The 72,089-nt window shown below is 33.6% G+C and overlaps 4 protein-coding genes and 1 pseudogene across 7 annotated transcripts; 2 read left to right on the forward strand and 3 right to left on the reverse strand.

Moving 5' to 3' along the window:
• Nucleotides 1-7,570: 7,570 nt before the first annotated feature.
• On the reverse strand, nt 7,571-14,855 carry LOC107619113 (HIT-type Zinc finger family protein). Of its 4 annotated transcripts, XM_088499903.1 has the most exons (8): nt 14,178-14,676; nt 13,183-13,309; nt 12,139-12,200; nt 10,971-11,128; nt 10,567-10,639; nt 9,792-9,954; nt 8,846-8,887; nt 7,571-8,659 (listed from the first exon to the last, which is right to left on the reverse strand). In XM_088499903.1, the coding sequence occupies exons 4-8, from the start codon at nt 11,042-11,044 to the stop codon at nt 7,788-7,790; spliced, it is 1,224 nt and encodes a 407-aa protein (XP_088356029.1). In that variant the 5' UTR covers nt 11,045-11,128; nt 12,139-12,200; nt 13,183-13,309; nt 14,178-14,676; the 3' UTR covers nt 7,571-7,787. The 4 variants fall into 4 exon arrangements, with proteins under 4 accessions (XP_088356029.1, XP_088356030.1, XP_088356028.1 ...); XM_088499904.1 differs by lacking the exon at nt 13,183-13,309 and having other exon boundaries at nt 14,178-14,855; XM_088499902.1 differs by lacking the exon at nt 14,178-14,676 and having other exon boundaries at nt 13,183-13,385.
• A 2,317-nt stretch (nt 14,856-17,172) lies between these two features.
• LOC107616644 (uncharacterized) lies at nt 17,173-17,823 on the reverse strand. Its single transcript, XM_016318598.3, has one exon. The coding sequence runs from the start codon at nt 17,821-17,823 to the stop codon at nt 17,173-17,175; it is 651 nt and encodes a 216-aa protein (XP_016174084.1).
• Nucleotides 17,824-22,769: 4,946 nt separating this feature from the next.
• On the forward strand, nt 22,770-23,673 carry LOC148543914 (uncharacterized). Its single transcript, XM_088498214.1, has 2 exons — nt 22,770-23,126; nt 23,206-23,673. The coding sequence occupies exons 1-2, from the start codon at nt 22,770-22,772 to the stop codon at nt 23,671-23,673; spliced, it is 825 nt and encodes a 274-aa protein (XP_088354340.1).
• Nucleotides 23,674-27,516: 3,843 nt separating this feature from the next.
• On the reverse strand, nt 27,517-29,356 carry LOC107615077 (uncharacterized). The gene is made up of 3 exons (XM_016317191.1): nt 28,909-29,356; nt 28,720-28,824; nt 27,517-28,619 (listed from the first exon to the last, which is right to left on the reverse strand). The coding sequence occupies exons 1-3, from the start codon at nt 29,354-29,356 to the stop codon at nt 27,517-27,519; spliced, it is 1,656 nt and encodes a 551-aa protein (XP_016172677.1).
• A 149-nt stretch (nt 29,357-29,505) lies between these two features.
• On the forward strand, nt 29,506-33,103 carry LOC107615076 (uncharacterized; annotated as a pseudogene).
• The last annotated feature ends 38,986 nt before the right edge of the window (nt 33,104-72,089 follow it).

Raw genomic sequence — 72,089 nt, forward strand, 5'->3', positions numbered from 1 at the left:
ATTACTAAGGGCATTACGTGTAAACCCTATGTAATTTGTAAATAATTAACTAATAAATTAATTATTAATCAAAAAAATAAAAAAAAATTAAATTTTATAGTTTAATGAAGTAGAAATAATTAAAATATGAGTTTTGACACTAATTTTAAAGATTTTGGCCTAAAATCGGACCAACATACCGAATCGGTTGAACCAGCACAAACCGGGCCCAAGAACCCACTGCTCACTTATATAAAACCCTTTTTCCATTCTTCTCGACAATCAGGATTGCAAAGAGAGGAAAAGAAAAAAGAGCGTGATTTGGGAATACGGAGACGGTATTCACCATAAACTTTCGTCGCCCGTAATTTTCAATCTGGAATTCCGATTGACGAGCCGTCAGTGACTACGTGTTTGTCTCGGAATTCTCTTCAATTCTATCATAACAAAGTGGTAAGAAATTGGCATTTCTCTTCCAGTTCTACCTCTCCCTAATTTCATGATTTTAGGGTTTGAGTATTGAGAAATTGAATGATTTTGTTGGTTTATGTGAACTCTACCAGCGGATAATCACTGAGTTTTGTCCAATAGATCCGTGGGTAAGGTAAGAAACTATTAAACCCTTGTGAATCATTGAATTAGTGAATTCTATGATGATTATAGAGACATTGTGTGAATTAGATTATGTTCTTGTTTAGTAGGAGTTCAATTGGGCAGTTTGAAACAAAATCTGGGTGATTAAGTTTGAGAAATTGACGTTTGAAAGCTTGGAGGTTTTGAAAAGAAAGGTTTTTGAGAAGTTCCGAGATTAGGGAGGAATCGGCTAAGGTATGGTTTTGGTTTCTCGTAGTTAATGTTTAATATCACGTGAAAACTTAGGCTAGAAGACCTTAAGATAGGAATGAACTGAATGAATTATTGATGGATTGGGTATATGGTATGTGATGTGTGATTCAATTTCGTAAACGGTTTGATATTGGAGTTGGTTGGTTTTGGAAAAAGATTTAATATTAGAATTGATTTGATTTTGAAATAATTTGATATTAGGAATGATTTGAATAATTGAGAGGTGTTTGATTTGGTGGTTGGAACCCTTAAGGGGTGGCAAAACTCCAAGTTTTAGAGGAGATACTGCTGAAATTTTTATGAAAATATGAGGCTTCATTTGAAGTGGTTATTTAGAAAGGTTTGGATTTTTAAGGATTTTATAATTTGATTTTGAGTTATTAAGAAAAGGATTACGTTTTGAGTTTGAATTAATTAGAAAGAATTAGTTATGTTTGAGTTAGGATTTTTGGTAGACAGAATGAGAGGTATGAAGATTATGATTAAATTTGAATAAATATAATAAATGAGACATGGTTGAGGATGATTGATGACAAGTATGTCTGTGTTTTCTCTCTGGTTGTAAGGGTGACAAGACACCTAATCCCTCTAACGGTGACACAGCACATAATCCCTCTAATGGTGATAGGGCACATATTCCCTCTAATGGTATTGATGCGTAACAGAGAGACAGTGTCCGGGTTAGCTACCAGACATGTCGGGTTTGGCTTTATAATCGACAGATGAGACTCATCGGTCATAGGGCAGACATACATCATATGCATATGCGCTGTCCTTTTCTTGTTCAGTTCTGAAAATTCATAAAATAAGTATCAATGAACTTAAAACGGAATCATCAATAACCGAAAATATGATTCCAGAAACTTACTCCTTCTCAGATTCAGTTTTGCTCTCTGAATCTGTCGAAACAAGCTTTCCTGATTTGGTTTGTTTTTTGGCCACCCTCTTTGGTTGTTTTCTTTTCACTATGGGTGTTTTTTTTATTTCTTTTCCTCTGCAACATAGACAAACATATCGAATTGATACCGGAGACAAATATTAGCAAGAAAAGAAAGGACCCAACTAAAGATACTAACAATCAAGTGAATGAAATTGACCAACACCACTGAACCGAACGCAATTCATGTGCTGAATAAAACGTGATACACATTCAATCATCATGGAAAATATTTCTACATGCAAAAGGACAAGTGAAGACACTAACAATCAAGTGAACGAAAATTACCAAGTCTACTGAACCGAACGCAATTCATGTGATGAATAAAACGTGATACAAATTCAATCATCAAGAAAAACATTTCTGTATGCAAAAGGACTCAACTGACACTTGACAATCAAATGAATCAATTTGACCAACTTTACATTTGTAATTTACTTAACAAGCATACATAAACAGTTTTCAGCAAAGAAAAGCAAAACTAAACCAGATGAACATCATACAATCACATAAATGAACATCATCCAATACTTACTGGCTTTCAGATTGGCTTGTGTTCTCTGAATCCGTCGGCACAGGCTTCCTTCTTTTGCTTTCTTTTTTAACCACCTTCTGTGGTTGTTTTCTTTTCTTTGTCGCTGTTTTTTCAATTTCTTCTTCTTCTCTGCAATACATAAGAACAAGCGCATAAGAACAATTTTAACCAAATACAACCAAAACAAAATCAATATGAATATCAAACTTACTAGTTTTTGGATTCACTTCTGCTTTCTGAATCCGTGGGACTGCTTTTAGTTTCTCTTGTTGTTTTTGAATCCGTCGCATCAATTTTTTGTTTTTTAACCAGCCTCTGTTGTCTTGTTCTCTTGGCTGGCGGTGTTTTGTCGGATTCGGATTTGGATTCAGATTCTGAAAAGTGTCTTCTTCCGAAGAAGAATCCTGATCAATAATGTTCTTTTGTTCTTTCTTCCTTTTTCCTTTCTCTTTCCCCTTCAATAAAGTTGGTTTCTTCTCCACTTTCTTTCTTTTTGTTTTTTTCTCCTTTATTTGCTTTCTATACAGAAGTCCCTAAAACATAACTTATTTAATTAGCAGAATATTTTAAAAGCATCTGAAACGAGCAAATACGCTAACAATGAGGTGAATCAAAATGAGCACAAATACTGAACCGAACACCATTCATGTGCTGAATAATACGTGATAAACACTCAATCATCAAGGAAAATATTTCTGCATGAACAAGGACTCAACTGAACACACAAACAATCATTGAATCAAAATTACAAACCCCACTGAACCGAACAACATTCATGTGCTGAATAAAACGTGATAAACATTTAATCATCAAAAAAAATATTTCTCGATGCACAAGGATTCAAATGAACACACTAAGAATCAAGTGAATCAAAATTAGAAACTCTACCGAACAGAAAGAAATAAAGAACACATTTCATTCCAAATCCTAGGAGAAATAAATAAATTATAACCTAAAACACAAGCTTATTTAGTTAGCAGAGTATTTTAGAAGCATTTGAAACGAAATTTTAGGGGAAAATTTTTGTTTAATTTACCATTGTATTCGTTGTTTCCCTGAGAAATCCGGTCAAGCATCATCTTCTTTGTCCAGTGAGCCACCCACGGTGGCGGGGGAGCATCAGGTCCAATCCAGCGAGGGAACTTGGTTTCATGGAAATAAATCATCATCAAAACAAAAACATAGCCGTCAACAAACTGTTTGTTTCCCTTTCTCTTGTTTTCAATTCCCTTCCTCAAGAAGTTGAGCACATGATTTGCCTAATCCCACTGTCGGATGTTGTCCATACGAAAGATAGGCGGCTTGTGGATTGGGGAGGCCATGCTTACCATCGTCGGCAATAAGAAGTACTTCTGTACGAAGACAACAAAAGTCCTCTGAAATTTTTTCTGGTTCTCCTCCCCTTCAACACTCATATCCAGGACAGACTTTGTCAAAGACGCCAACGTAACACATTTGAGGCTGTCAAATATTGCCTTATCTGCCTCATTCAGTTTGCCATACTCAACCTTTTCAGGAAAACGATTCCCTACAATATTTTAATAGCAACAAATCAGCAAAAAAGGTTCAGTTTAATTTTTTGTACCCCAATGAACCGAAATTAAAGGAAGCAATGAACCGAAAATAAGCAAAAACTCGAAAGTGTATTACTGCCGTGATTTATGCCTAGCGTAGCTGCTATCTTGCAAGGTGTTATGTATATTTTGTCGTGGAGAGTTTTCAGGCATCTATGGTATTCATCATAGCAATCAATCAATTCTCTCAAGAGGGCATGAGAGACATTCATTTCCGGGACATGTGCCAGCGCACCGAATCCCATTTCTTCAACTATATCTTTCTTTTCCTGATTCAAATTCTTGAACATTGTTGCTATTGCCTTTGTTTGGAATATGCAATCGTGAGTTTTCTGTAAGGTTTCAAAACAGAATGTGACGATATATTTATAATATAAAATAGATTTTATTCGAATGAAAGAGGATAAATATATTTAATGTGCTTACGTTATAGCGCGGCTTGTCCTTCTTTGTCACCATTGTCTTCTTCATTTTTGTTGTAAAGTCAAAAAATTTTGGTCAATACTTCACCCAATACACCAACAAGCATAAGCATGCATATGTTAATCAAGTGAATGAAAATGTCCCAGCCCACTGAACCGAACTCCCTTGATGCACTGAATAAAATATGATAAATAATAAAACAGCTAGAAAAGCATTTCTGCATACAAAAGAAGCTAGCTGGACACACTAACAATCAAGTGAATCAAAATTAGCAACCCCACTGAACTGAATATAATTCATGTTTTGAATAAAAAGTGATAAACATTCAATCAACAAGAAAATTATTTTTGCATGCAAAAAGACCCAACTGAACACACTAAGAATGAAGTGAATGAAAATGGCCAACTCTACTTAACCGAACGGCATTCATGCGCTGAATAAAATGTAGTAGGTATTCAATCATCAAGAAAGACATTTATGCATGCAAAAGGACCGAACTGGACACACTAACTATCAAGTGAATGAAAATCACCAAGCCCACTAAACAGAACACCATTGATGTGCTAAATAAAATGTGATAAACATTCAATCATCAAGAAAGACATTTATGCATGAAAAAAGACTAAACTGAACACACTAACAATCATGTGAATGAAAATCACCAAGCCCACTGAACAGAACACCATTCATATTGTGAATAAAATGTGATAAACATTCAATCAGCAACAAAGCATTTCTGAATGCAAAAGGAGTAAACTGAACATACTAACAATGAAGTGAATGAAAATGGCCAACTCTACTTAACTGAACGACATTCATGTGCTGAATAAACATGATAGAGATTCAATGATTAAGAAAGACATTTCTTCATGCAAAAGGACTCAACTGAACACACTAACAATCAAGTGAATGAAAATGAGTAACTCCAATGAACCGAGCAACATTCATGTGCTGAATAAAATGTTATAAACATTCATTCATCAAGAAAAGTATTTTTGCATGCAATAGAAGTCAACTGAACATACTAACAATCAAGTGAATCAAAATTAGCAACTCCACTGAACTGAATGAAAATAAGAACACATTTCATTCCAAGCCCTAGTTACGCTGTAAAAATAGAATCAGAATACGTCGATCTACTAAACAAAGCAACTCTATCCAGTAAACCTAAAATGCAACTAGGAGAAACGCGATATTGCAAGATTTAAAAGGAATAGTAGTTTTTCTCATACCTTCGTCAGTCTCTGTTAATGTGGTCGTTCGTTTTTGCTTCTTACTTCCGAAATCTTCTCGCGATTCTTCTTCAGTAGCAATTTTCACAGAGAACGTGAGTGAAGTTCGAGTGATTTTAGGGAGATTCGAAGAGAATGAGTAGTTTCGTGTGTGTTGAAGAAGAATGAGCATTTTTTCATAATGAAGCGCGAATGAAATAATGGTTTCGTGTGTGTTGGGCGCGTATGTTTCACGTTTTATTTAATGGTATTGGATTTTTTTAGTGTTAGACCAGCTTGGATGGACTTAGATACAAAATTACATGGATGTGTAGCATGACTGATATTTTGATTAGGTAACTTGTCCTAATAAAAATATAATCACGATGTTTCGTAGAAGACTGAGGCTTAGTTTGGTAAAGCTTTTCGAAGAGGTGCTTGTGCTTTTTAAAAGCTCAAGTTCCTCATTTTGTGTTTGGTAAATCAAAAAGATCATGTGTTTGTGCTTACAACTTTTAAAATATCGGGGTGCTTTTGAAAGCACCTAAGATAGAGCTTTTCAAAGTTGACTTGTACTTTTCAAAATTTAAAAGTCTAATATAACCTCATATGTTAACTAATTTTCAAATTTAATGCTTGCATTTATGTCTATTATAGTATTTTTAAATTTTAAAAGCTATTTTACCAAACGCAATTGTTGTTGCTTGTGTTTATTGAAAGCTATTTTTAATTTAATTTATCAAACATAAATGTTATAACTTTTAAAAAGCCATCTTTTAAAAATTAATTTTTATAAACTACTTTTGAAAAATAAAAGTTTTATCAAACTAAATCTTAATTGGCAAAAACATAAAAGACAAATAATCACCCTTTTCGCATACACTCATTATGTGAGTCATTAGTCCATAAGATTTTCCTTAAGCATGCGTGACATAATTAAACACTTAAAATACTCTAAAGGGTTTTCTCTAAGTCATATAAGAAAACAAAATTAAAACAAGACATGAGAAGAACTGTACTATACAAAGAACAATCTTTTGGGCTTGCAGTCCACCTCAGAAATGGAAAACGCATAAAAATGAACTTCAGGAATACTTTTCATGTAAAAGTAAAACGAATAGTTTTGACTTCAAACATCTTTTAGCATGTTGAACAAGCAAAATATTTGAAATATGTTCCTCTCCATTGTGCACACAATAGTATGAAACCGTCTTAAATAAGAAAAATATCGTACTTCCAAAAATAATTAAGCATCTTTTTTATCCAAATTACGGAACGATATGAGAGTAAAAGAATAGATTTCTAATGGATAAAAAACTCTCACTATATATACAAGTGAAAGAAACCCAAAAAAACTAATGTAGTATTACTCTCCTCCAAATATTCCAAGTGTTCACTATTGTTAATAAAGATGCCAAGAAGGGTTGACTCGTGCAAGACTAATTTTTTTTTTTTTTTGGAAAACAAGTGAATTATGAATGTTTTTTAAGTCTTTAAACTTATATGCAGCGAAAATTGTTAGCTTTGAAGGTTGGAAAATTATTTAATTTCCTAATTTGTTTGTGAGTAATACATATATTAATTATAATCATACATCATATTATTTTAAATTAGATGATTTATATAATGATAATCTTATTTATTGTTACAAATATTAAATTAAATAAGTCATAATTATTTTTTATTTAGAATTAAATGAGAATAAAATCAGATATTATCTTTATTTAAATTTTAAAATTTAAATACTATTTTTATTTGAATTTTATGGTTTAATAGATATCATACTCTATAACTCTTTTCCTATTAAAGAGTTATGATTCAACTCTATTAGGGATACAAATCAAAAAACTAAATTCTCCCTATCATTCTTTATGAGTACAGATACCGCTTCCGCACTATGATAGTAGCTACTAGCTATTTGAACACCTTAAGCTGCCGCATAGTTTTAAGAGTAAACACTAACCATTGGATTATATATTTAATCACATCTGAATTTTCCAAAATTAGGAAGCTAATCAAAACAAAATGTCACATAATGCAGAGGTCGAATTAACTAAAATTAGCATGCATATAAAGTTATTCAATATACATAACAATATAACATACATAGTTCCATAGATTATATGATGATATACTAGTTAACGACTTAATGTATGATTAATCTACCTAATTTCTTTACTAAATTGTAAGTATCGAAAATTTGTTTTCAGGATGCATCATTCTCAGATATCTATATAAAAGCATGTTTATAACTGCCATGTAAACAAGCATTAAGTAACTGGTTAATCATTAATCTCTTCAATTAAACATTTCCCTTTGGTTTCTGCTTTGTTGTTTAACTTTTGACCTTTACCACTCCACTGAGATTCCATGACTGATGCCTTTTCTGTTCTTACAATGGCTGCTAAAGAAGACCACGCTTCCGGAGGCTGTTCATGAACCCAACACATGATGAAATAAATCTTTCTTTCTGCATGCCGAATAGTACTTCTAATCTCATCTTTCCTTGAATTTCTTGGCTTTTCTGATTTGGCCACCTTCCCCGCTTCTTGAACCAATCGATGCATATCGCAGAGGGCACAAATCAAGGCAGAACTTCCTAATTCGAGCAGGCTGATCACATCATCAATAACACCAAAACCGAATTGCAACCCGCCCATGTGACGGAACGCCGGAGAGCATATCTGTTGCAAGCAATGAGAGAGAGCTTCCAGTACAGTCTCTGGCAGACCACCTTGACCCAACACTGACGACACGCTGAATACAACCAAAACAGATCCTAACGGGTCTGACCTCCAATCTCCATTGTATAGGCGGAGAGTGAAGCAGTAGCTATATAAGATATCGACTAGGTGAACCGTTAAAATGGGCGACGGCTCCTTAGAACTAAGCTGGCTTACTGGAGGAAGTGTAGTTTCCGGACCAAGAGGAATTTTGGAGGAATCATGATTTTCAATATCATCTTCCAGCTCCTCCTCTGCAAGTGGTTGAACAAGTTGAGTTCCTTCCTTACTAAGACGGATTTTTCTGGCAGAAAGTTTTGACCACCATGGTTCCCAAGGTTTGATCATCTTGCTCAATTCACCAGAGGCAATAGCTCTTTGAAATCTTTTCTTCTCTTCAACAGATAAGTCATCAAAACTGATTTCTTGCCCTGTAATTAGGTACACCCAAATCAGCATAATCTAACAGTTAAATGGCCATAAAATACAACCAATAAGGGTGCAGAATTTGATTTATACAACATATCAACATTTACAAAATCCACTTTAACTGAGTTGACAACAGAAGAGAAAGGGGGTGGGGGTGGGGGTGGGAGAAGCATTACAAAAGAACTTACCAGACAAAATTTTCTGCACTATGCCCTCAGATAGTGTTGAATCTGCATAAGCAAAGAAACCAGTCGAAAAGAATCAATGACCATCTATTATAGTATTCTTTTGTTCATAAATAAAAAATAAATAAATAAAGGTTTAGGGTTTAAGGTTTAAAGAATTAGGCATGTTTGGATACTGCTTATTCTAGGTTTAAAGAAGCTAGCAACTAAAATATTCTCACATAAGTTTTGGAAGGAATAAAAGAATTATTTCAGAATTAAGCTGTTTCCAAGTATTCATAGTAATTTTCCTCCTCTTTCTGTACACTCCTTTATACTATATGACTTAATACTATAGAATTATTTTGAATTTATTACCAGCTTCTGTTGTGGTCCTGCTCTGTGTTCATTCTCCTCAATTTACAATCTGCAGTTTATTTGGATATTTTCTAGCTCTATTACTTTTATTTTTTATGAAATATGTACAATAAGACAAAGAAAAGTGTACAAAGCAGCAGAACAAAAGGTAAATCAAATACAAGGGAAAATTAGCACATTACATAACAACGAACATCAACATAATTCTCCCTGACAACCTTGTAAAAAGAAATCTGCTTGACAATGTACAACAAACCACCTAATCTTATCCCAGAGAAATCTTTGTTCCAAATTATTTTGTGCAGTGCCACATACCATCTTAAGGTTCTTCACAAAATTCCAGACCTTATGGATTATCAATTTATCAGATTATGAGTTATGACGTATGCACTAAGCTTTTTGTGATCTTTATCAAGGAGAGTTTTGAATAATCATCTAAGAAAACCTCAGGAGAAACCAAATGTGGTTTACGACAGAGCCCAGCATCATGATCAACAAAGAGAAAGAACCTCAGAGAAGGCAACTATCAAAAAGAAAATGACTGCAACAAAACCAATCTGTATTATGGAAGCAGCAAAAATGTTTGACTTACAATCCTCATTGTCATCTATGCTATCATCCATTTCCTCTTCTGAATGAAATCTTTTCAGTATGTCTAACATTTTATGTTTGGTTTGTTCATCAGGCTGGATCTGCTGAAGCTCCTGAACTACATTTTCTCTCATGAAGGATTCCGTACAACAGAGACTATGAGACTGTAATTTTACAATAAAAAAGTATTTAATAATTACTGCAGTTTATCAAAAAGATCAAGATAGAACATTTATAGAAAGAGCGTGCAGACAACAGCATTTTGCAAACCATCCATGCCCTAAGAAAATTATAACCAATTGCCGAGTGAGACCATGTCAAAATATTTGGGCCACAGGCAAAAGTAAAGTAGGCATAATAAATGCACATGAAGAGAAACAAGCAACACCACTCGTATAACAACCTAGCTTGATATCCTGTTTCTAAAATATGCATGGAAAGCCAAAATTTAGACAATGCTTTTACAGAGCGAGTCAAACACAGCAAAATGGAAAAAGAAGCCAAATGCAAATGTAAACCATAATAACACAACATAGCTGAAAACCAGATAAACATGAGATCCCCCAACAGTAAAACCAGCGTGCAAATAATTCATTCAATAAATATTTTGTGCTCAAAACATTTGTAGCATATATATTAAGGTTAACATGCCATTTCCATAACACATGTTGGAAAATAGAATAGTTGATGAATGATGCCAGTTTATAGTTTACTCACATCTCAATCCTTATCAGATACTTAAATACCAAACTCAAATGGGCATATAGGTAACTTACTTTGTAACAATGGAGAGAACAGTATCGTGAATTGCATCTAGGACAAGTGTACTGTGAAAATTGCTTCTGACATCTGTCATTATATGAAAAGGAACAAATCAAAGAAGCTTCATCAGTTTATCAGGAAACAGGGGGTTTGTTGCATATCATCAAATGATATCACGGTACTGAACTCAAACCAAACCATTGATATAAAACTCAAGGATCTTAGACCTTATGTATCATGTTATAAATTTCACAGCATTACTCGTGTTATAAGAGAAACTAGAAATTTAGGTTTCAAACAACTAATAAATTAAACAAACAAAAAGGAAAAATAGAGAGAAATTTTCTGATCACCATGACACCTTAGCATACTAAAACTCTCGCACGTGAAGATGATATAGAAAGATAGAAGGACTTACACATGACAAATCGTCCGCGAAGGGTTCAGCGAGGGAGCAGAAGATTTGTCTGACGTATATATTGTATCATCCATAATTGAAGAATTGCTGGCCAACAACTTATTTATGTTCAGCTACAATTCTCTCCTCCTCGAATCGAGTTTAGGTTAACAAAGACTCTGGGTTCAGAAAGCAAATCTAATGTAAGCAACTGTGGATAGAGTTGCACATGCCTAGAAATTTGGTTTAGGTTAATAAACCAAACTGGTTTTATCAACAGGTTTTAAAAATAAAAACTGATTTTTGCACAGAAAAACAGCATTTTTTTATCTATAAACTGATTTAAAAAAAAAAACTGGTTTTTTATTTAAATATAAAAAAGTTTTTAACCTATAAATTAATTTTCGACACTTTAAAAAAATTAATTTTACCTTTGACAACATCTACCTCTCAAAAGTCTCAAGATTAATTATCATTATGACTATTTCCATTACAATCGAACAATATATTGCAACCAAAAAAAGGCCAAATGGTTCTAGGATATATCCAGTAGCAAGATACCATAAATAAAAGGAGAGCAATATTAAGATATACCAATATTAAGAACAGTGATGAAGAACAAATACTTGCCTAATAGAGAAATTAAAAATCAAGTGAAGTTAAGAAGCAAGTGAAGTTAAGAAATAATACAAAAAGAGTTGAAATTTGGAGTCATGTCCAACACTTTTTTCCCTTAAAGAAGAGCAAAAAGAGTGGCTTCTATCAAGTTTCAAACAGATGAATAACAAGCATAAAGAAGAAAGTTTGAACAACCAGAAAAGCTTAAAAGCCATGGATCTGTTGGCTAAGTAACACAGGTGTCACCATTTGAAACTGAAACATCATGTTCAATAAAACTTCATATAAAATGTAGAGCTAGGAACTGCATAAATTTGATGAAAGGTATTCGTACAAATTTCATTAAGAGGGAAACAGGGAAGTTTGATGAGTGAAAGTAAAATTAATTCTAGTGCTCACAACATAGTGATTGAACTTCGTTAAAGCATCAATTTTTTAACCTCAAAATCATGACCTAACAACGTGTTCACTAATAAAAGGAAGCTCTCAGCATACAAAAAATCATAGGAAAACGGATACAAAATATATATTCAACAAAATCACAAAATCAGTCTTTGAAAAGTTAGCAGACCGCGAATTTGACAGGGATTTTGATTCCTTGAACAGCAACTCTTGCATGATTCATATGGACACCTGCAACATTTGATTAAACACATCAATCAAAATCATTACAAATATGAGTATCTATATAGGAAAACAATTTCAAAAAAATGCTATTCATAAATCATCACCTAGAACAAATCAACTTCAATAAGAAATGTATAGAATGTGGCTTATATGTCTTGGGCCAAACAAAAGGACAAAAGCCATGTGCATATACCACAAATGAAACCAAAGCCAAGAATTCAGCAAACAATAAGACATAACTCATTACTCAAACAATAAGTTCCTGTTTTAGAATCAAATCAACACACCTTCCTTATGCTTTGAGGAAATCAAATTTGGCGAGTAAAAAATTTGACTTTTAGGAAAGAGGATTATAAGGAAAAATGTTGCAAAGAAGCTTTCCAGAAAGCGGAAAAAATGTTACTGCTGGATTAATCTGTACTGTCTTTTTTTTTTTTTTTCCTTGCAAAACTTTGAGTAAAATAACTTTAATCTACAGAATAGGGAGAGAAGGGAGGGAGTATCTTCAAATACTAAAGCGAGATTCTTTTGTCCCAAAGTTCAAGAATTCTTGAGATGAACAGGATTGGAAACTTCAATCCAAATTATGATCCAATGGGGTTAAATTTATTGAATGTAGCTAACAATACAGTACCAACAAAATATAAAGCATATCATGCAGCTCCAATTTGTTCCAATTCCATAAAAATGTAAAAATTTCAACTTCCCCTCGACTCTATAAACACTCAAGAACTGCAAAAGCAAAAATAACAGAAGTAATTTGGCCTCAAGGCTGTAGAGAAAATTACTGAAGAATCGTCCACAGCAAACAGAACCAATCCAATCCACGACAATGCAAAATTTTTCACAACCCCAAGATAGAAGCACAGTACTTCAAGTCAGAAGATTCAAAAAGCTATAAAACCATCAGAAAAGAGAAGAACATTTGACAAGATAGGGTTAGGAATATTCATGGCCGTAGAAGATCATTTGAACAAAATAAGCCTACCTGAACTGACCAGAACAGCGGCGAGGCACTTATCCTGGTTGCTTGCGTGGAGAAGTTAGTGTGCCGGTGGCGGCCTGGTGGAGACGGGGAATGAAGCCTGGAGAGATAGCGAGAAAGTTCGTAGAGGCTTTTTGTTCGCGGTTTAACCGGAAATGATGTTCGGGTCGTTTGTTAGTGATTTTATTAAATTAAATTGTTAATTTAAAACTTTTATAATTCTCAAAATTTTAATTATTTAAATAAAATTAAATTAATTAAAAAAATAAAAAAATGTCAATACGATCCAAAATGTGCTAAATTATATTAAATTGGACTGCAAAAAAAAATAAAGGTTCTAAAAATTGAACCGATCATCGAACCGCTCTAGTTACTAATTTATTAGTTCATTAGTTTATTAGTTCAACCGATTCAACTATAATTCAACAAAAATAACCATTTTATAAAAATAATAAATAAAATATAAATAAACATACTAAAACATAATTATAATATAATTTAAATTTTAAAATATCATTCAAATAAAAAATATTACATCAACCACTATTATAATATCATTCAAAGTTACAAGCCAAATAATAAAAAAAATAACTAAACATAAAATGCTAATATCAAAATTTGTCATCAATAATTAAAATCCACAAAAACATAAATTAAGCAACGTAACAAATTAAAAAGATCAAGAACATAATAAAATAAGTTATCAAAACAAGTTAACTCAGCAATTCAACAACGAAATAAGAACTAGAACTGCAATCTACTAATTAAAAGAAACACCAACTAAAACAAGATCTACAACCTTCATCCAGTCATTGTTATGCACAATTATTTTCAATTTAACTAAATACTCAACTAAGTGATTAAGCATAAAAAAAAAACTAAGCAAGATCTTGAATGAATAAACTAAATCATACTAATCTAACCAAGCAAAGGAGGAAAGGGATGTCTCTGAATCTGAACTACAAATAAAAAAAAAAAGATAAGAAAATAACCATTACTTTCAGTATGAGACTCTGAGACGTGAGCAATGAGCAGAGTATGAGAGGGAGAAGGAGCGAGAACGCCGGTGATAAGAAGGTGACGGGCGACGGTCGACCAGGCGATGAGCACGACGACCCACGACGTGTGACAGACGACGAGCTACCAAGAGAATATACAGGCGGACGCACCGATTGTTTAACGGACGGCGGCGCTGAGTCGAGCCTTGCGGCGGTGGGGAAGACTGTAACCTAGGGTTGAGAGTTGAGAGAAAAGGGACTGAGGATTGATGGGGTAATGGCTCAGGAGAGAGTGGCTGGAGATGACAATTGCGATGACGGGGTGACACGGCAGTAGCTGGACGGAACAAGCTAAATCACAGAGTGATGGAGGAGCTTGAAGACGAGATGTTGTTGCGAGTAGTGCGAGTGAGTGAGTGCTCAAGGACAGGGGAAGAGGATTAGGATTTTGGTGGAAAATCTAAAAACCGGCCGAATTCCAGTTTGATTCGACTGGTCTGTTTCCAACAAATTCAGCAGTCCAATAACGATGTTTAGAAAGGGCGGTTATGACTTTTGTTCGAATAAAAAACTTCACCAATTCACAATTCGACCGACCAATTTAAATCGATTTTCAGAACCTTGCAAAAAATTCGCATAATAACTTGCGAACCTTGTGGTTGAGGAATAACTCGCCCACTCTTTTGGACAAACTACATATGACGTCCAAAAAAAAAATTGTGTCTTAGTAAATAATATTTTTTATTTTTTTAAAGATAATAATTTTTTATTTATAATAAAAAAAAATCCTAATATCCTATAGCATGATCTTGTAAAAAAAACCTTTAAAATCATTCGGATTGAATTGGATTATGTTGGTAAAAAATTAATTTCATATCAGCAAGTTATTATATTATTATTAAAATAGAAACAAATTAATAGTAAAAATTACATAATATTTTTCAATTTTTAAAGCGTTAATTTAAAATTTGATTCTAGCAGTTTTTTGAAATGACATATTAATCACATATGTATTGTTGAGTTTCTTTTTCATGACTTTAAATTGGATTAGATTTAGTATGATAAAATTTTCTGAAACCATATTTGTTTTTATTTTTTTTTAAATATAAACACTTCTTTTTTATTTGATAAATAAAAAATTTTATATTTGTGTACTTATAACTTTTAAAAATTAAGAGTACATTAAAAGTATCTAATAAAAAGTTTTTTAAAATTGATTTGTGTGCTTATTAAAATTAAAATATTTAATATAATATTTTTTAATTTTAAAAATTATTTTACTAAATAAAATTATTATTGTTTGTGTTTATTAAAAAGGTATTTTTAATTTAATTTATTAAACACATATGTTACAACTTTTAGGATTATAATTTTTAAAAACTATTTTAATATAGATAAACTTTTTTTGTTCATTTTTATTAGATTCAATGTGTGAACTGTGAACAACACCCCTGGTTTATTCTAGCTAGCAGACAAATAAAGGACGTGTAAATAGTCAAAATCGTCTCTGAAATATATCTTGATCTCTATTTTGGTCCTCGAAAGATAAAGTTAATCGAAATTGTCTCCGAAAGAAATACGATTAGTTACGTTAGTCCTTCCGTCAATTGGATGATGACGTAGGACTAATGCCACGTGTCAAGTCAGTAACACGTGGCATGCCACGTGGCACTTGACATGTAAAAATGTTATTTTATAATCAAAATAGTTCTTGAAAGTTCAGACGCAAGTCATTTTCATCCCTAAAATTTTAAAAATTAATCAAATTAATCCTTATATAAATTTTTTTTATTTTTTTTATAATATTAAATTTAAAATATTTTTCGATACTACTAATTTTAATAGAAATGTAATTGACAATCAAAATATTAGTAATGGTATCTTTTCTTCTTAAAAATATTTTCAATAAAATTATTTCTCTCCTTTAATTCTTGTCAAAATCTCTCTTATTCTTTTCTATTCTAAAACATTTTCCTTATATTATTACATTTTACTGGAATATATATATACTCAAAATTGAAATGTCGTATGTATTTGTTAACTTAAACAAAGTTATATACTCAAAATAAAAATTTATGTATGTTAACCTAAACAAAGTTAATAAAATTTATACATTTTTTTTTCATTACGGTATTACTTTCATTTATAGGTTAATATACATAAGTTTTGATTTTGAGCATATAACTTTATTTAGGTTAACAAATACCTACATTTCAATTTTGAGTATATATATATATATTCAAGCAAAATGTAATAATGTAAGAAAAAGGTTTTAGAATAGAAAAGAATAAGAGAGATTTTGACAAGAATTAAAGGAGAGAGATAATTTTATTAAAAATATTTTTAAGAAGAAAAGATACAATTACTAATTTTTTGATTGTCGATTACATTTCTATTAAAATTAGTAGTATCAAAAAATATTTTAAATTTAATATTATAAAAAAAATAAAATAAATTATATAAGGACTAATTTGATTAATTTTTAAAATTTCAGGAATGACAATGACTTACGTCTGAACTTTCAAGGACTATTTTGATTACAAAATAACTTTTTTACATGTCAAGTGCCATGTGTCATGCCACGTGTCACTCTAACACGCCACGTGTCACTAACCTAACATGTGGCATGTCAGGTGTCACTGAGTTGACACGTCAACCAATCATTCTGTGACACGTGACATTACCAATCGTATATCTTTTGGAGATGATTTTAATTAACTTTATTTTTCGAGTACCAAAATGGAAATTGGAGTATCTTTGAGGGACGATTTTGGCTATTTACTCCATCAAGGATAATGAACGAGTATGAATATGAGCATAGGAGTAGAACGATATGGCGAATAATAATATCATCACCACATAGTGTTTTTGGAGAAAAGAAAGAGGAAAGGTGGAAGGACTTATGTTAAAAGTGAAATCACATTTATTCTTCAATAACATACTGCTTACATAATATTTCCATCCCCTTCAAAAACTTCAAATTGTAAAGGAACTTCTAAGTTCTAACACAGTAACACCTATTATTCCATAACCGGATGCATTTCTTCACACCCCAAATAACTAAGTGTAGTACATGGAATACACCGACTACAACAAACAATAACAAAAGGGCCTTTAAAAGATACGAAAACCAATTGTCGACAATACGGCCATCTACAATCGCATCCCGCGTAATCAAAACAATGCCGGCAAAGTAAGTCAGCAAGAGAGTTGTAAGAGTGATCCACATGCCAATCAGTAACATCCACATGGTGAATATGTTCTTCAGAGGGAGTCCACTCACAAGTAAAAGACCCACACAAAGCGATGCAATGAAGCAAGTGGTATTGCATACCAAGAAAAAAGTATAGTAGTCACTTTTAGTTAGAGATAAAACTGCTTCTCCTGGACATAGCTGATCCGTTCTATTGGGAATTGAGCAGTCAAATAGGTTACTCTTACTTTTATCGTCGAAACCTACCTGGAGCACGCCACCAGGTGGATTCAAAGCGAATTGAAAGGTGATAGTTGCGATAATGGAAACCATCACACCCAGGGCTGTTTTCATATCCTTCAACCATTCATCCTTATCATATTTAAACCAATCCAAAATCTTACACCACCACGCTGTAGCGGTTGTGGATGATGTCCCTCTTGGTTCACTCATTTTGATTTATGATTAAAGTCGTTTCACCTAGCGGAGCAAGTAAAAGAAGCCAGTTATTCGATACCATACCAGCAGTCATCGCATAAATTTTTATGCAAAATTCTCTTCTATATTCTAAAAATTATTTATTAAATTACGAGAAAATTCCTTTTTTTTTTTTTTTGAGAAATGCTAAAATGACATTTTTTTATTTGTAAAATATATATTCTTCTTTTATGACTTTTAAAATTTTTTTTAATTCATTTTAAATTTTTTGTGTTAACTAATGTTAATTTTATCTATTTTTTTAAAAAAATAAATTATTTTTTACAAAAATATCCTTTAACAAAAATTTTATTTTTTGTCATTAAATTATTGTTATTAAAATATCTTTTAATAAATTATTTTTATTGATTAAATTATATTTACCAAAATATTTTTCTAAAAAAGTTTAATAATTAAATTATTTTTTGTAAAATATCCTTCAATAATTTTTTAATTATTAAATTATGATTTTACCAAGATTTTTATTAATAATTAATTTTATATTTTATTATTAATTTTTTAATATTAATATATATTATTTTAACATTAAATAAAAAATTTTGGTAAGATTATTTTTTAATATCAATATATATTAATTGTTATACATATTAATAGTGGTAAGATTTTTTTTAATAGTTAAAATTATAATTTAATAATTAAAAAATTATTGAAGGATATTTTAGAAAAAAATAATTTAATTATTAAATTTTTTAAAAATATTTTAGTAAAAATACAATTTAATTAATAAAAAAAATTTATAAAAAAAGTATTTTTATGAAAAACAATTTTTTTTTTTGAAAAATAGATAAAGTTAACATTAGTTAACACAACAAATTTAAGATGGATTAAAGATGATGTTTTTTAAAAATTATAAGAGAAAAAATATATAATATATAAATTGAGGGAGGAGGAGTGTCATTTTAACATCTCTTACAAAAGAAGAGGGAAATTTTCTCTTAAATTAATTATTGTGTATTTGTTTATATTTATATATTTTTAATAAATAATTAATTATTAAAATAATTAGATTTATAATAAATTAATTTTACAAAATGCTGAATACATATGTTGTATATATACTTATTGTTAGTTTTACACTAGTCACGTAATTCTTTCAAATTTAGCAATTGCGATTGTAGTCCAGAAATTGCAAAATATAAATCATATGTATTATTTTATAATTGAGTAAATGTTCTTTTCGATCCTTAACCATTTGTTCTGATGAACTTTTCATCTCTTAAGAAATCTAAAAATCTGAATGAGTTCCTATCTACTTTGATATATTTACATTTCAGTCCCTGGTTAGGGACCGAAAAGGACATTTATTCAGAGTAGATAGAGATTGGAACGTACATATATCAAAATAGATAGGAACCAATTTAGATTTTTAAATTTTTTAGGAAGTAAGAAGTCTATCGGACAAATTGTTAGAGATCGAAAAGGACATTTACTCTTTTATAATTCTATATTTATATTATTATATTACATTTTTTCAATTATTATTATTATTATTATTAAACATAATAACACATATGTGATTCATCATACAATCAATCATATTCGTTAATAAAATCATCTTTATTTTAATAAATAAATTACATAATTTGTATATATATATAAATAAAAATAAAATAAATAAAGTTACAAGAATGAAAAAAAAAATTTAATTAAAAATTATATAATTATTAATTTTTTTTTAGTACTAATAACCTTTGTATTAAACCAAAAAATAAATGACCCTTGGCTCGGCGGGACAGAATTTTAAATTCTAGTTTGATTCGCGTTTTTTTAAGTAGATTTCGACCGTTTTATTACTTTTAATTTTGGAGACCATTTTAATAAAGATATTAAAAATATTTTTTTTTTAAAAATTTATATGTGTTATGTTATTATTAGGCATCTTTATTAAATTGGTTAATAATTTATTTTTTAATAAATTAGAATAAAATCAGTTTATTATAACAACAATAATAAATCCAATTATCTGCATTATAATTATTAGACCTGATTTGATCCGATCGAATTACACAATTTAAATCGAATATCTTTAAATTTTTTGATAAAAAAATAAATATATCTCTAACTTTTTATTTTGCGGATATTTAAATCCCTAAAAATACAATTAAATTCTTAAAAAAATTAGACTTATTGTTATTATTATAAAAAATAAGTTTTATTTCTAATTTGTTAAAAAATTAAAAAATAACTGATTCATTAATACGTTTAATTAATAATAATACAACACATAAGCATTTTGATCTGTCTTTAATTTTGTCGCACTTTTCAAGAATTTTTTTTATCAACAACCACACTAAGTGCATAGAAAAATTACACAAATATGCAAATTGATTAAAAGAGTACCAGAAAATAAACACCATACGTAAACTATGGCCTTTTTTTAATCATTGTACCACTGTTTTACAAATAATTTATTAAATTATTATCCTTTTAAAATATATTATCTGCAGTGACAATTTGATAAATAATTCGGAAAATAATGACAGAATGATAAAAAAAAATCCCATAAACTATAGCATAACTCAGAAAATATCTAATTCTAGTGTGATAGATTGAGAATGAATTATGTGTATCTTTTCCCGGTTGATGATGCAAGTTTCAGTAAATTTTAGTTTAGAGAAAGAATAATATGGGAAAAAAAGAATCTCTTCGCTCTCTGCCTTCTTTTAAATTAAGAAATTTTGATATTTTAAGTTTTGGAGAAAAAGACAAATTAAACTATGACTCTCTCACGATGAAATTTTCTCGCTCCAACCAAGTGGGAGAAGGTTTTCTTAATGGGAAATTTAGAAAAACGAAGAAAGACAGAGGATCGATATCTCCTACTCTCCACTTTCAGAATTAAAATCTCCTATATGATTTCTATACTTCATGAATGCCCAAATTTGACAAATAAAACAAACACTATTAATTCTATTTGAGAGTTTTGGAAAGTCCTGTACCTTGTTTAGTCTTGCTTTGTCTTTGGTAAGTGTAAGCCTGTAAACAAAGGCTTTTGAGAGATTAATGTAATTTAGAAGGCCACTAAGGTTCTTATTTATAGAGAATTTTATGCATAGAGGTGGACAGGTGGTTGGTCCTCTTGATTTTCCATATTCCATATTCTATATCCTATCACAGTACGTGGTGGGATTTCTCATGTGCTCAAGAATTTTTTGTAATGTGATTTTCAATTAGAATAATTCTCCACATACAAGCTGTTTTTGCCTGATTGTGGCCGAACTATAATTCATTTCCGTGAGATGGTTGGCCGACTTTCTTGATAAACCACGATGTACCTTAGCCACCAAGTGAAATAAGGGGGAGCACCTGCAAAAAGTATTCTGACACTCAAGTTAATTAACGAAAATTATTAGAAGAAAGCTTTTAGCTTAGAACGATGATCTACCTTTCCCAACTCTAATTGCTTCCTTTTATAACTAGGAGATGATAACGACCATTTTTTCTGAATTGATTATTTTTTATGTAACCGAACAAAGGTCATTTATTGTCATAAAGTCGGCAGAGCTAATGCATCGATTATAAGGAGATCTGCCAAGTTATAACTCGTAACTGATGTGTAACGGTCATATCACAGCCCTCAAACTTAGCCTGGACTTAAATGAGGCAGATTGAACTTTCAAATTTACGTGGCCGAGTTATAGCTCGGCATGAGGAGCCCCCAGGTTAACTTGACTCACTGTATATATAAATATAAATTATTATTTTATTTAGAATAGTAAAAGCCATGATAAACAAATTAATGATGATAGTATTTTTTAATGCAAGGTGCGAGTTCCTAGGTGGGCTTCGAACCGTTGGAACTGGACTCTTGATGAAGGGTTGTGATGTTAACTTGGAACTGAAAAGTTTTTATTAAATGAATGGTCAAAATTTTATTTCAAGTTACATTGGCGTAGGGATAGAGCTGCTGCTTTAACTTGTTCTTCTTCTCAAAGAGTTTTAAAGAATGAGAAAAAGAGGTTAGTAACAATACTCCTGTACTCCTTACCTTTTCTAATTTTTGCTATTTGAGAGAAAGAAAATGGGTGACAAAAAGGGAAAGGCTTTACCTAAGGTAGAAGACGATGGGTCGTACGAATGGGTTGATGGGGATGTGAAGATAAGGGCTTTTCTTTTTTTCGACAAAGAAAATGTTGAAGGGTTAATTTGGCAAGGATAGTGAGACCTGGTTTTCATATCGAACTGATGCCATGCAATCGCATGGATCGTGTTTTTCACAGAAAGAAAGATTTCGAAAATTTTTTATGTATAGCTGTGTCCCTAAAGAATTGTTTGTTAAGCTACCTTTTACAAATTTCAAATGTGACATATTGAAGCAAATGAACTGTGCACCCTCTCAGGTCCATCCTAACGGATGGACATTTGTGAAATGTTTTGAAGTTCTGATGGAATTTTTAGAGATTGAGCCTGACATAGAATTATTTTTTTCTCTTTTTCAAGCCAAGGGTGTCTGGAAAGGCCTTTGGGTTAGTTTGAATAGTACCCCTGAATTTTCTATTTTTAAATTGTACAAATCTTCTTTCAAAGATTTTAAGGAAATGTTTCTCAAGGTAAAATCGGTAGATGAAGAATTTTCTTTTTACCTAGACGAAAACCTTGGCGAAAAGTTTCCCCTTTACTGGTGCTGCCAACCTAATCACATATTCGGTCCTGAACTTATAACGCCTCGGAACGAATGTATAATAAGCTTCCTGATGGAAATGGTTGACCAAGGTGGTTTAATATCTGTGTCAGACTTACTTCCGTGGGAGGAAAATAGGGCGTCTGTTGTAGAGTATTTTGGTGAGGCACTATTGTGTTATTTGATCTGGATTGTATGCTATGTTGCAGTGTGCTCACTGAGCTCTTTTCTCGTCTTCCTTTTTTTAGGTGGGAAATACCCTGGAGTTTTAATATCGAGCATGAGAGCTCGGTTTAAGATGAAAAATTTCGAAGGGTTCTCCTCAAACCCAGAAAAGGTGGAAGGTGAGGCTGAAGTGAATCAACCGCCGTGGAAGAAAAAAGGGATTGTTTTCAAGAAGAGAAAGTCTGATGTAATCAATGTGGACGAAGGAGAGAAAGCGATTGAACTTAGCAAATTAGCAAGTTTTACTGTTAAACAAGAAAAACTTCACTCTTTTGAGGAAGAAGGTGATGCGTCGTCAATATGGGACAGAAAATTTCCGTTTAATGTATTAGCGGACGAAGTTGTTCAATCTGCCTCAGACATGACTCGTATTGAGGAGGTCAGGGATGTTGGTATAGACCAATTCATGCAGGTCAGTTAAGCTTTTATATTTGTACTTTTGTCAAAATAAACATTTGAAGGATTAAAGTGTATCTGTGTTTGATTTGTAGGTTTTGGATTTTCGGTTAGCTAGCATAGGCCGAAGTCAAGAAAAAAGGCATAGAAAAATGCTACAGAGTACTGTAGAAAGTGCTGATCTAAAAGAGCAGCTGGAATCAAAAGAGACTATCCTAACCGAATTAAGGAAAGAACTTTTTGTTGTGAAAGAGAAACTGAGACTTGAGAAAGAAGAGCATGAAAGGGCTATAGAATCCCTAGGAAAGAAAGAAAGTGAATTTTCCACTATGAGTGAGCAAATTGTTGAGGTGACATTAAAGTTGAAACAGATCGAGTCAAACCGAGAAGCTGATATCCTCGATGCCTTTGCTAAAGGCTTTGAACGTGCCGTCATTCAAGCAAAGTTCCTATGTCCGGGAGGTGATTTTACTGCTATAGATTCGAGCAAGATAGTTCGGAATGGCCACTTGGTTGATGGTGAGGAAGTCGCAGAAGAGGGCGATGATAACTTGGTCGATTAAATTATTAGCTTTATTTTCAACTTTTTGTGATTTTGTGATGGCTAAGGGATATGAACAATCCTATAAAAACTGTTTATTTTGAATAGTGCATGTGGAATCCTATTAAGGACTGTTATATTATACTGTTTGGTTTCCAATTGATATATTTCTGATAAATTAGGATATGTTTTAGTTCTAACTTTTGTATGTATCCCTAGTTAGGGTCTGATTAGTGTAGTGCGCCGATGAAGAAATTATCAGCTTCCGATGTGCGCATGAGGTATCAATGCGACTTTAGATTTGATTAATAGCCCTTTACTGCGGTAGTAAGAGTCGATCAGTAAAAAGCTTATTTTGGACAAGTACGTTGAATAAAGATGAGTCGTAGCAAGAAGAAAAAAAATAATTCTTATTTAATGCAGTATCTTTACAAATGGAATTAGGTAAGCTAGCCTCGTTAAAACCTCTTTGAGCAAAATCCGACTTTGGGAAAAATCTCAAGGTAGGAAAAAGAGTACCAGCATTTTGCAATTTGCTAGCTATAGTATTGCTTCAAGGAATTAACATTCCAAGTGCTAGGTAATATCGTGCCGTCTAATTGCTCCAGACGATATGCGCCTTTGCCAAGCACTTGATGAATTCTGTAAGGGCCGTCCCATGTCGCGGCAAGTTTGCCGTGCAAAGGGGGTCTTCGTGTTGCTTCAGTTTTCCTCAATACCAAGTCACCGGCATGAAAAGATCTCGGCATCACCCTTTTATTGTGGCGTTGACCTATTCGCTACTGTAGGGCTTTGTGACAAACTGCCGCTGTGGCTCGCACTTCCTCAATCAAATTAAGCTCAACTCGTCGAGCATGGTCATGATCCTCGCCTTGTGTTCTTAAAGAGCCTTGTGATATCTCGATTGGAATAATTGCATCTGATCCATACACCAAACGAAATGGTGTTTCTTTAGTTGTTGAGTGTACTGAGGTGTTATACCCCCATAGAATTTCTGGAACAAGTTCGGCCCATAAACCTTTAGCTTCATCGAGCTTCTTCTGTAGAGCTTGGAGGAGGACCTTATTCGCAGCTTCCGCTAAACCGTTTGATTGAGGATGATCCACCGAAGAGAAATGCTGTCTAATCTTTAAATTCTGCAAAAAGGTCTGGAAATTATGGTCGGTAAACTGGCGACCATTGTCAGTTATGATATGCCAAGGTATACCGAATCTGCAGATTATCTTTTGCCAAACAAATGATATCATTTGTGCTGATGTAATCTTAGCTAGGGGTTGAGCCTCAATCCACTTAGAAAAATAATCAATTGCCACAACTAGATATTTTACCTGTCTCGGGGCAGTGGGGAATGGTCCGAGGATGTCAATTCCCCATTGATTAAATGGTCAGCTTACCGTTGAATGGTGCAAATTCTCGGCTGGGATGTTAATAATCAGAGCATGCTTTTGACAGTGATCATAGGTGCGGACCTTTTTCTGAATGTCCTCCCATATGGTCGGCCAGTAAAAACCAGCACAGAGAATCTTCTGTGCCAGGCTTCTTGTCCCTGAGTGCATCCCACAAATGCTTTCGTGAACCTCAGCTAGGGCTAAGTCGGCCTCTGACCTGTCTAAACATTTCAATAGTGGTCGAGAGTAACCTCGCCTGTACAATTTGTCATTCAGCAGTGTAAAGAAAGATGCTTGTTGTTTAAACTTTTTAAGGTCTTGGACCCCTAATGGAAACTCTCCACTTTTGAGGTATTGAATGTATGGTTGTTGCCAGCTATCATCAGTATCTATATGAAAAGTGCCGATTATATTTATGCTCGGCTCATAAAGGGTTGACTGCAAAAGTGAGGCAGTGTGTGACTGAGTGGTAGCTAATTTAGATAATATATCTACCCCGTGATTCTGATCTCTAGCTATATGACTAATTTCAATCTTTGAAAAACTATCTATAAGGCTTTTGACAATATCTAGATATTTTGATAGAATATGATCTTTGATTTGAAAATATTGATTTACTTGTTGAACAACTAACAAGGAATCACAATAAACCTGTAGATTAATAACGTGCAATTCGATTGCTAACCTGAGCCCAGCAATTAAGGCTTCATATTCGGCTTGATTGTTACTGGGCTTGAAGGAAAACCGAAGAGAATGCTCAACAACAACCCCATCAGGATTTTCCAGAAGTATTCCTGCTCCAGATCCTTGGGGGTTCGAGGCTCCATCGACGAATAGCACCCAGCTCGTACTTTTTTCGTCCGAACTTAATCCTGTGAATTCGGCAACAAAATCAGCTAAGTACTGTGATTTGACAGATCCTCTAGGTTGATAGTGAATATCAAATTCTGAGAGTTCAATGGACCACTTGATCAGCCTCCCTGCTAGCTCAGGTTTGGCGAGTATTTGGTGTAGTGGCTGGGAAGTTCTAACATTGATTGTATGGCTCTGAAAATAGGGACAAAGCCTCCTCGCCGAGAAAACAAGTGCGTATGCAAGCTTTTCTAACCTCGGATAACGAAGCTCGGCATTCTGGAGTGATTTGCTTACAAAGTAAACTGGTTGTTGCATTTTCTCATTTTCTGCAACAAGAACAGAACTAACTGCCATATCAGTGATTGACAAATATAAATAATTAAATATAATGGTTCGCTGACCTTAGGCTTTTGTAAAACAGGGGATTTAGAAAGAAATTGCTTTAAACTCCAAAATGCGGCTTCACAACTTTCATCCCATTGAAAAGTTGTATTTTTTTGTAAACATTGAAAAAAGCTCAGGGATTTGGACGCCAAACATGGCAGGAATCTGGGCAATGCTGCTAGCCGCCCTGTTAGTCGCTGGACCTCTTTGACGGTTGTTGGACTATTCATATCGAGGATTGCCTGATATTTTTCGGGATTTGCCTCAATTCCTCGGCTGGTAAGGATGAAGCCGAGGAATTTTCCTCCTTGCACGCCAAAAGCACATTTTTCTGGATTAAGCCTCATGTTATAAGCTCGAATCTGACCAAAAATTTCAGCAAGGTCATCAACATGGGATTGGCCGACCTTTGTCTTGGCGACCATATCGTCAACATATACCTCAACATTCCGGCCTATCTGCTGGTCAAAGACTTTATTCATCAGTCTTTGGTACGTTGCACCTGCATTCTTTAAGCCAAAAGGCATGACATTATAGCAATAATTACCGTACTCAGTAATAAAAGCAGTTTTTTCTTGGTTTGATGGATGCATAAAAATCTGGTTGTAACCAGAGTATGCATCCATGAAACTCAAGGTACCATAACTATAAGAATTATCTACTAAAGTATCAATAGAAGGTAGAGGATAGGCGTCTTTAGGACATGCTTTATTTAAATCAGTAAAGTCGACGCACATGCGCCATTTACCACTGTTTTTCTTTACCATGACGACGTTAGCTAACCAAGTCGTGAACCTGATTTTCCGTATGAAGTTTGTGTCAATGAGCTTTTTGGCTTCGGCCATGAACGCGAGCCTTTTCTCGGTTCCGAGATTTCTTTTTTTCTGAGATACTGGTCGGGTTGCCGGACTTATTGCCAGTTTATGAGTGATAACAGATGGATCTATGCCCGACATGTCTTCTGATGTCCAAGCAAACAGGTCGGCATTCTGTCGTAAAAAACGGATGAGTTTTTCCTTCTCCTCGTTTTTCAGAGATGTTCCTACAAAAGTAAATTTCGTTGGATCATCAGTTAACATAAGCTTTGTTAGCTCTTCATTTGGTAGAGGACGATCTTGAAGGTCGGCTCTGGGATCTAGCTCGGCCAGTATTGGCTGTTCGGCATGTATGGAATTTACACGCCGTTCGTTCTTTCTTTTGATAGGCTTCAGGCTTGTGTTGTAACAATGCCGAGCTTCTTATAAGTCGCCATGAATCGTTGCCACAATATTGTCCTGCACAGGAAACTTGACACAAAGATGAACTGTGGAGACAATTGCAGCAAATCTATTTAAGAAAGGTCTTCCTAAGATAAGGTTATAAGGACTAAAACAGTCAACCACAAGATATTGGATATCCTGTGTTCTGGATAATGATTGCTCACCGAGCGTGGTTTGTAACCACATTGAACCCATAACTGGAACCCGTTCTCCTGAAAATTCGACCAAGTCTCCTACAGATGGTTGCAAAATGTTAGTACTTAGCTTCATCTTTTCAAATGTGGCAAAAAATAACACATCGGCGCTGCTGCCTGGGTCCAGCAACACTTTCTGAACTATTAAGTCGCCCAAATGGATGGAGATGACGACAGGGTCATCCAAGTTGGTGTCAGTGCAACTAAAATCGGTCGGGCAAAAGGTCATTTCTGTCATTTTCTGTACTGGTTGAGGATTGTTGGTGGTGTCCCCAAGGGCCAGCATGGCTCTGTACGTGTGCTTCCTAGCCGAGCTTGTGTGTCCACCCCCGGCATAGCCTCCCGAGATGCAGTTAATTATGCCCCTAGGTTGAGCAAGGACCTTTTCCTTGTCCTTTGATGATGATCCTATAGGGGATGGATCTGAGGTAGGAACGGATCTCTTCTGCATATGACCTGCAATAAATTTATCAAGATGCCCTTGCCTTGCTAAACGTTCAAGGAGATCTTTTGCGATCACACATTCATCGGTTGTGTTACCATACTTCTGATGAAATATGCAATACTTAGATTCGTTAACATTCTTCGGCTCAGGATAATTGCCAGCTTTACGAGGGCGTTTAATCAACTTGAAATTTAGTATTTCTTTAATAATGTTGTCCCTCTTTGCATTAAACTGCGTGTATGACTCGTAACGGGGCGTAGGCCTAAAACTCTTCTTATTGTCCCGAGGTTTATCATCGTCTTTAGTGGTTGTTGACTTTTCAGCCTTTCGAGCCTGGCAAAGCTCCTCAATATCTATCTGTCCTTTGGCTTTCTCGCGAAACTCAGCCAGAGTCTTTGACTTGGCTATCGCAATGGCTTCTTGGAATTTTTCTGGGCGTAGGCCTTTTGATGGCATGCAAGTGGACTTCAGGATGGAGATCAGGGATTCTTATAGCTATCTTCATAAAGCGGGTAATGTAGTCCTTCAGACTTTCTTGAGAACCTTGTTTAACAGTCATCAAATAGTCGGAATCGTGCAAATATATCGCTGACGCTGCAAAGTGATCCTCAAATTGCTTCGCCAACTCTTGGAAACGTGAAATTGAATCTGCAGGCAAAGAGCAAAACCAGTCAAGTGCAAGACCATCTAAAAAGGACAGAAAACAACGACATAAAATAGGGTCAGATGCACCGTTAACGATCATAATAAATTGAAATTTCTTGATGTGTTGCTTTGGATCCCCAAACCCATCATACGGAGTTAACGTCGTCGGCAAAGTAAATTGTCTGGGGAGTTGAAAATTCATGATGTCGGCTGTGAACGGCCCTGCCAAATTATCAAGTTCATCTTCCTCGCCCTCGGGTGCAGCTTTGTCATTCCAAGGACCTGCGCCTTCATCATCCTGAGGCGTCTCCGAGACATGTGTCGGCGCGGACTGACACTCATCATTGGTGTGCCGTTCGTGACGATCATTATTGTGTTCAAGGCGAGTGTTGACTAATTGCTTAATTTGTTGCTGCATCCTTTGATTCTCGTACACCATACGTTGATTTGCCTCGGCCATTCGCTGGTTTGCCTGTTGAAGCTCGGTTACCATCCGAAGGAGCTCGGCTGGTGTGGGAGGAGGTACGTCAGCCATTAATAGTTGCTGCGGTATTTGGGGCCTATGAAGAAAAAAGAGTTCTAAATTTTGGGCCCCACGGTGGGCGCCAAATGTTTCGGCCTGGTTGTGGCCGAACTATAATTCATCCCCGTGAGATGGTTGGCCGACCTTCTTGATGAACCACGATGTACCTCAGCCACCAAGTGAAACAAGGGGGGAGCACCTGCAAAAAGTACTCCGACGTTCAAGTTAGTTAACGAGAATTATTAGAGGAAAGCTTTTAGCTTAGAACGATGATCTACCTTTGCCAACTCTAATTGCTTCCTTTTATAACCAGGAGATGATAACGACCATTTTTCCTGAATTGATTATTTTTTATGTAACCGAACAAAGGTCATTTATTGTCATAAAGTCGACAGAGCTAATGCATCGGTTACAAGGAGGTCTGCCGAGCTATAACTCGTAACTGATGTGTAACGGTCATATCACAAGCATTTTTTTATACAAGTCTTTACAAGTCATTTATGTTAACGCACTTCGAACCGTACTGCACGTTTTCACTACACCTTCTTCTTCTTCTTCTTGCTGCACGTTCTTCTTCCTCTTCCTCTTCTTCTTCTTCTTCTTTTCTTTCGTTTCTTACCTTCTCTTTCTCCTTCTTTATTTATGTGCTTTTCTCTCTGTTTTCTTTTTTCGTTATTCTCGATTTTCATTATTTTTTGACATCAAGCTCTGAAATCATTTTTGAAGAAGAAGAAGCAGCAGAAGATGAAGAGGAGAAAGAGAAAGAGTTCTGAATTATGCATAAGGTGTACTTCAACGAATTTTGGGTGTATTTCTTAAATCCTTTGGGTGTAGTTTTGTAATCCTTTGGGTGTATTTCTGTAATCCTTTGGGTGTATTTCTGTAATCCTTTGGGTGTATTTCTATAATCGTTTGAGTGAATTCCTGTAATCGTTTGGGTGAATTCCTGTAACTGTTTGGGTGTATTTCTGTAATCGTTTGGGTGTATTTTTGTAATCGTTTGGGTGTATTTCTGAAGTTCCATTATCTTCAAATTTGGCAAGAAACTCGTTTTCATCAATGTTCTGAAAACCGATTCGAACCGACCGGTCGAACTGGTCGAACCGTAAACCGGACGCCAAAACGATTCGGTCAATTAGCGAAACCGCGAAATCTGAAATCCAGTGTTAAATCGGTGAACCGGCCGATAACTGGTCGGTCGAACCGAACCGTGACCCGGCCGATTTTTTGGCAAAACAGCAAAACGCTGCCGTTTCTTGCTCTGAAACCCTAAATCAATGTTCTGATCCCTAATTGCCTTCACAAAATCACAATTCTCATCGAGCTTCAGAATCAGAGAACGCCATCACAATCTCACACGGCCACACGGGTTTGTTGTCGAGCAGTCACCTCCGTCGCGCAGTCACCTCCGTCGAGCAGTCACCTCCGTCGAGCAGTCACCTCCTTCGACCAGTTACCTCCGTCGCACAGCAGCCGTCGTTCGTGCTCCACCACTGCTTGGTTCACTCGGCGTCGCTGTCTCCCACTCTCCCTATTGCATGTTCTGTTGAAGCCTTGAAGGTGCCTTCGTGCTTCCGGAGTTCCAGGTAATTTTTTTGTTAGTTATGAACTTATGATTGTTTGATTGAATCATTGAATAACTGCATGTCTCTGTCTCCTGATGAGTTTGATTGAGTAGCTCTTTGATTTTGTGACATGATGAACTCTGAAACTGTGAACTCTGAACTGATCCTGCTAAACTGAACTGGATTTTGTGACATGATGAACTGACATGATGAACTGCTAAGCTATGAACTCTTTGATTCTGTGAACTCCCACTCTTTTGAGTATTTTTTTTAGTTATTTTATTTTTCTTTGAACTGATTACTGAAACTGAACTGATTACTGAAACTGAACTGATTTTGCTTTGTTTATTGAACTAGATTTTGTTGTTTGCTGAATAATTGTGAATAATTTTGAATAATTTTGGATGTTGTTTGTTGTGAACTTGAGAGTTGAGATTATTGGGTTGAATTGCTGGTAATGTTTAGGTATCGATGAAAGTATCAACCAAGAACTACCTAGGAATAATAATGCTGAAACTAATTCTACTTCGAATGAACGTTCTCTTCCTCCCACGACTAACGAAAGTCAGTCACAAACTTCTAGTGTTCGGGGGAAAACTGATCCTGCTTGGAGATATGTTGCTTTACAAAATATAAATGGAAAATTGCATTACCAATGTTTATTTTGTCTGAGTACTTTTGGGGGCAGGGAAATTAATAGAATGAAAAAGCATTTGGCGAAGATAGGTGGAGACATTAAGAAGTGTTCTAAGGTCCCGTATGATGTAGAGAAACAAATGGAAGGTTTATTGAAAGAGATTCAGAAGAGTAAAACTAGTAAAAGGAAAGTAAGTTTCAATGAAGAGGGTACTAATGAGTGTGAGGATGCAATTGATGAAGCAATAGCGCAAGAAGAACAACAAACTCCGAGTCAGTTACCAACTAAGGAGGTTATTGGAGGCGATCCAAAAAAGAAAGCAAAAACTATTATTCCTCCTATGTTTGCACCAAGAACAACTCCGAGAAGTCAACCAAGTCTGAAAAGTGTGTTTCAAAACAAAGAGGCACTTCATGAAGTTGATAAGCGAGTGGCTAGATGGCTTTCAGATTGTACGATTCCTTTCAATGCGGTTATGTCACCCTTTTTTCAAGATATGTTGGATGGTGTTGCTGGCATTGGGCTTGGTTATAAAGGTCCTTCTTATGATAGATTGAGGGTTAACTTATTAGCCGATCTCAAAAGGGAGTGTCAAATGGTTGTTGATAGCTATAGGTCTGCTTGGAAAGAAATTGGATGTACTCTCATGGTTGATGGTTGGACAGATCAAAGGCAAAGAACGTTGATTAATTTTTTGGTTTATTGTTCGAAAGGGTTATACTTTGTGAAATCTGTAGATGCTTCAAGTATGGTTAAAAATACTTCAAGCTTGTGTGACTTGTTTTCAGAGGTGATTGAATGGATTGGACCTGATAATATTGTTCATGTAGTAACAGATAATGCTGCGAACTATGTTGCTGCTGGTAGGCTTATTAATAAGAAATTTGAAAATATTCACTGGTAACTTGTGCTGCTCATTGCTTGAATCTTATTCTAAAAGATAAAAGCAGCATGCCACACATTTCTAACCTTGCAACACGTGCTTCGAAGATTATGGTGTTTGTGTATAATCATATGGTGTTCTTGTCCTGGCTAAGACAAAGAACTTATTGGAGGGAGATTGTTCGTCCAGGTGCAACTCGTTTTGCCACTGTCTTCATCACATTGATGAGTATCTTTGAGCGCAAATCGGATTTACAATCATTGGTTGTTGATACACACTTTACCGGACACAAATTAGGAAGGAGTGCTAATGGTAGAGCTGTGAGTGCAATTATCCTAGACAATAAATTTTGGGATGATTGCTTTACTGCATGCCAAATTGTGAGTCCGTTGATTAAATTGCTGAGGTTGGTAGATGCCGATGATAAACCATCATTGGGAATTGTTTATGAAAGTATGCTGAGGTTAGAAAATAGAATCAAAGAAATGTTCAAGCATAGGAAAGCTGCATATCAACCTTACACAGAGATTATCAACTCAAGATGGGACAAACATTTGAAAAAAAATCTTCACGCAACAGCTTATTTCTTGAATCATGGTTGCTTTTTTTCTGAAAATTATAGAGAAGCACCTGATGTCATGCGAGCTTTACTTGATCTTGCTACATTGCATTGAAAGGTTAATAATTTAGATTTAGTTGTGGCAATGAAAGAGATACACATATATAGAGATCGAAAGGAAAGCTTTGATAGGCCTGAAGCTGTTTGAGCTACAAAAAACTTCAACCTGGTAATAATATCTGTTTGACAATAAGCTTTAGTTATTTACTTATTTTGTGTTTTGGTTTCCTTAATTTGATAATTAATACTTGAGATATGGGATTGTAACTTGTAGATGAATGGTGGAGGTTGTTTGGTGGTTCTACTCCATACTTACAAAACATGGCAGTTCGCATTCTTAGCCAAGCATCTGCTTCTTCAGGGTGTGAAAGGAATTGGAGTCTTTTTGATCAAATTCATACAACAAGAATGAATAGATTAGAGCATGATAGGCTAAGTGATATTGTGTATGTTACATATAATTTGCATCTTAAATCCAGGTAATATGTATTTCATCCTTTCATTTCATATCATTAGATTTTGTATAGTTAATATACTAAGCTTGTCATATATTGTATTTAATTTGTTAGGACAGAAAGAAAAAAAAGAAAGCAAAAGTTGCAATATGATCCAATCGATATTGAAAGTATTGATATGGTTGTTTTTTGGGTGACGAAAGAGGTTATTGAAAAAGAGTCTGATCTTCTAAGTAATATTAAAGACTTGCTTGGTGAGTATTATAGTTTATTGATTAGACAATAAATTACAATAGCTTTGATCTTTAATTTATTGATAATGTGTTATATTTTGTTAGATGAGATTGATGCTGATTTAGATCAAGGTGGTGGTGGTAGTAGTAGTACATTTTATGCTACACCACTTGCTTTTTCTAGTCCAAGTAGTGGAAATGAAGGTGATGATATCAATGACACAAATCTGCAGCAAGTTATGGAGGATTTTGATGATTGATGACAAACTTGGATCATTTTGATGTTGCTATGTTATGTTTGATTGGTTGTTTTGTTTTTTGACTTTTGAATTTGTATTTGAATGAGATTATAACATTCTGGTTGATGTAGTACTTTTAATTTGAATAGTATTTTAAGGTTTACATTAGACTATAATTATATTTTCATGTGTTTATTTATATTTTATTTATTATTTTATTATAAAACGGTTTTTTCGGTTCAACCACGGTCGAACCGATTAAACCTATGAACCAGTGAACCAGTAGCTAGAGCGGTTCGATGACCGGTTCGATTTTCAGAACCTTGGTTTTTATGGAGGAAGAAGAAGAAGATTCGTTCATAATGCATGGTGAGTAGTGCGCTTTGGAAACAGGAAGTGGTTGAATAATGTGCGTTTATTTATTCTTTAATATGGGAATGTAATACGTGTGTTTTGTTGGACTTGTGCCAACTTGTAACACTTGTAAACCAAAAAGACTTGTATGTGTAACAGCCCTCTTTCAATTATACTATTTTGGTAATGTTTAATTATTCTATTTGTCTTTATAGTTTTATCGATTTTTAATTAAATTTTTATATCTGCGTTTGTTATTTTTGTAGACAGAACACAAAAATATGGATAATAAATATCTAAAACGTATTTTAATAGAAAAATATAAATACTAAACACAATATATTCAAAATAATTTTCTTTATTTTTGTGTCTATTTATAAACCAAGGACAATATAATAAACACAAAATTTAAGAGGATAGACACAATTTTAATAATTTTTTTATAGATAATTATTTTTTTTAAGTATAATAGGTACCATTATATTCCTTCACCCTTCTTTCGCAACTGGGAATAGTTAGGCAATAAAAAAGGAATGAGAGATAAGGGAAAATTGAAGAGGATATACGAGATATGATTTTGTATAATATTTTAGTATTATTCATGTGTATCTAAATATAATATTGGACATTATATTAATATCTTGTATATCATATCTAAATACAACATATAAAGAATAATTTTTAATGAAATATTTTGTCTTTATTTTAGTATCATGTTTTGTCCTGTCTACAAAAATAAATATAACCTATCGTAATAAAAATATTAAAATTAATAAAATATTCTATTAAATAAAATAAAATTTTCAGTAATATGTTAGATTTATTCTTCTTTTTTAATGAAATATTTTGTTAATTCTAATGTTTTTGTTATAACAAGAACTTGATCACAAAATCTGATATAGTAAAAAACTCAATCAAAAAAATTAAAAAAAAGTATAAGATCCTAATTAAAAATTTCATAAAACTCAGAGATCAACAGAATGATTAGATTTTTTTGTAAATCAATCAAAATTCATAGTTAATATTTTATAAAATAATAATATTAATGTGAATAAATTTTATTATTCGTTTATAATAAATTTAGTTATTCTACTATGATAAGTTTGATTATTAATCTAATTAATATTTCTTTAGTTAAAAAATATGTGAATATATATATATATATATATATATATATTAATTAGTTTAATGACTAAATTTTTATGTAAATTGAACATTTTTATAAGACTTTAATAGTCTAATAATTCTAAATTTTGTGAATCACTCAGAAAGAGTTATCGTATAAATCTAAATAGGTTTTTAAATATTGATAGTATTTAAATGCTAATATTGAAACCTTTATAAACAAATTAGTGTTATTTAATTTTTGGAAAATACCATGACTTTAAAATTCAGCATTCACTCGACCTTTAAATTTAAATAATATTATTTAATCAAATTTTAGTTAAAAATTAAAATACATTCTTAATTTATAGTTAAATATGTTAATAATTAAAATTAATTTAAATTTTAAATATTAAATTTTTTTAATTTTTTACCTATTTTATAAAGTAGTTATTTTATTAATTTTTATTTATTTACACGTTTTTTCCATTCTTTTGTGTACGTTCTTTTCTTTTTTTTTTCTCATTTACTATTTCATATTAAATTATTATTATTATTATTAGATGAATCATGCTATTTATTTTAAGTGACTTGCATGCTAACTCAAAACTCATTTATCATCATTGTCGAATGAAATTTTAATAAAATTATATTAACATTTGAATAATTAAACAATAAATGAATTATCAGTATATGCATCAATATTCTTTTCTTCTTCTTTATTTTCTTTTTTCTTTTTTTTTTATTTTTTTAACCTTTATATCTAAAATGATTAGAGACGACCAGCATCATAAAATAATTAGACCGAATTAAAGATAAATAAAAGAGCAATTGCAGGTATTCGAAAGAAAAAAAGATAACAAATAAAAATTTGATAAAGGTTTATAGTTTTCAATAATTTTTTTTATTATTAGTTGGATTTTTTATTACTTATTTGAATATTAACGCTTTTAAAATTATTAAAATGTATGTTCGTAAAAATTAATTTTTTTTCAATTGTAACACAGGCTTTTTTACCTATATACGCACAAAAAATTCATTTATTCCCAAAATGCGCATAGGTGAAAATTGTTCTCAAAATGCGCAGCTCCATTTCATACATGGCGACCACGAAATGGATTTTAACACCATTTCAGGCTAGGTGCCCACGATATGGGAGCACCATGTCAGGTACACCAGGCACGAAATGGAGATCCCATTTCATGGGTGGTAGCAACGAAATGGACAGATCAAATCAGAGGCGACAGACGCGGACAGACCCTTGGTGCGTGTTTGGATTTACGTTGGTCAAACTGGAGTTTAAATAAAAGTGATTTTATAGAATTGATTTTGGGTAGAAGTGAGTTTGTGCCAACATGATTTATGTTTGGCAATTTTTACCAAAATTAATTTTGATAAAATAAATATTGTTTGGATAATATTAGTTAATCACTTTTAAATAAATAATTAATTAATTACTAAAAAATATAATATTAAATTATAATATTATTTTTTTAAGTATATTTAATTTTTTTCTATTTTTTTAGTATTTTTTATATAGTATTTTTTTATAGTACTCTATTTTAGTATATTATAATTTTTTATTATTATAATAAAAATTAATATTTATTTATAAATTTAAAAATAAAATATAAAAATGGACAATTTTTTAAGTATTTTTTTATAGTAAAAATTAATATTTATTTATTAAATTAAAAATAATATATAAAATAACATATTTTAGTACTTTTTTAAGTATTTTTAATAATTTTATTTTTATTATTATTTTAGGTTTTAATTTTTAATTTTTTATATTTTTATTATTATTTATAATTAATTTTTTATTTAATTTATCATTTTTAATAAGAACAATAAGACATATTATAAAAAATTAAAATAGTAAACAGTGCACAAAATTATAATAATTATTTTAATACTCTTAGTATTTTTTATTTAAAAAAATATGAAAAAAATCAATAATAACTAGCAACAAATAAAAAAATCAATAAAAAACCCTAACACTTAAAAAAATAATATTATAATTTAATATTATATTTTTTAGTAATTAAGTAATTATTTATCTAAAAGTGATTTTAACTAATATTATCCAAACAATATTTATTTTATCAAAATCAGTTTTGGTAAAAATTGTCAAACATAAATCATGTTGGCACAAACTCACTTCTACCCAAAATCAATTCTATAAAATCACTTTTATTCAAACACACACTAATGGTCTGTCCATTTCGCGTCTGTGGCCCCTGATTTGATCTGTCCATTTGGTTGCTGCCACCCAGGAAATAGGATCTCCATTTCGTGCCTGCTGTACCTGATATGGTGTATGCGCATTTTGGGAATAAATGAATTTTCTGTGCGTATATAGGTAAAAAAGCCTTGTAACACATCTAAAATTATTAAGTTATATAAAAAATATTTTTGAAACATATCTAAAATCATAAATCTAAAATTTAAATTTAAACATTTAAAATAAAATTAATTTTTTTATATCTTATTCGATAAAAACTCATCTAATATTTCTCTTTTTTTTAATAGTTAGATTTTTTCGTTACTTATTTAAATATTAATGCTTTTAAAAGTATTAAAATGGATGTGTATAAAACTTCGTTTTTGTTTTCAATTGTAACAAATCTAAAACTATTAAGTGATACATAAAATATTTCTGAAACACATCCGAAATCATAAATCAGAAATTTAAATTTAAACGTTAAATATAAAATTAATTTTTTTATATCTTATTCGATAAAAACTCATCTAATATTTCTCTTTTTTTTATTATTTGTTGAATTTTATCGTTATTTATTTGAATATTAATGCTTTTGAAATTATTAAAATATATGTTTGTAAAAATTGGTTATTTTTTCATTTATTACACATCTAGAATTATTGACTTATATACAAAATATGTTTCAAACATATGCAAAATCATAAATCCAAAATTTAAATTTAAACGTTAAAAATAAAATAATTTTTTTATATTTTATTCGATAAAAACACATCTAATATTTTTTACTTTTTTATTAACGTTTTTAAAATTATTAGAATGAATAATTAAGCTAAGTTTTTTAGATCTTATTCAATAAAAATATATCTAACATATTAGTTTAAAATATGATCTCTTTTAAGGACTTTAGATGTGTGGGTTAATAATTAAAACCCTTAAGATTTATTTTTTAAATTTTAAAATTAAAATCTTTAATTTTACTGAATTTAATTTTTGAATATATATTTAAATAATACTTTGTTAATAATTAAAAATGCTAAAATTGAAACAGAAATTTTAAATTTTAATTTTATTCAGTTTGTATTTTAAATGTATATTTAATTTTAAAAAGATACTAAATCTATTTAGATGTATTTGTTTCAATTTTTTTTAATTATTGTACTAAAAGACTGATTAAAAAATCCCTTTTAAAAGATATCTAATCGTACTAATTCTTTATATAATTTAAGATCAAATAACAATAATCATATAATATTTTTAACGAAGTTTCATTGCTTACAATATATATTAACATTCAACGCATTCCCATTATAGAAGGTTAATATATATATTCTAAGAATATATATATACAAGTTTTAAATTTGTATTTATTAATGTTCATAACTCTAATAAATTTATTTATGAAAAAACAAAATTGACATTCTTCTATCTATGAAGAAGAGGGTTTAGATAGACAATACTATTTCAATACTAAAAAATTATCCAACATTCTATATTATCTTTTTTAATTAACGTAAATCGAAAATTTTAATTATGAGTTTAACTTTCACCTCATTTTCAATCTTCAATCTCCAATCTTCTTTTACTATCTTATCTGATCTTATCATTCACCACTATTTTAGTCCATTCACCTCACTTATATATCTACACATAAACAAATAGAAACAAGAGGATAGAGAAATCGGAAATGGCAGCAACAACATTGGAGCTAAAATGAAGGTGTTTAACGAAGAAAAAATTAAGAGATGACAGTGTAACAAGGTGAATGACGCCCTTGGTGCAAAAGTAGACTCTGATTGCGGTGAAGAAACGAATTGATTATGAGGTCTATAGGAAGAAGAACAACGAATAATTTTGTGTTATTTTGATGATTTTGGGTTGCTTGTGGAGACAGAGAAAGATAGTGTTGATGTTGTGCCAAAGAATTTAGATTGGAATGAAAGATGCAAAGAGAAAGATGATGATGCAACAACTGAACGAGTGTAGAGATGAGGTGCTAGTGAAGGGTTAGAAATTGCCAAATTGGGAATAGGTGAAAGTTAGAGTTGTGATTGAAAATTTGGAGTTAGGTTAAGTTAAAAGGAATAATGTAAAAATTTTGAATATTTTTTTAGTGTTTAGATAGTATTATCTCGAAATGGCAATGAGATTCTATAGGGGTGGATACTCTTCTTTCGTTTCTTGTTTCAGTTTCTGTTTTATTATTGTGACGGATCCTTATTTATTTTTCCTTTTAGGGGAAGTAAATACTCGTAAATATCTATGGATATTAAATTTAATTAAAAAAAAATAATTAACACAATTATAATAAAATTCAATACAATTAAACTAAATGTAACTAATTAAAACGTAATTTAAATACAAATTCAATATAATAAGTATATAATATACGCACAAAATTTTAATATACAAATTAAAATAAAATAAAATAAAATAAAAAACCTTTAACAAAATATAATAATTTTTAATAATCAATCATAGTTCGATGATAGTATTTTTTTTGTAATGACACAAATTTAAATGATTAGTTATTTAAAATTTAAATATTATATATATTATTAATTTACTTTTTGATAAAATTTTAAAAAAATATTATTAAACATACACTTATATAAGGATATTTAAGTAATTTTAAACGAAAATTTTATAGATCTCCGTGGGACTGATACTTTAATTCCCCCTCTCCTATTTATTCGCAAAGACGAGTTTCTATTCCATGAGAATTTTGTGGATCCCGTTAATTCTTTCTACTCGAATAATTCGTGTAGATATTTGTGAGTTTAGATTTTTTGCCATTTTTAAATTGTTTATCGGAATCTATCATTTATGAATATAATATCAATTTTATTTTCTTCCTTTTTAATAAAATTTGTTAATATTCTGAACAATTTTTATTTATAGAAATTATAATTTATTTTAAGTTTCAATTTCAATTAGTTTATGAAGAAGCACTCATCTCTATTTTTCTTTTGTTTTTTTGTGTCCGTGGGATATTGATACTCTCGCAACCCTCAACCACTAACAGAGCCTTCCGAAAACGAAAAATTGTCTTTTACCAACACTTTAAACTCATCCTATCCTTATTAGGCTAGGCAACCATTCATTTCCTCTATATAATAATTCATCAAGTTCGAATGCTATGAATCAGTATCTTTAATGAAAAAAAAAATAGACTAATACAAACTTAGATATAAGATAAAAATAATAAAGTGTAAACTACTATTTTTATCCATAAAAATTAAAAGGGTTGACATATTTATTTATAGAAGATAAAAATTATCATTTGTACTTATAAAAAAATGATTTTGTAAGTAAAATTACCCAAACCTTAAATAATTACATAAAATCTCCAAACTACCTTTAGTGAGTCTCATCCTCTTCATCTTCATCTAAACTGTGAACTCTATTGCTGCAGCACTCTCCCCTTTTCGCACTCTCTCTCTCTTTTCTTTTTACTCTATCTTCTTTAATCGTCCCTCTCTCTCTCTTTCTCTCCTCCCTCTTCGCAATTTTTTCCTTCCTCTTCTTTCCCTATTGATGTCTCTCTCATCTCTGTTGTTATTCTCTCTCTTTTGTGTATTAATGGTGGTTCCTCCTTTTGTTGTTGCGAGCTCCATCTTCTCCTTCCCTCCTCTTTTTCTTCTTCTTCTTCGGGAGGTTTTTTGCTTCAGGAAGTAGCAATTCCTCTATTTTCTACAACCACAATTTCTTCAATGTTGAGTTCCTTTTTCAAATGTCGTATCTTCGTCTTCTTCTCTCAGCGTCGCTGCTCTCTTCTCCTCCTAACGATGCGTTTTTGTCATCTCCTTCCAACGTCGCCAAAATCGAATTAATGTTCTGAGTTATTTGCAACGAAAATAGTGATCTTGAATATGAGAAATTGACAATTTTTAGTGAAGGTTCTAAGAAATTAGGATTTTATTTTGAATCTATGCATGTTCTATTCTTCAATTTGATCTGAGTTTGTTCTTTTTTGTGATTTTGAAGAGGATAGTGGCTGGACTATGTTGATGTTCAAGAGATGAGAGAAGAAAAGTGAGTGAGTGAGAGAGAGAGAGAGAAACAGAGAGTAGAAAGGGAGATGATGGTTTAGGTGCTGCAGATAGTGAGTGAGGGTGGGTGCGTGCGTGAGAGAAGAGAATGGGGTAATTTGGGAATTTTATGTAATTATTTAGGGTTTGGGTAATTTTGCATGCGAAATCAATTTTTTATGGGTACAAATGGTAATTTTTATCTTCTATGAGTAGATATGTCGACATTTTCAACTTTTATGAGTAAAAATGGTAGTTTACTCAATAATAAAAAATATTAAATACCTAGGATTTTTCTAACATAAAAGCTCTTAGTCCACAACTTACAGTAAATAAGTCTGTTGGAATTATTTTAAAATTTTTTAACCCAAAAATCATTGATATTAAATTATGAAAAAAATATTTAAATATAAAATATACCTGAATTTATAAATATAATTAAAAGAGTTTGGTTTTTTGATATTTTTTAATTAAAGTGTTCTATATTCATAATACGATTGAATTGTAACTTCTCTAATGAAAAAAAAAAAAAACTGCAGATGTGACTTTGATACGTTGGAGACCAAAACCCTAAAGTTACCATTTATATTTAAATCTGATACCCATGAAACTCTAAAGTCCAAATATAATAATATCTCTGATTTTATTCTCATTTATTTTCAAATCAAAATCACGATACTAATATACTCAACGACATAGATCAAATTTGGATGAGAAAATTCATAAATTACATGCGAAAATAATCTCATGCATGCCTATTTCCAACTAGTCCAACTTTAATAAACTTTATGAGATTATGAGTCAGAGTGAAAACAAAACTAACTCATTTATTTTCAAATCAAAATCACGATACTAATATACTCAACGACATAGATCAAATTTGGATGAGAAAATTCATAAATTACATGCGAAAATAATCTCATGCATGCCTATTTTCAACTAGTCCAACTTTAATAAACTTTATGAGATTATGAGTCAGAGTGAAAACAAAACTAAATACTTTATTTCTACAAAAATATCTATATTCATAAATTTTTCTAAATCATATGAGCATCTAAATGCACACTTTCACTGAAATAATATATCATAAAATGATATGACACCCATATGAATAGTATTCATACGAAAGATCTTGGTTGTTTATTTCTTATAAATCAAATAGGCATGCATTTATGGAGTTTGTGCTAATTTGCTTATTAGACACTTAAAACACTCTAAACTCTATTGTTTAATAAGAATTTAAAATATTAGACTACTAACACATTATCACAAAATCACTCAAGTGGTCTTTTAAATTTATTTTTCATAATTTGTGAGAAGTATTCGTAGTCACCAAAATGGATGCCTTCAAAATTTATTTTATATCCAAATGCTCTTTAATAGAAAGAGTAATAAGTATCTTCTTAACACATTTTTAAAGAATTCTTCTTATGAGCATACGAATATACTTGTAATAGATTAAAATTACCTTGACATCCAATAAAGTCAGAATTTGAATACCAAATGATTTCTAACTTTAGTTTCTGATATTATATGTGTGAACATATAATGTTTTACTCTAACAAAACTTGTTTGTCTACTATTTAATAATCCATATTTAACTGACTCAAATATCTGTAAAAAAAACTAATAAAGTACACAAATTAAATAACTGTAAGCGTACAAATTTGTTATTCATTAGACTACTGTTGAAGCATAATAAATCTTATACATTTTTTAACTTTATAACTTTTTTGAGACATCTTGTAACGACCCAACTTCCAACACGTCATGATCGTACCAAAAACACGACGTTACTAACCTAATTCCTTTATTATCTATTTAATATTGAGCCTTTATGCAATAATCTATCTACATTTTTTTTAAAAGTTAAAACTTTTCCATCTAAAACAAATAATGCATATTCACATACTTAATATTAATAATACACTATAGTATTACATACAAAACCAATTACAAAACCTACCCTTCTGAATAAAACTTCAACTAACAAGACTAGGAAAAAAAATAAATTTTAACGACAACTCAACTTACAAACATATTCTCCTATACTCCTGCACCTTCACACATGTAGCTGAAAGGGGTAGAAATAGGGAGTAAGAACTGGGGAGTTGTTAGTTGTAATACCCTACCACACAGAATCTTATGCTTAAGTCATAAAATAGAAGTGGTGAGGTATTACGACCTCTAAAAATAAAACTTATATATAATATTGAAAAATATTGTTAACTAGGAGCCTTTGAAGAAAAAGGGCTAAATCAAAATCGTTAAATTGAAAGGTGCAACACTCACGAAGCGATGAAACAAGCGGAGAAGATAGAAATAAGCTAACGCGGATATATATATAACTGGCCTGAGCACATAGTATACATACATACATAAAATAGGAGAGTCCCAAAAGAAACCCAAAAGACAAGTTATAGAATCTATTTCTCCAAAATAACCTCTAAGAGGAGTTAATACAGTATATATATAAACAGTGGAGATAATAAGTATCTATACAAGTACATATAACCAAAATAAAGTCCTGAGAGCTAAGGATCTTCGCTAAATCAGAAGCTTCCAGCATGCCTCAGTGAGGAGCCTCACGTCCTGCATCTGAAAACTACAAAATTCGCATGGGTGAGAACCGGAGGTTCTCAGCATGGTAACAGTACCCACATATCTAACATATAATATCTTGGGAAAGTCAAAGGCAATCCTAGAATATCCAACAGATAATTAAAGCTTACAAAATTAACTAAACCATGGAAAAGAAAATAGGCAACTAACTAAGGATCTTCGGTCTAACTAAAACTCCACTTTTCTACTCCTTCAAATCTCCCAACCACCAATGGAACCAAAATACCACAAACACAATTATTACAAACAAGAAAAACCATAAATAGGATTCAAATATAGCAATTAATCAAGTAGCAATTAGTTGCAAACAATTAGGCAATCCAAATAAAACACACCAAACAAGCATATAGATGCATATGATGCATGCCTATCCTAGTGGCTGATGAGTCTCATCTGTCGGTTATAAAGCCAACCAGACAAATCCTGGTAGCTAACCATTGGACTGTCCCCCTGTCGTGTATCCCCAACTTGAGTTATGCTCAATCATAATTATCAACATATATACACAACACCCATACTGGTGTTTATTCACGGGGGCGAGCTCATCCGACACTTTCACAGTGTCCGGCCACACTTACGACATAAGGTCAATAGAGTATCGAGTCTCAACCTGGAGCACGTCGTGGCTAGCCACTGCTTTCACCCAAAGAAACTCGTATCTCAGATAGGTGGAAGTGCAACAATCACAATTTCAATCAACCAGCATATATGCATTCATACTCAGCTATAAATCAATGTTTATCTAAGCCATCCGGCTTATAATCATAATTCATAACCAGCCATAATCTATCATCACATACAACCATTCGTCTCATATTATACACAGCACTTCTACCATCACCCTCAGCAACTCATACTATCATCATCAATCATGATTCATCATAATTTCCTTTTACTTCTTTCACAAGTTACTTTTCTCACAGTTCTCACTAAGCTTCATAACCCAAGAACCACCTATTAGGCTTTAAACAAGAGAAAATAGGATTTTGAACGCTGGAGGAATGCATCAAAATCATAAAATCATGGTTGCTGAAGAATAGAGGCTCGTGTACGCGACCTCTTGCTTGCGCACGCGAGGAATGAAACTAGTAGCCAACGGTCGCGTCGCACGTTCCTCTGCACTTACGCAACCTTAAAATGCTTGACATCTCGCGTACGCGGCATTAACTCGCGTATGAGAGTCTCTCTGCCAGAATCCATTGTTTGCGTCACGTACCAGGTGGTCGCGTACGCAGCCAGGAAAATGAGATTCGCGTATGCGACATACCTCTCGCGCACGCGAGTTCTTGGAGCAGAGATCACTGGTCGCGTCGCATAGGCTAACACACATAATATGCACCTATACATACAAACTTAATATCTAATCACAACAACACAAGTATTTGACTTAGGGTTGGGAATCTTACCTTACCCAAGGATCAAAGAGGCAAGATCAAGCCTTCCCCTCAAACTAATTGGATCTTAAAACATCAAAACTCAAAATCTCAATATTTTTTATCCAAAAATTTTGAATTCAAGGGCTGAGAAAACTGAAATAAAAGCGTGATTTATCTCTTAAATAAATTTATGGACTTTGTAGAGCTCAACGCCATAGTCGCGTGGCCGCAAACGGTGTGACGATCGGAGCTCTGGATCAAAAGTTATGTCACTTTGAATCATAAGTGAGGGTTTGTGCCAAAGGAAGATTGTTCTTCCTTTCTTGCTGCACTTGCAGTATTTCAGCATGCAATTAGGAGAGAGAATGATCTAAACTCACTTTATTAAGTGAGGGAGTTGGGCCCACAGGCCCGGTTTGGATTCGGTTCGGCCCGTTCGACCCAATTTTGAGCCAAATTCTTTAAAATTAATATCAAAATTCTCGTTTTAATTTTCTCTATCATATTAAGTCATAAAAATCACATTTCTAATTTTTTTAAAATAAATTTTAATTTGTGGATTGATTATTCATTAATTAACCAGGTTTTACATTAGTAAGGTCGAAATAGTTAGTTAAGTCCGTTTTAATACTATATCTAGTCAACAGCAACAACCAATAAACACAACAAGCATAATATTAAAGAACTTAGAAAATCAAGCACAACACATACAAAATTACAAGAATACACAACACAAAATATATGCACAAATAATCATGATGCATGTCTATATCTAGTGTAGGCAATGAGTTCATCTGTCGGTTTCTACTCGCTCCGACACTATCCAGTACTAGTTCCGGACATGGCTTTCCACTTGGCACAACTCCTTTGAGCAACAACCTCGCCTTACAGGTATAGTTGTCTCTAACTATTAAATGCCGAACATAACTTCTATAAACAACCTTGTCTTATAGGTGTAGCTCTTTCTAACTGTTGTATGTTAAGATAATCCTTTGTAAGTAACCTTGCCTTACAGGTGCGACCCTCTATAGCCGATGTATCCGTGGAAAGCAACTTTTTCAGTGGAATTACCACCATATCTCTGCTCGTTCTCAACAGCAAACAATCACCTCATCCCGCTCTCAACGAAAAACAACATTCTTGCTCGTTTTCTTTTTTCTTCCATATCTTTTCTCTTTCTTCAGTCTTTTACTTTATTATTTTTAATATATCAAAACATGTTCGCATTATTCACTCATCTTTTCCTTAATGTTGTATGAAAAAAGAATTATAAGATTCTTAATATAACTCTGTATTTTCTAATACTTTTAGAAAATCTTATTATTTTACTTTTCTTTCCTCACTTAATAAAAATAATTGCTTTAATAAAAATATATTACTTAAATAAGTATAAATGCAATAATATTAAAAAAGCATTAATATTTTAATATATCTATTTTTAATATCCAAAAACTTGTTTTGTTAAGACTTTAGTATTAAACTTTTAAAAGTTATACTTCAAAGGTCAAACTTTTAAGTATTTTATTCTTAACCTAACTTTTTTTTAGAAAATTACTAGTATATAATGTTTCAAAATACATAAATAATAATCATAATACCAGAGTAATAGTATTTTTTTTATTGTCCAAAACTTATTAACTTGAACTTTAAATAATCTTATTACTCAAAATTTATTAACTTAAACTTTATTATTAAGCCTTTATAAATTATTCTGTATGTTTGAGATTTTTAAAAAATTTATATTTTTATCCCAACATTATTTCTAAATTACTAAAATATCCTTACATATATTATAATTAGTAAAATAATCTTGCATCTTTTATAAAATACCCATTTTATTCATAAATTTCTTAATTATTACCTAAAATACCCCAAAATTTATATAATTATAAAACTACGATTTTTATTCAATTACTATTTAAATCTCAAAAATAAATTTTATTTCCATGATTATATATAACTGGTTTAATTAATCTGTTGGTCACTATAATTTCGCGAAATTTTTAATTAAGTCCTTATACTTTTTTCCTTTTAATTGAGTCCTTGCACCAAAATTTTTTTTAATTGGATCTCTACACTTTTTTTTTCTTTTATTTGGGTCCCTACACCAATTTTTTTTTTTAGTTAGGTCCCTATAAACTACACTTTTTTTTCCTTTTATTCTATGTGACACCTTAGTTCTCTATGCCATTCTTAATAAAGCTGAAATCTCTTTTGCAGATCTTATGATGCATCATATGTATGATTGCATCAAAAGTGATAAAAATATTTCACAACCATATGACATATTTTTAACTTATTTCTTTGAGCATATTGGTGTTGACCTGAACAATGAGACCCAAAAGAATAAAATTTTATCTCTTAAATACGGTGATGCAGTCAAACAGACAAAAAAAAAGAACTAAGACTGTCAAAGATACGATTATGGAAGAATAAGAAGATAAAAGTATCCTTTCTCCGTCAGTTACTGGTACATCAACTTCCAACAAGTACTTGGTAAATGGTATTGACAAAGATATGTTGCAAGAATTTGTAAACCTTACCAAGCAAATAATCAACTCTAGTTAACAAGCTAGAAAACTTGCAATTCAAAAAAAAATTCGTTGAGAAAATCTCAAAGCAGAGTTGAAGTACTTTTAAAGTACTTTGAATCGTTGGAAGACGATCAAACGATGTATGAGCATGAAGAAGAAGACATTCTGGGAACCGAGGATGAGGAATCTGATGTCTAGCTCCTTGTTGATACTAATGCACATGAAAAACTATTTCTGATGTTTCACTTATGTTACTTTGATACTTCTCATTCTATTTGGATAATTGTAATAGATTAGACAATTGACTCTGAACTGATTGCACTATTGATTTGCATTTGGACACTTAACATATTTTGTGCAGGGACTACTAACTCTCCTTGATAACAAAAGGGGGAGAGAGTGAAAAAAGATGAATTGTTGCTTTTGTTTTAAAATGAATTGTTTGGTTAACTCATGAACTAATGGGCTGCTGTGCCGCTGTTTTAGCATGATTTACTTGTGAATAATTGACACTGATTGTTTGAGGTTGTTGTTCTATTTTAAAAGTATTGCTTGCAGTTCTGTTTGATAATTTTTTTATCAATATTAAGCTATTAGTTGAAGCTAAATGATTGTTTTGTTTAGATTAATAGCCTTATAAATATTTGTTAATGATCAGGCTGACTCATTCAGTGCGTAAAACTGATTAAAATAGTTTTTGGATGTATGACATTATTATCATGTAAACTATGTTGATCACAGCTTGAAAAATATAAATATTTAGGGAGAGCCAAGTAAATAAAAGAAAGGAGAAGTTCACATCAAAAATTGCACCAACAAAGGAAAGTTCACTAAAACTCTTCTTATTTCTTTTGTTTTAATTTATTTTATAATATTTGTCATCAAAAGAGAGATTGTTGAGTTTAAAGAATTAATGATAATTAATTGATGATGACCAAATATTAATTATTGGGTTAAAAGTCTAATTATATGTGTGATTAGTTTGTTAATTGTGCATAAATTAATAGAAAACAAAACAGGTCCAATAACAAGATTCAGGCCCACATACACTCATGGCTCAAGGGAATATTTGTTGATTACACTAATAATTTCCCATTAGAAACAAAAGCAAACATTAGGCCAAATCAAAAGGATTGAATAACAAGCAAAGTCTTTAAATGATTCGGCCCAGAAAATTTAAAGATGAGCCAAGCCCATGTTCATATCATTTAACTCATTCATGGCCCATGGGATGAGTTACCATCAAGGGAAGGAAGATTCACTTCCATCTGAACCAAAACATAAAGTAATTGAACCAGTTCTCTCTCTTCTCTTCGTCTCTCTCTTCTCTCTCACCCACGTGAAGCATTTCAAAAAGTAAAGCAAGAAAAAAGAAATTTGTTTAGGATTTGAATCAAAGATGAAAAATGGATTACCAAAATCAAGCAAGAAGAAGAAAGTTAATTAGTTAGAACACTAAGTAAAGATCAAATTTGAAGGCTACAAAATAGTAAACTGAAGATTATATGGAGCACTGCTACAAATCATGGGACAAGAAAGAAACTTGGAGGCAAAGCACAAATGAATAGCTCAAATCTTTGAAGAAATTTGAAAAAGGATGAAAGAGAAGATGGTAGGTATGTATGCATGTAAGGTTCAATCACTACTCTATCTCTCTTCTACGTCGCTGCTGCTGCTGAATTGGGAGAAGAAGAAATCAAAGTTGCTGAAGCTAAGTCTCAAGCTTTAGAAATTTTACTCCTCTATTAAAGGGATAAACAGTCAGAGGTTGATTCAAGCAATGAGAGCATAAAGTTTGGGTTTTCATATCTTACAAAACTATACCTTCTTCTCCTTCATGATTCTCTATTGAGTATTCCGCTTTCTCAATTTTATCTTTCTTTGTTTCAATGAAAAAAGGCATTAATGTGAGGAATTAAGAAAAAACCATTGAGAGAAATGACAAAAAGAGTTAGACTTGGAGAAAAGCCAAATATTTATTTCAAATATTCTTTGTACATTTTTTTGTTTTGTTTTTATGATCCTAAAGAGATTCTCTTACTAAGTTGGATGAGCACTTAGTAGTTGAAAATCTAGGAAGTGAACTAGTCAAATCTAGCTTAGGTAGAAGCTGGGTTTTGTCCCAAATAGAATTGAGTTGAATCCTAGAAAAATTGGTGAATGTAATCTTTGTTAAAGATATTGAAAATTCCATTATTATTATGGTGAAGGTTGGATGTATGCTACATTGCACAAAGTGGTTGAATAAGAATATATGGTTGGGTCACTCTTCCTTCTCTGATTTGATTCTAGTTTTATTTTCTAAGAGACAAAATAAAATTGTCTCCTACTTATTTCATTCAGCAAGACGTCACAATAATTCTACTCTCTCACAATTTTTTTTGGCTCCTCTATTGACAAGAGGCAAAATAAAAATGTTTTCTGAGTTTTCAACTAGAGTAAACTTAACTGATTCTCTATATTCTATCCAGTTTAAAGTAAAAGCAAGCAAAGCAAAAAAAGAGGTTTAGATTCAATTTTCCTTCTCTAATCCACTAATAACCATCAAAGCAAAGTTTAGAGTCTTGATTGTTGTGTTTTCCCAATTGATTTGGATTCAAACTCTCCTGACTGAACTCAAACAACCTTGTAAGATATCCCCGACAGTCTTCTGTAACAATATGTCATCAGTTCTCTTAGCTTACAATCCAATCTTGCATGAGAGGACAATATATTTTGAGTTAAATATTTATTTTGTAAGAAATCGAATTATATAAAGATTGGTGGATATATTCCTGGTTCAGAATAGGTTGCTGATATAATGACTAAACCTCTATCGCAAGCTCTCTTCGACAAGTCGAAAGCAAACTCAGAATTGTAGTAAAGCCTCCCTGAGTTAGTGGGAAGATGTGAGAGAGACTACAAAGTTAGTTATAGTAGTTAACTTATAGTTGTGGTAGTTGTATTGGTATAGGAGTTAGTTATATCAGATAACTAACATCTATTATAAATAGATTCTACACTGCTGTACAAATTATCAATTAATCATCAATACATTTTAGTTCAGTTCTTACACTCACAAATCTCTCTTCTTTCTCTCTGTCTCGGCTTGCTCTACAAGCTTTCTTTCTTCTTTTCTTTCTTTGACTAAATGTTCACATGATATCAAGAGTCATAAAAGATCCATAGAAAATAACATTGATATTGGAGAAAATATAGACATTACAGATAGAGGAGACATGGCAGCAAGAGTTTCGAGCTCCTCAACAAATTTCTCATTATAATCTTAGAATAAACCATTTGTTGTTTTATTGGTGAAAAAATTCTCAGAAAATAATTTTCTCATATGAAGACATCTTGTAATGCTCACAATCTGTGATAAAAAAAACTCGAAGACCATTTGAAAAAAGAAAAGATCCTACTTAAATATGTCTCAACTGAAGATGAAATTTTAAAAGTAGTATCCAAAATATACAAACAGTAAAAAATTGATGATTACAATATCACATCTTGATTGTTTGCATCTAATCAGAGATGGTGTGTATTACCGTATTATCGTTCTCCCTTTTCTTTGATATTAAGTATAACATTCTTACTTAGCACAATATTTTACTCAATGTATGATACTGTGATAGGTACAATATCTTTTACTCTTGAAAGTTTTGCCTAAATATACTTTGAAAGTTTTGCTGAAATATATAAGTATTATAAATTTATAATACACAGAAAGCTGGCATTCTATGGAAATTGTGAATGGACCTCAAATTATATAAAATGTGTATTTTAGGGGGGAAAATATCATATTTTAGTTAATTATATATTTTTTATTAAAATAAAATACTTATATATATTATCAATTTATTTATATTAAATTATTATAAAAATTTGTATGATTAAAATTTAAAAATAGTTATAAAAAAATTTGTATTTTAGCGATATGTAAAAAATAGAAAAATTAATATATCTAAAAATATTAAACATGTTAAATTTATAAAATAAAAAATGAAAAAGATTGGTTGAAGAACTGATTTGATTTATAACATTTAATTTCAAGGACTAAACTAGGTTGTTTTATAAAATTCAAGAGCTAATATGAATCATTTATAATAATACTATATAATTATACATGAATAAATAATGTTATGATACTAGGTGTTACTAAATTAACACATGGACAAATTATTTAGGCTGTATTTGGTTATAGAAATATGGACACTAAGACATAAACACAGTGATATACATTTATTGTTTGTTTCATAAGACACAGATTTTGATGGACACGTTGACACACAAACACATACAAAATATATGTATTTAGCGTCTCTCCTAAAAGTACACAATTTATGAGACACAAATATTTACATTTTTACCCCAATTATTTTATAAAATACCAATTTTACCTTAACTATAACCCCTTTTTTTTTATCCCTTTTCTGCTCCTTCCTCTTTCTTCCCACATCCCTCCCCCTTCTCTCTAACATTGAACTTTGGCTCTCCTTCCATCACCGCTTCCATTGCCACCGCCAGAATCGTCGCCAACACCGCCATTGCATCCTCCTCAGTCCTCTCTTCGTCCTCTTCTTTTTCCATTCTTTGTTTTGCCCTTTTTTCCTTTACAAATGCCAGTGACACTACTGCCGGCAATTGTGCCGCCGGCTACGTCTTCATTCGTCGCTTCCGACTTACGACACTGTCGATGATGCACTTCATCTTGTAGATCTGCTCTTTTTTCTTCTTTGTTTATCATTTTCTCTTTTTGTTTTAAATTTTTTTCTTTCAAAAATGTTGTGTGTATGTAATCTTGTTTTCTTGGACGAATTTGTATTAGATTATGATTCTGTAACTTTTTTTATTTTTTTCTGAAAAAAAATTGGTGGAAGGAAGAAGATGAAAGGAACTGAGATGATGAATATAAAGGATTATATTGAGAAGGATAAAATAGACTTTTTAATGTAATTTGTGTTCTGTCTATCACAATTGTCAAACACAAATATGTTTATGTATAATGTACATCTCTTGTTGTTCATATTTTTGTGTCTTTGTCTTAACTTTTGAGAGACAGAAACCAAATGCAGCCTTATGTCACATAGTACCATTGTCTATAATTCTATATGGATATGCCACATGTCACTAATCAACATATCATCATTTTTTACATATGATCAAACTATATTCTAATATATAACGTCGATAGTTGCCATCAATACGTTGTTAATAAAAAATGTTTGAAAAATTAATGTGAGTGATAGAATAAAAATTTGAGACTGAACTGAGACAATTAAAAAATTTAAAGATAAATTTAAAATTAGAGTAAAATTTTAGAGCGTACTTTGAGACAAAACTCGCATAAATACACGATTTTTTTAGGCTAGTCATAATACATTACATCAGCTTATTGGCATGCAATTCATGTCAGCTTGTGCTAATTATACGTATGATATGTCTTCATGTATATATAATGATATATAGTTTTGTATATTAAACATGGTGTTTTGTCGATTTTTTAACAAATCGATGGTGGTTCGATTCTAATAGTTTGGGAGCGAAATCAATTTCTCTGTGCGAGTACCAATTTTCTAGAAGTGCATCAAAGTGTCTTCAATTAGACTAATTTTGATAATGAAATATAAAATAAATTCGTAAAGTTGATAAATACAATTCGGAAATTAAAGTTCTTAAATAAAAAGAAAAGCAATAACAATAAGTCAAATTCAATTGAGAGACTAATAAAAAAGAATAAAGTGCAGAAAAGTGGAACAAAAGAATTAAAGAACACTTGAAGAATTAACTTAATTGAAATATTAAGTTTTACAGAAAAGAAAAAATAAATTGAATAAAAAAGATGGAAGGAACCCTACAGAAAGTGTGACTCGATTGCAAACTCAGGAAATTGTTGAGACGTGAGAATGTTTAGAGTGTTCTTTTTTGTGTGTCACTGAAGTTTCCTAGTATTTATAAGTTAACCTTACATAACGGTAAATCGAATCACATTAATTACAATTAATTATAATTAAAATAAATTACAATTTTAAAACACAATCACCCTTGGTAACTGTTCCCGCTACACGATTATAGATATTCTCCATGTGATTAATTATCCACTAACCTTCTCACTTCTTTGACCACTCGACTAAATCTCCGAAAGTTCTCCTTCAAATCGAATCTCCCTCTCGACTTAGCTTCTTCGATTTCGACAAAGTAATTGGAAACAATTTCCGCGTCAGCAACTCCCAAACTTAGCCTCCTAAGCACATTTTCTCGAAAACTCATATTTGATATTTTTTTATTTGACTATTTCTGATCGAAAATAATTTTTTGATCAACAAATTGCCCCCTTAGATTAATGTGGTTTCCTTTGGTATCATTATCGAAAAGCAAAGCACTTAATCAAAAAACGTCATTTTTCAAATTAATAATAATTGTCATTTAAACCTTCCATTATCACCAGTCCACTCGACACGTCTCCCAAGAGTCACGCCTTCTCTCTCCACCATTCCATCTTCCTCAAGAAGTTACCTCCTTTTGCATTTTCTCTACAGTAACGGTTACAATAACACTTTAAATCCACCGTTCTTACCTCCATTCAATTTTCCTGAATTCCATCATTCTCTAAGCTTTCTTTACAACCTTGAATCTCTTCACAAAACTTTTCAATCTGAGAATGGCTGGCTCTTCCTCACAAATCACCTCTTCTGAAAAAGGTAAAGGCCATGCATCAATACCACCACCTCCACCAGCTCTTCGCATTCTCAATCAGATCGATGATGAAATCATTGATGATCCTCATATTCAGTCCAATGATAATAGGATTTTAATTCCTTTCACAATCGGAACTGACACACATTGGTTCCTCGGACCAATTGAGTCTCTGGAAAAGGTGAACAGGAAGTCTCTTTCTTTCCCAGTGCTGAAGGGGAAGATTTGCTAATAAACCAATCTTTCAATATTTCCCATTTTATCAACCAAAAGACGTTCAGGAAAAACCCAAAAATCAACCCACGAGGATATGACTTTACAGCCTGGTACCGACGTCTCAAACCCACCAAAAGTGCCAGTTGGGGAGCTCTAGGGATTCACGAACTGCTGAGACTCTCTCATTTTTCCTTGACTACACATCCTTAGATGATCGGGGCTATTACATGCTTCTGGAACAGAACCACCAATAATTTTCACCTTTCTTGTGGAATGATTGGAATGTCTCTTCTCGACGTAGCTGCAATCACTGGACTTCCCATCAATCTACCAGATTATACTTCTGAAATACAACCTGAACGTCAATACAACGTCATTTTGAGCAGCTCTTACAGTGATTTCATCGCCCATAACATGGGTAGAGAAGGTACCAGAATCACCGATAATGAACATATATCTTTCCTATTCTACTGGTTAAATGCAATTCTATTTTGTTCTCGTAGCGTCCAAATGTCAAAACTTTACCTTTCTTTGGCCATACTTCTCCACGAAGGTAAAACTTTCAACCTGGCTAAGCTTCTTTTAGGGACACATCTTCGAGGAACTTGGCCAATTTGTTTGTGACCTACGAGATAACAAAATAATAAGTGCAGGAGGCCCTCTATGGCTTCTTCAATTATGGCTCAACGCCATCTTTGAGAATTTCATGACCGAACCCGAGAGTGGTCATACTGACAAGCAGTATATTGAAGGGTTTCGATTATCTGCGTACAAACCCAATTTCCCAAATGCACAATCAGATGAGGATAGGTTTTGGGTTGTTTTCACCATTTTTCATTCTTGTAAAAATTTTGAGAATGAACAATTGAATTTCATTCCTTTTTTGCACCGCAACCGAGGCCCTGTCTGGTTAGATCGTTTGCTTTTTCCAAACTCATATGAAGGAAGTGAACTTGCCAAACGAAGTTGGGCACACCTATTAGCCGTTCAGGTAATCCCTACAGGATTATCTTTACAGAAAAAAGAAAAATTCAAGATAACTTTGTATGCTCCTCACCTGTCCGCCAGACAATTAGGATTTTCACAAGCCATTCCCAAACCTCAACCTCGAAACGATAACCATTTCTGTCACTTCCTTCTGACTACCCAAGAAGACTTCGACTCTTGCCTCGCCATGAATCAACAACGTAGGGATTGTTTTAATTTCATGGAGTATGAACGCAGTTCTTATATTACCAAGTCATGTGTTGAATGGTGGGGTGCCTATTATGCTAGGTACACTCGTACCTTAGAAGAATTCAACAAACTGCAATCCAAACCGCCCCTGTTGCTGAGAGTTCTCTAAAAAGAACTCAGAAAAGGAAAGCTGAAACTGCTCAACCAACACCATCAGCGAAAAGCAGGAAAACTCCCACTAAAACTTCTCGAAAGGTAACTTTATAATTCCTTTCTTTATTTGAAACATATTTCAACTTTTGTCTTTTAAATCACACTTAATTCCGGATTTCTTATCAGTTGATACTGCTTTCATCAACTGAGAGTTTTGAGGAAATCGAATCGGCCAACAAAGACACTCCTGCCGTCTCTTTCCCATCAGAAGATATAGCCGATTCTGATTCTGGCCCTCAATTGATCCGCAGGACCAAAACTTCTCTGGTAACACGATCGTCGCTACAAACTTTACCTATTTTAACATAAAATTTAAACTCACAAATGTGTACCTTTTTGTTCTAGCCTGCCCATGTCACTCACTCAGTCACTTCTGCTGAAGAACTTAACCCATTAATTTTGCCACAGCAACATGGTCAAGAATAGTCAACGTCACACGACTCGATTCAATTTTCAGGACCCAGAGTAATTCCAGCCACTTTCCCACTTTCTTCTCACACAACACAAATAGTGGACCCAACAGCCAATCCTTTGCAACATTCCCCAGCAGAAACTCAAAGGATTGAATCGACTTTACCAGACAATCAGGTTATTCTTTCTGAAAAGAATCTAATAGTTCCTGACTCTGATTCTGCTTCCAAGGCTGCTGACACTACCAATTCAGACTCCTCCAAATCCAAGGTTTCAGAAACTCCACCAGAATTGCAACCAACACCTTCAGACTTGGCACAACTTCAGACTCCTCCATGACCAAAACCAAGCACATCAATTATTCCGACAACTCCATCTAGTGCTACCTTGGATGACTTGACTTCTATTTTGAATAAAATCATCCAGGGAACCAAAGTGCCAATACCTGTTCCAGTCATCTCAAGTTTAGTTTCTACAAGACCTCCAATTGAATTGGATCCTGATACTCGGGAACAACTCCGATTGCTCATCAAGCTCTTGGATCATCCTCCTGCCACATGGGTTAATGACACAATCCTTAATCAACTTTTAACCATCTCTTTTATGCTCCTCTTTTGAACTCCCAACCAACATTCCCAATTTTGATTTAATTCGAGGATTTAAACAACTCATCGAAGAAAGTGTCGCATTCCATTTTCAATTCCAAGAAATTGAAAATCGAGAAGACACAGCCGTATCCAGAATTGAAAATTACCAAGCAACTGCTCAGCCAATCAAAGCTGCTCGTGACGAGTTTGATTTAAAGATTGCCCGTGCTATTTCTATCCAAGCCTTTCATGACCAAGAAGAAGCAAGGCTCGAAGCAGAATTGTCTCTAATTCAAGAACAACTCACTACTCTACGTCAAAATCGGACCACCTTGGCTAGACCTTTGGTTGCAGCTCAGCAAGAACAACATCTCCTTATCCAACAACTTGTCTCGATTGACACTGAGCGAGAGAAAGTCGAACAACAGCTTGAGGAGATCCAAACTGATAAATCTAAACAAACTGGGATGCTCACAACTCTGGAAAATAAAAGGACAAAACTGCGCTCTGTTCTGGCTAAATTACTGGCGCCTTAAACTTTTCCAATTATTTTGTAATGACTTTTGTCTCTTTTAAACTTTATGCATGCTGAATTTTCTATGTTTGCCAACAATAGAAAAGTTTTAAATATTTTCCATTAATTGAGCTAATCACTTTTCCTAACTCGATATCTTTAATTTGATAAGCGTTTCCAGAATATGTTTCTATCACTTGAAAGGGACCTTCCCAACTATGGGACCACTGACCAAGAAATCTCGATTTCTTTTCTATTGGTAAAATAACTTTCAAAACCAAATCACATATTTGAAAAGATTTTCTAGAAATTCGACGATTATAACTTCGAGCAATGCTTTCTTTCTGTCGAATTATATTCTCTAGTGCTAATATTCGCTCTAAATCTAACTCATTTAACTCGTCAAACATTGCATTCCAATAATCATCGACCGGTAAATCGTTTTGTTTCGATACCTTCAAGGTATTCAAATTAATTTCCAATGGTAATACTGCATCATGGCCATACACCAATTTATAAGGTGAGGTTCATGTCGAACCTCTTGGTGAATTTCGATAAGCCATAACACTTGACTTAAAGTCTCATGCCATGTTCGAGGCCTATTCCCAATATGCTTTTTAATCAAGCCTATTAATATCTTGTTTGTTACTTCAAATTGGCCATTAGCTTGTGCATAATAAGGAGTCGAAGTGATCATATTAATATTCCTCGAAGCTGCAAAGTTTTTAATTCTTTGACCAATAAACATAGTTCCTTGGTCAGTATTTAATGTCTGAGGAATTTCAAATCGATGGATAATATTTTCTTCAATAAAGTTAATTATCTCAGTTTGCCCAGCTTCTACTAATGGAATAGCCTCAACCCACTTCGTAAAATAATCAATAGCCACTAAGATAAACTTGTGTTGTCTTGATGAAGGAGGACGAATCAAGCCAATTAGATCCAAAGTCCAACCTCTAAATGGCCATGGCTTTATTATCGAATGTAACTCAGCTGCTGGAATTTGTTGTATCGAGCCATGTTTCTGACATTCCTGACATGCTTTTGCATAATCAATACAATCTTTTATCATAGACGGCCAATATATATGATTTCGATATAATACCCATCTCATTTTCCTTCCTGCCTGATGAGCACCACAAATTCCATTATGAACCTCGCCTAGAGCAACATTCTGATCTTCTCGACCTAAACATCTCGACAAACTTCCATCAATCCCTTTTTTATACAACTCATCAGCCAATAAAACAAAGTTCATTGCCCATAACTTTATTTTTCTATCAACTGCAGTATTGGGATCTTTCAAATACTGAGCAATAAGCTTTCTCCAATCAGAATCCTCCCATTCATCCATACACAGCACTTCTCTTTTTCTTGCTGGCACTAAAATTTGATGGATACTAGAAAATTTTCTAATAGTTTCCAGGCTAACCCGATATCTTGAAGCAATTTGGGCCAATTCATTAGCAATTTCATTATGAATTCTAGGGATATGTACCAAAGAAACCTTCTGAAAAGAAGTTAACATCTCCCAAGCAGTTACTAAATATTTCTGTAACGTTTCATTGTTACATTTAAACTCCTTTGATAACTGCTTTAAAACCAACTGTGAATCTCCTAGAATTTGAACCTCTAAAGCTCCTTTGTCAATTAAAATTTTGAGACCTAAAATTAAAGCCTCATATTCAGCGACATTATTAGAGCAAGGATACTTTAATTCAAACAAAAATTCTGATGGAACACCCTCAGGTGAAATAATAAGGATTCCAACCCCTGCACCATCTTTGTGCTTAGATCCATTAAAATATAATTTCCAATAATTGATTTCTATATCAATAATATTTGCTCCCTGGTCATTCAGACCTTTCAAATTATCCACAAGAAAGTCTGCAATGACCTGTCCTTTAACAGCTTTTGCTGGGACATATTGCAAATCGAATTCCGTTAATGCTAGTATCTATTTTCCCAAACGCCCCCTTAACATAGGGAAACTAAGCATATACTTAACAACATCAGTCTGCGCTATCACCTTTACCGATTTAGCCACCATATAACACTTTAATTTCATGCAAGCATGATATAATGACAAACATAATTTTTCAGTCAGTGAATACCTTGTTTCGATATCAATTAGGACTCGACTAAGGTAATAAACTGCGCGCTCATACCCATTCTCATCATCTTGTGCTAACACACATCCAATCGAATTCTCAGATGCTGCAATATATAATTTTAAAGGCTCAAATGGACGAACATTCGCCATAATTGGGGCTTTGGCCAAATAAGTTTTGATCGAGTCGAATGCTGACTGATGTTCTGTAGTCCATTCAAATTTCGAACCATTCTTTAATTTTACTAGAGGCGCAAACACCCTGGTTTGATCTGAAAGATTTGAAATGAACCTTCAAAGATAATTAATTTTTCCCAAAAACGATTGTACTTCTTTTTTCGATTTGGGTGCAGACAAAGCTAATATTGCATATGCTTTATTCTTATCAATAGCTCTCCCCTTTTTATGAACGACAAAGCCTAAGAAATTTCCTATCGATACACCAAAAGCACTCTTCAAGGGATTCATTTTCAATTCTTTTTTCCTCATAGTCAATAATTCTTTTCTTAAGTGGTCTATATGTTGATTTACAGAAATGGATTTGACCATTACATCATCAATATACACTTCCATAAATTTTTCAATAAACTCATGGAAAATGCATTCATTGCTCGTTGATATGTCACTCCAGCATTTTTTAAACCAAAAGGCATAACCACCCATTCATATTACCTAACGCCCCAGGACAACAGAAAGCAGTTTTGGCCACATCATCCTCCGCAATAAAAATTTGGTTATATCCAGAATAACCATCCATGAAGCTTAGGATTTTGTTTCCTTCTATAGAATCGATTAACATATTTGTAACTGGCATAAAATACTCATCCTTTGGAGTAGCATTGTTCAAATCTCGAAAATCGATATACACCCTCAATTTTCTATTTTTCTTCATCACTGGAACTATATTCGACACCCACTCTACATAACGAGCGGTTCGAATAAATTTGGCTTTAATCAAGCATTCTATCTCTTCCTTAATTTTCACATTGATTTTAGGAGCAAAATGTCTAGGGGTTTGTTTCACAGGTCGAGCATTAGGTTTCAATGCTAATCGATGTTCTACTAACGATCGATCAAGACCAAGCATTTCATGGTAGTCCCATGCAAAACAATCCTTAAACTCATGTAACAAATCGATAAGATTAGTTCAAAAAGGATCAATAAGATCTTTACAAATATATGTAATTCGAACATCATCATGAGTACCCAAATTAACTTCTTCTAAAGGATCTTGAGATTCAAACCCCTTAAAATCATCATCTTCAGTTGTACATTTTTCAAATACCAAAGGTTCCAAATCATAAATACAATCAAAAGTAAAATCAATAACATCATGAGAAAGAGTAGAAACTTGATCTTCGACTGAATCATCATAACTTTTATTCTCTAAACAATGAGCCTCTGCTATTAAATCGGCAGTCCGACTAATATCGTTAACTTCATTACAAGTAATAAAAAGATCATTACTACATTCCACTAGAGGTGTCGAATCAAACATATTACTACTAACAAATCTATTAATCCTATCTGATTCAACTTTATCAGAAGAATCATCTTTATTTTCTAAAGCTTGGATTTTTTTAAATAATTATGCAAAGTTACCAGGTGGTGCACGAAATCACAATCACACTCTTGCGATTCCGCACAACTAACCAGCAAGTGCACTGGGTCATCCAAGTAATACCTTACGTGAGTAAGGGTCGATCCCACGGAGATTGTCAGCTTGAAACAAGCTATGGTTATCTTGCAACTCCTAGTCAGGATATCAATAATAATTCTCAGTTTTAATTGGAATGAGTAAAAGAACATGAATTAAATAATACTTGTTATGCAGTAATGGAGAACAGGTTGAGGTTTTGGAGATGCTCTGTCTTTTGAATCTCTGCTTTCTTATTGTCTTCTTCTTCATGCACGCAAGGCTCCTTCCATGGCAAGCTGTATGTTGGTGGACCACCGTTGTCAATGGCTACCATCTGTCCTCTCAGTGAAAATGGTCCAGCTACGGGTTTCGTAGGGCTAATCATTTGTCGGTTCTCACTAGTGTTAGAATAAGATCTATTGATCCTTTTGCACACTATCACTGCACCCAACATTTGTGACTTTGAAGCTCATCACAGTCATCCCTTCCCGGATCCTACTCGGAATACCACATACAAGGTTTAGACTTTTCGGATCTCAAGAATGCTGCCAATTGATTCTAGCTTATATCACAAAGACTCTGATCTCACAGATTTGAATGCTCTGTTGTCAGGAGAGGCAATCAAACTCGTGAACCAAGAATAAAAGAGATACACACTCAATCTAAGGTAGAACGGAGGTGGTTGTCAGGCACGCGTTCATAGGTTGAGAATGGTGATGAGTGTCACGGATCATCACATTCATCATGTTGAAGTGCGAGTGAATATCTTAGAATAGAAACAAGCGTGATTGAATAGAAAACAGTAGTAATTGCATTAATCCATCGAGACACAGCAGAGCTCCTCACCCCCAACCATGGAGTTTAGAGACTCATGACGTAGAAGATACAAAATTCAGATGTAAAAATGTCATGATGTTCAAAATAAATCTCTAAAAGTAGTTTTTATACTCAACTAGTAACCTAGGTTTACAGAAAATGAGTAAGCTAAGATAGATAGTGCAGAAATCCACTTCCGAGGCCCACTTGGTGTGTGTTTGGGCTGAGCACTGAAGCTTTCACGTGCATAGGCTATTCTTGGCATTGAATTCCAGCTTTTGTGCCAGTTTGGGCGTTTAACTCCAACTTTTATGCCAGTTCTGGCGTTTAATGCCAGAAAAGGGTAAGGAGCTGGCGTTTAAACGCCAGTTTGTGCTACCAAATCTCGGGCCAAGTATGGACTATTATATATTTCTGAAAAGCCCAAGATGCCTACTTTCCAACGCAATGAGAGCGCGTCAATTGGACATTTGTAGCTCCAGAAAATCCATTTCGAGTGCAGAGAGGTCAGAATCCAACAGCATCTGCAGTCCTTTCTCAGCCTTTGAATAAGATTTTTACTCAGGTCCCTCAATTTCAGCCAGAAAATACATGAAATTATAGAAAAATACACAAACTCATAGTAAAGTCTAGAAATGTGATTTTTGCATAAAAACTAATAAAAATATAATAAAAAGTAACTAAAACATACTAAAAACTACATGAAAATATCACCAAAAAGCGTATAAAATATCCGCTCATCACAACACCAAACTTAAACTGTTGCTTGTCCTCAAGCAACTAGACAAATAAAATAGGATAAAAAGAGGATCAAGTTGCAATAGAATCCCAGTATTTTAAGTGAAGCTCAAATTCTAATCAGATGAGCGGGGTTAGTAGCTTTTTGCTTCTGAACAGTTTTGACATCTCACTTTATCCTTTGAAGTTCAGAATGATTGGCATCTATAGGAACTCAGAATTCAGATAGTGTTATTGATTCTCCTAGTTTAATATGTTGATTCTTGAACACAGCTACTTTATGAGTCTTGGCTGTGACCCTAAGCATCTTGTTTTCCAGTAATACTACAGGATACATAAATGCCACAGGCACATAACTGGGTGAACCTTTTCAGATTGTGACTCAGCTTTGCTAAAGTCCTCAGTTAAAGGTGTCCAGAGTTCTTAAACATGCTCTTTTGCTTTGGATCATGACTTTAACCACTCAGTCTCAAGCTTTTCACTTGGACCTGCATGCCATAAGCACATGGTTAGGGACAGCTTGATTCAGCTGCCTAGGCCAGGATTTTATGCCTTTAGACCCTCCTATCCATTAATGCTCAAAGCCTTGGATCCTTTTTACCATTGCCTTTTGGTTTAAAGGGCTATTGGCTTTTTCTGCTTGCTTTTTTTTTTTGCCATTTTTGTTCTTCACTGCTTTTTATTGTTTCAAGAATCAATTTCATAATTTTTCAGATTATCAATAATATTTCTCTTTTTTCATCATTCTTTCAAGAGCCAACAATTTTAACATTCATAAACTTCACTATAAAAAATATGCACTGTTAAAGCATTCATTCAGAAAACAAAAAGTATTGCCACCACAAATAAATATTATTGAATTCTTCTCTTAAAAACTCGAAATAATTGCATCTTTACTCAAAGAATCTACTATTTTATTCATGTTTAATGATGAAGAGAAAAAATAAATTATAGCTTACTTGGAGATAAAAATAAAATTAAAAATAAAGACCCTAATTACTAATATTCATATAATTCTTAAGATAGGTTTTTAATAATAAAAGTTATCATAGAGTTAAGATTAGGACTTAACAACCTTTATTTTGGGAGATGGATACTCCTTCAATCTGTGGGGGTGTCTGGTCCCTCAAGGGAGAGCCTCTGGCGCTTCAACTCCTGTAGCTCACGCCCTTGCTTTTCTTGCTCCTTAAGCAGTTTGCAGAGTATGCTATTTTGATTTTGCTGTTCTTCCTTAAGTTGATCCATAGCTTCTCGCAGCTTGGTGACAGATGCTTCTAGGCGGGTCCAGTAGTCAATCTGAGAGATTTCTGGGAGGAACTCCTGCGCCCTCCTTTTGATGGAGTTATCGTGTACTTGTTGTCCCTCCATTGACTTTTTAGTGATTGGATGCTCAACTGAGATGAACTCATCCACTCCCATTTTTACCCCAGCATCTTTACATAGCAGAGAGATTAAGCTTGGGTAAGCCAATTTGGCTTCAGTGGAGTTCTTATTTGCAATTGTATAGATCTCACAAGAAATCAGATGATGAATCTCCACTTCGTTTCCTAGCATAATGCAATGAATCATCACTGCTCTTTTGACAGTGACCTCAGAGCGGTTGCTAGTGGGCAGTATAGAATGCCCAATGAAGTCCAACCAGCCCCTAGCGACTGGTTTGAGATCTCCTCTCTTGAGTTGGTTTGGGACACCTTTTGAGTTGGTTATCCACTTGGCTCCAGGGAGGCATATGTCCTCTAGAACTTGGCCCAACTGTTTATCTATTCTTACCATTCTTCTATTAAAGGATTTTGGATCATCTTGCAGTTGAGGCAGCTTGAAGACCTCTCTTATTTTGTCAAGGTGGAAGTAAATAATCCTTTCTCTGACCATAGTTTGAAAGGTATGGAAGACAATTCCAGTCATTCTCTGCTTATCTGTTAGCCACAGATTTGAGTAGAATTCCTGAACCATGTTTCTTCCCACCTTTGTCTCAGGATTAGCTAAAATTTCCCAGCCTCTGTTTCGAATCTGCTCTTGGATCTCCGGATATTTGTCTTCTTTCAGATCGAATTTAACTTTCGGGATCACTGACCTCAGACCCATTATTTTGTGGTAATGGTCTGCATGTTCTTTGGTTAAGAACCTCTCTTGATTCCAAAGTGGCTTTGGAGGATTCTCTTTCTTGCCTCTTGAAGTGGTTTGTTTTCCCTTAGGAGCCATGATCTTAATGAGCCTTAGCTCGGTGATCACGGAAAAACACACCAAACTTAGAGGTTTGCTTGTCCTCAAGCAAAAGAAAGGAAAGGAGAGGAATAGGAGGAGAGTCAAATTCGAGTTGTGGAGGGATGGGAATGGCCGAACGTGTATTTAAAAGTGGAGGGGTGGGGTTTCGAACATTTTGAAAAAGATATGATAGAAATATATGATTGGTAAAAAAAAATGAATCATGATATGAAAAAGATGAGATTTTAAAATTCAAAAGACATGAGAAAGATATAAAGAAGTTAAATCTGAAAATTTGTTGATGCATCTCAGATTTAAAAGAAGATATGATGAGTTGAAAAAGATTTGGAAAGGAATTGAAAAGATAAATGAGTTTTTGAAAAAGATTTGGAAGGGATTTGAAAGAGAATTGAAAAGGGATTTAGAAGATTATTAAATTTTTGGAAATTGAATGTGAGTGATGAAAATTTGTAACATGTTTATGCAGAAAATTATGAATTAAAACATGAAAGTTTGAAAAAATTTGAAGTGGAAACAAAATCTCCTCCCCCTGCCTTTTCTGGCGTTAAACGCCTAGAATGGTATCCATTCTGGCGTTTAACGCCCATATGTTGGCCATTGTGGGCGTTTAACGCCCAGTCAGGTACCCTGGCTAGCGTTAAACGCCAGAAATCTTTTATCACTGGGCGTTTTTCTAAACGCCCATGATGCTGCAGGTGTTAAACGCCCAGAATGGTATCTTTACTGGCGTTAAACGCCCAGAATACCCCTTACTGGCATTTTTCGTGCCAGTGAGCTCCTTTTCTCTGCTTTATGCTCTGAATCCTTCTGTAACTCTGTAAACTCCTGCAATTGATAATTAACCTTGAAGATAATTTATATCAAACTCCTATAATTATTATTTAAATAACAAATAAACTTTGCTAATGGCTGGGTTGCCTCCCAGTAAGCGCTTCTTTATTGTTTTTAGCTGGACTTTACTGAGCTTTAATCTAGTCTCAGTTTTGAGCATTCTTGCTCAACATTGCTTTCAAGATAATGCTTTACTCTTTGTCCATTAACAATGAACTTTTTGTCAGAGTCAATATCCTGAAGCTCTACATATCCATATAGTGACACACTTGTAATCACATATGGTCCCGTCCACCGGGATTTTAATTTCCCAGGGAATAATCTGAGCCTAGAGTTAAACAGCAGAACCTTCTGTCCTGGCTCAAAAACTCTGGATGACAGTTTCTTGTCATGCCACCTTTTAGCTTTCTCCTTGTAAATTTTTACATTTTCAAAAGCATTGAGTCTGAATTCCTCTAGCTCATTCAACTGGAGCAATCTTTTCTCTCCAGCTAACTTGGCATCAAGGTTTAGGAATCTGGTTGCCCAATAGGCCTTGTGTACCAGTTCCACTGGCAGGTGACAGGCTTTTCCATACACAAGCTGGTATGGAGAGGTCCCTATAGGAGTTTTGAATGCAGTTCTGTATGCCCATAAAGCATCATCTAGACTCCTTGCCCAATCCTTTCTATGGGTACTTACAGTCCATTCCAGGATTCATTTTAGTTCTCTATTTGAGACTTCAGCCTGCCCATTTGTCTGTAGATGATATGGAGTTACCACTTTGTGGTTAATTCCATATCGGATCAGAGCAGAGTCAAGCTGTTTATTGCAGAAATGAGTCCCTCTATCACTGATTAGTATTCTAGGGACACCAAATCTGCTGAAGATATGCTTCTGGAGGAACTTCAACACTGTCTTAGTATCATTAGTGGGTGTCGCAATTGCCTCTACCCATTTAGATACATAGTCTACTACCACCAGAATGTAAGTGTTTGAGTATGATGGTGGGAAAGGCCCCATGAAGTTAATACCCCATACATCAAACAATTCAATCTCTAAGATCCCTTGCTGAGGCATGGTGAAACCATGAGGCATATTACCAGCTCTCTGGAAACTGTCACAATTACGTACAAACTCTCGGGAGTCTTTATAGAGAGTAGGCCAGTAGAAGCCACATTGGAGGACCTTAGTGGCTGTTCGCTCACCTCCAAAATGTCCTCCATATTGTGATCCATGGTAGTGCCATAGGATCTTTTGTGCCTCTTCTCTAGGCACGCATCTGCGAATCATTCCGTCTGCACATCTCTTAAAAAGATATGGTTCATCCCACAAGTAGTACTTTGCATCAGAAATTAATTTTTTCGTTTGCTGTCTACTGTACTCTTTGGGTATGAATCTCACAGCTTTATAGTTTGCAATGTTTGCAAACCATGGTACTTCCTGAATGGCAAAGAGTTGCTCATCCAGAAAGGTCTCAGAGATCTCAGTAGGAGAGAGGGACGCCTCTGCTACTGGTTCTATACGGGACAGGTGATCAGCTACCTGGTTCTCTGTCCCTTTTCTGTCTCTTATTTCTATATCAAACTCTTGCAGAAGCAACGCCCATCTTATGAGCCTGGGTTTTGAATCCTACTTTGTGAGTAGATAGTTAAGAGCAGCATAGTCGGTGTACACAATCACTTTTGATTCTACTAAATAGGATCTAAACTTGTCAATGGCATAAACCACTGCAAGCAGCTCTTTTTCTGTGGTTGTGTAGTTCTTCTGTGCATCATTTAAAACACGGATGGCATAGTAAATGACGTGCAGAAGCTTGTTATGCCTTTGTCCTAATACTGCACCAATAGCATGGTCACTGGCATCACACATTAAATCGAATAGTAATGTCCAGTTTGGTGCAGAAATGACAGGTGCTGTAACCAGCTTAGCCTTCAGAGTCTCGAAGGCCTGCAAACACTCTATGTCAAAGATAAATGGTGTATTAGCAGCTAGCAGATTACTCAGAGGTTTTGCGATTTTTAAAAAATCCTTTATAAATCTCCTGTAGAATCAATCATGCATGTCCCAGAAAGCTTTTGATTGCCTTAACATTGGTGGGTGGTGGTAATTTTTTAATTACCTCTACCTTAGCTTGATCCACCTCTATTTCTTTGTTCGAAATTTTATGCCCAAGGACAATTTCTTCAGTCACCATAAAGTGACATTTTTCCCAGTTGAAAACCAGGTTAGTCTCTTGGCACCTTTTCAGAACAAGTGCTAAATGATCAAGACAGGAGCTGAATGAGTCTCCAAATACTGAGAAGTCATTCATGAAGACCTCCAGAAATTTTTCCACCATATCAGAGAAAATAGAGAGCATGCATCTCTGAAAGGTTGTAGGTGCATTGCACAGATCAAAAGGCATCCTTCTGTAGGCGAATACTCCAGATGGACATGTGAATGCTGTTTTCTCTTGATCCTGAGGGTCTAGTGCAATTTGGTTATAACCTGAATAGCCATTCAAAAAGTAGTAATAGTCATGACCTGCTAGTCTTTCTAGCATCTGGTCTATGAATGGTAAAGGAAAATGATCCTTTCTGGTGGCTGTATTGAGCCTTCTGTAGTCAATACACATATGCCACCCTGTAACTGTTCTTGTAGGAACCAGTTCATTCTTTTCATTGTGAACCACTGTCATGCCTCCTTTTTTGGGTACAACTTGGACAGGGCTTACCCATGGGCTATCAGAAATAGGATAAATAATTCCAGCCTCTAGTAATTTAGTGACCTCTTTCTGTACCACCTCCTTCATGGCTGGATTCAGCCGCCTTTGTGGTTGGACCACTGGCTTAGCATCATCCTCTAATAGGATCTTGTGCATGCATCTGGCTGGGCTGATTCCCTTAATGTCACTTATGGACCACCCAAGAGCTGTCTTGTGTGTCCTTAGCACCTGAAGTAGTGCTTTCTCTTCCTGTGGCTCTAAGGCAGAGCTTATGATCACAGGGAAAGTGTCATCCTCTCCCAGAAATGCATATTTCAGAGATGGTGGTTGGTGCACGAAATTGTGATCATCAATGGCGCCAATAACTTGGTACGCACAATTGTAATCTCAACTCTTTATCACAACTTCGCACAACTAACCAGCAAGTGCACTGGGTCGTCCAAGTAATAAACCTTACGTGAGTAAGGGTCGATCCCATGGAGATTGTCGGCCTGAAGCAAGCTATGGTCACCTTGTAAATCTCAGTCAGGCGGATTCAAATGGTTATGGTGAATTGATAATAAAAAGATAAATAAAACGTAAATAAAGATAGAGGTACTTATGTAATTCATTGGTGAGAATTTCAGATAAGCGTATAGAGATGCTTTCGTTCCTCTGAACCTCTACTTTCCTGATGTCTTCATCCAATCATTCCTACTCCGTTCTATGGCAAGCTTTATGTAGGGCATCACCGTTGTCAATGGCTACATCTCATCCTCTCTGTGAAAATGGTCCAATGCGCTGTCACTGCATGGCTAATCATCTGTCGATTCTCGATCATACTGGAATAGGATTTACTATCCTTTTGCGTCTGTCACTACGCCCAGCACTCGCGAGTTTGAAGCTCGTCACAGCCATCCCTTCCCAGATCCTACTCGGAATACCACAGACAAGGTTTAGACTTTCTGGATCTTAGGAATGGCCGTCCATGGGTTCTAACTTATACCACGAAGATTCTAATATCTCGGACTCGGTCCTCTGTATTAGATATCTAAGAGATATTAATTCTAGCTTGTTTGCATGTAGAACGGAAGTGTTTGTCAGGCACGCGTTCATAAGTGATAATGATGATGAGCGTCACATAATCATCACATTCATCATGTTCTTGGGTGCGAATGGATATCTTAGAATATGAATAAGCTTGAATTGAATAGAAAAACAATAGTACTTTGCATTAATTCATGAGGAACAGCAGAGCTCCACACCTTAATCTATGGTGTGTAGAAACTCTACCGTTGAAAATACATAAGTGATGAAGGTCCAGACATGGCCGAGAGGCCAGCCCCCAAATGTGATCTAAAGATGAAACTCAAGATGTAAATACAATAGTAAAAAGTCCTATTTATGCTAAACTAGTTACTAGGGTTTACAGAATTGAGTAAATGATGCAGAAATCCACTTCTGGGGCCCACTTGGTGTGTGCTTGGGCTGAGCATTGAGCTTTCCACGTGTAGAGGCTTCTCTTGGAGTTGAACGCCAGTTTATAACCTGTTTCTGGCGTTTAACTCCACTTTGCAACCTGTTTCTGGCGTTTAACTCCAGAATGCAGCATGGAACTGGCGTTGAACGCCAGTTTGCATCATCTAAACTCGGGAAAAGTATGGACTATTATATATTTCTGGAAAGCCCTAGATGTCTACTTTCCAACGCAATTGAGAGCGCGCCATTTGGAGTTTTGTAGCTCCATAAAATCCACTTTGAGTGCAGAGAGGTCAGAATCCAACAGCATCTGCAGTCCTTCTTCAACCTCTGAATCTGATTTTTGCTCAAGTCCCTCAATTTCAGCCAGAAATTACCTAAAATCATAGAAAAACACACAAACTCATAGTAAAGTCCAGAAATGTGATTTTTATTTAAAAACTAATAAAAATATAACAAAAACTAACTAAATTATACTAAAAACTATGTAAAAACAATGCCAAAAAGCGTATAAATTATCCGCTCATCAGTGGTAGTGGTTTGAGCTCGGGTTTAGGAGGCTTATCCTCTTGAAGAGTTTTTAGAGGCTTTTCTATTTCCTCTGGTTCCTCCAGATCAGGCTGAACATCTTTAAAAATGTCCTCTAGCTCTGATTTGAGACTCTCAGTCATATTGATCTCTTCCACCAATGAGTCAATAATATCAACGCTCATGCAATCATTTGATGTGTATGGATGCTGCATAGCTTTGACAGCATTTAACTTGAATTCATCCTCATTGACTCTTAGGGCCACTTCCCCTTTTTGGACATCAATGAGAGTTCGTCCAGTTGCTAGGAAGGGTCTTCCTAGAATGAGAGTTGCACTCTTGTGCTCCTCCATTTCCAGCACTACAAAGTCATTGGGAAAGGTAAATGGCCCAACCTTGACAATCATGTCCTCAATTATGCCTGATGGATATTTAATGGAGCCATCAGCAAGTTGAAGACATATCCGGGTTGGTTTGACCTCTTCAGTCAAGCCAAGCTTTCTAATAGTGGATGCAGGGATTAGGTTGATACTTGCCCCGAGGTCATATAAAGCTGTCTTGGTACAAGTACCCTCTAATGTGTATGGTATCATAAAGCTTCCGGGATCTTTAAGCTTCTCTGGTAAGCTTATTAGAATGACTGCACTGCATTCTTCAGTGAAAAAACTTTTTCAGTTTCTCTCCAGTCCTTCTTATGACTTAAGATCTCTTTCATGAACTTAGTATAAGAGGGTATTTGCTCAAGTGCCTCTACAAACGGGATCTTTATCTCAAGAGTCCTGAGATAGTTTGCAAAGCGGGCAAATTGTTTATCCTGTTTCGCTTGGTAGAGTTTCTGAGGATAAGGCATCTTGGCTTTGTATTCCTCAACCTTAGTTGCTGCTGGTTTATTTCCTATAGAGGCAGGTTGAGAAGCCTTCTTAGGAGGGTTACAATCAGCACTTGCAGGTGTCTGATCCCTCATTGGTATTTGAACGCCAGGATTAGGGGTTGGATGGGCGTTTAACGCCAATTTCCACCCTTTTCTAGCGTTTGAACGCCAGAACTG

The sequence above is a fragment of the Arachis ipaensis genome, chromosome B9 (assembly GCF_059453495.1).
Source record: "Arachis ipaensis isolate K30076 ecotype BB chromosome B9, ASM5945349v1, whole genome shotgun sequence".
Taxonomy (NCBI): domain Eukaryota; kingdom Viridiplantae; phylum Streptophyta; class Magnoliopsida; order Fabales; family Fabaceae; genus Arachis; species Arachis ipaensis.

Coding starts and splice junctions, on each gene's coding strand:
- LOC107619113 (XM_088499904.1), bottom strand. CDS start 11,044: ATGGATGATACAATATATACGTCAGACAAATCTTCTGCTCCCTCGCTG. Junction 10,640..10,970: donor TCGCGGACGATTTGTCATGT/GTAAGTCCTTCT, acceptor ATATAATGACAG/ATGTCAGAAGCAATTTTCAC. Junction 9,955..10,566: donor GTTCTCTCCATTGTTACAAA/GTAAGTTACCTA, acceptor GTAAAATTACAG/TCTCATAGTCTCTGTTGTAC.
- LOC107616644 (XM_016318598.3), bottom strand. CDS start 17,823: ATGAGTGAACCAAGAGGGACATCATCCACAACCGCTACAGCGTGGTGG.
- LOC148543914 (XM_088498214.1), top strand. CDS start 22,770: ATGAGAGCTCGGTTTAAGATGAAAAATTTCGAAGGGTTCTCCTCAAAC. Junction 23,127..23,205: donor GTATAGACCAATTCATGCAG/GTCAGTTAAGCT, acceptor TTTGATTTGTAG/GTTTTGGATTTTCGGTTAGC.
- LOC107615077 (XM_016317191.1), bottom strand. CDS start 29,356: ATGGCTGACGTACCTCCTCCCACACCAGCCGAGCTCCTTCGGATGGTA. Junction 28,825..28,908: donor ATTTATTATGATCGTTAACG/GTGCATCTGACC, acceptor CTTTGCCTGCAG/ATTCAATTTCACGTTTCCAA. Junction 28,620..28,719: donor TTTGATGACTGTTAAACAAG/GTTCTCAAGAAA, acceptor TGCCATCAAAAG/GCCTACGCCCAGAAAAATTC.